At 49.0% G+C, this 69457-nt stretch overlaps 3 protein-coding genes across 4 annotated transcripts in view; 1 reads left to right on the top strand and 2 right to left on the bottom strand.

Annotated features, from left to right (window-relative positions):
• The window catches only part of hspb7 (heat shock protein family B (small) member 7), a 5918-nt gene extending 1070 nt beyond the window's left edge, over window positions 1–4848 (bottom strand). The window contains exons 1-2 of the mRNA XM_033048360.1: window positions 4491–4848; window positions 2021–2154 (exon numbers count right to left, since the gene is read on the bottom strand). Coding sequence (XP_032904251.1) covers window positions 2021–2154; window positions 4491–4698 — 342 coding nt within the window. The 5' untranslated portion in view covers window positions 4699–4848. The remainder of the gene's footprint in view (window positions 1–2020; window positions 2155–4490) is intronic.
• A 6324-nt stretch (window positions 4849–11172) lies between these two features.
• LOC116990565 (chloride channel protein ClC-Kb-like) lies at window positions 11173–40047 on the top strand. The gene is made up of 19 exons (XM_033048356.1): window positions 11173–11490; window positions 15109–15237; window positions 17987–18115; window positions 20835–20974; window positions 22647–22724; window positions 23140–23218; window positions 25332–25457; window positions 26904–26988; window positions 27898–27999; window positions 30825–30909; window positions 31756–31929; window positions 32458–32527; window positions 33801–33911; window positions 34641–34854; window positions 35117–35250; window positions 36404–36501; window positions 37700–37786; window positions 38392–38478; window positions 39798–40047. The coding sequence occupies exons 1-19, from the start codon at window positions 11385–11387 to the stop codon at window positions 39849–39851; spliced, it is 2088 nt and encodes a 695-aa protein (XP_032904247.1). The 5' UTR covers window positions 11173–11384; the 3' UTR covers window positions 39852–40047.
• Window positions 40048–44692: 4645 nt separating this feature from the next.
• Window positions 44693–62212, bottom strand: fam131c (family with sequence similarity 131 member C). Of its 2 annotated transcripts, XM_033048358.1 has the most exons (7): window positions 61915–62212; window positions 57009–57133; window positions 54174–54212; window positions 49271–49364; window positions 46861–47043; window positions 45332–45442; window positions 44693–45229 (listed from the first exon to the last, which is right to left on the bottom strand). In XM_033048358.1, exons 1-7 carry the CDS (start codon window positions 61937–61939, stop codon window positions 44898–44900), a joined length of 909 nt encoding a protein of 302 aa, XP_032904249.1. In that variant the 5' UTR covers window positions 61940–62212; the 3' UTR covers window positions 44693–44897. The 2 variants fall into 2 exon arrangements, with proteins under 2 accessions (XP_032904249.1, XP_032904250.1); XM_033048359.1 differs by lacking the exon at window positions 54174–54212.
• Between the last annotated feature and the right edge of the window lie 7245 nt (window positions 62213–69457).

Here is a 69457-nt window from a genome sequence, read left to right as displayed (position 1 = left end):
ACGTACAGGTTTGTAGATGAATTGGCTTCAGTATTGTTCCTGGTGTGTGTAGGGTAGTGTTAGCGTGTGGAGATTGCTGGTCGGTGCGGACCTGGTGGGCCAAAGGGCCTGTTTCCACACTGTATCTCTAAACTAAACTAAGTTAAACTGTGTTTGGCCCATACCCTACTTAACCTATCCTACCCATGCACCTGTCCAAATGTATTTTAAAGGTTGGGATAGTCCCTGCCTCAACTACCTCCTCTGGCAGCTCGTTCCATACACCTACCACCTGTTGTGTAAAAAAAGTTGCCCTTCAGGTTCAAATTAAATATTTCCCCCTCACCTTAAACTTATGAAGGACAAAGACATTTCAAAAGACATAGTAATAATATTTAGTTAAGTTTAATTTAGAGATACAGCGCGGAAACAGGCCCTTTGGCCCACCGAGTCCACACCGACCAGCGAGCCCCGCACACTAACACTACCCTACACAAACTGGGGACAATTTTGAAATGTTATAGCAAGCCAATTAACCTACAAACCTGTACGTCTTTGGAGTGTGGGAGGAAACCGAAGATCCGGGAGAAAACCCACGCAGGTCACGGGGAGAAGGTACAAACTCCGTACAGACAGCGCCCGTAGTCAGGATCGAACCTGGGTCACTGGGCAGCAACTCTACCGCTGCGCCACCGTGCCGCCCTACTGAAATGGGGGACATGTTCTCAGGTTTACAGGGAGGAAAGAGAGGAATGAGATTAATGGAGGAATGTCTGCAAGGAAGAATCTCGGGCACATTGGAACAAAATCCCCTCTTCCTGCACTTCATCATCCTGTGATTCTTGGAATATTTTGGCACTTTAAGTAAACAATTCCAGCGAAAAATGGCTCGAAATGTAGTCGGAATGTGTAATTCTCAGAATAAATTCCCGACTTCAAGCCGGACTTTATTCCTGCGATCACAACTTTGAGAAGGAGCATGGGTAATGTGTGCGAATCCAGTTATATCCAGAGGTGATGAGTTGCAGCACATCTGTTTATAATTAATCGTGGAATGAAAAATAAATAAAATACATTGCAACTGAAGTCTAGATATGATGGTGATGATTAAAAATGTCACATGATTCAAAGTTGGACTTTACCTTGCACTGAATAATAATACACTTAATCTACATATAGAAACATAGAAAATAGGTGCAGGAGTAGGCCATTCGGCCCTTCGAGCCTGCACTGCCATTCAATATGATCATGGCTGATCATCCAACTCAGTATCCTGTACCTGCCTTCTCTCCATACCCCCTGATCCCTTTAGCCACAAGGACCACATCTAACTCCCTCTTAAATATAGCCAATGAACTGGCCTCAACTACATTCTGTGGCAGAGAATTCCAGAGATTCATCACTCTCTGTGTGAAAAATGTTTTTCTCATCTCGGTCCTAAAAGATATCCTCAAACTGTGACCCCGTGTTCTGGACTTCCCCAACATCGGGAACAATCTTCCTGCATCTAGCCTGTCCAACCCCTTAAGAATGTTGTAAGTTTCTATAAGATCCCCCCTCAATCTTCTAAATTCTAGCGAGTAGCCGAGTCTATCCAGTCTTTCTTCATATGAAAGTCCTGCCATCCCAGAAAGTCCTGCCATCCTGCCACATACAGTGTGGTTGGCTGGATTGTAATCATGTGTAGTCTTCTCCTTGGCTGGTTAGCACACAACAAAAAGCTTTTCACTACCTGGGCACACGTGACGATAAACAAATTTAAACTAAACTGAAGGTTGGTTTGTGTGTGACGGTCTGGGCTGCGTCCACAATTCCCTGCGACGTCGTGCGGCCTTAGATGGAGCTGTTCCCAAACCGCGCTGTGATGCATCCCGATAAAATGCTTTCTGCAGCGCATCTATCGAAGTTGGTGAGAGGTGGAACGACCGCAGGTACAGGAGGGGGCTTGCCGTGGCGTTTTGTGCAATGAAACGTCTGAGACTCCAGGAAGATTGTTCTACTTATCTACTGACGCTGGGCGCGACAGGGAACGATGCCTTACCTTCTCCGCGTGGACTTCGATCTGATTGTTGGACGTGGTGACGATAATATCCTCGGGTGAGAAATCGCTCACATCCACGGTGAATTGGTAGTTGTCCCCCAGAGTCTTCACGTTGCCCATGTTCCCTGGGCGACCTATGTGGGAAAAACACAATAGACGATAGACAGTAGGTGCAGGAGTAGACCATTCGGCCCTTCGAGCCAGCACCGCCATTCACTGTGATCATGGCTGATCATCCCCAATCAGTACCCCGTTCCTGCCTTCTCCCCATATCCCCTGACTCCGCTATCTTTAAGAGCCCTATCTAGCTCTCTCTTGAAAGTATCCAGAGAACCGGCCTCCACCGCCCTCTGAGTGAGAGGGGAGAGGGGAGAGAAGGGAGTGACCGGGGTGAGACTGGTCCTTGCCGAGGCATAACATTTAGTGCAAGATAAAGTCCGATTAAAACCGATTATAGATAGTCTTCAATGAGGAAGATGCGAGGTCATAAATTCATAAGTGATAGGAGAAGAATTAGGCCATTCGGCCCATCAAGTCTACTCTGCTATTCAATCATCTCTCCCTCCTAACCCAATTCTCCTGGCTTCTCCCCATAATCCTTATCACCCGTGCTAATCAAGAATCTATCTCTGCCTCAAAAATATTCACTGACTTGGCCTCCACAGCCGTCTGTGGCAAAGAGCTCCACAGATCAACTACCCTCTGACTAAAGTAATTTCTTTTCATCTCCTTCCTAAAGGAATGTCCTTTAATTCTGAGACTGTGAGGCTCTGACCTCTGGGACTGCCCTGTAGCTGATGGGAAGACCCGACAGTTGCCTGATAACAGCTGGGATGAAACTGGCCCTGAATCTGGAGGTATGCATTTCTTCATATGACTTCTATACCTTTTATCTAGTGCGGGTGTCAGGGGTTATGGGGAGAAGGCAGGGGATTGGGATTAGGGGGGAGAGACTGATCAGCCATGACTGAATGGCGGAGTAGACTTGATGGGCCGAGTGGCCTAATTCTGATGACCTTCATGTTTTGTGCGTTCTGTGTTTTATGACTGCTGGCAGATCAATTTCCCTCCTGGGATAAATAAAGTTCTATCATATCGTATCGTATGACCTTGGACCTCTTGCCCGATGGGAGTGGGGAGAAGATGGCGAGATGCGGTTAGTGATGTGTAATATTCACCAGTCCCTACATGGGAAGCACTTGGCGCATCGTCAAATAGCCTCGTGTTCATGGCTCCGAGAGACTGATGGTGCCGGAGACGAGAGAGACAATAGACAATAGGTGCAGGAGTAGGCCATTCGGCCCTTCGAGCCAGCACCGCCATTCAATGTGATCATGGCTGATCATACCCAATCAGTACCACGTTCCTGCCTTCTCCCCATATCCCCTGTCTCCGCTATCTTTAAGAGCCCTATCCAGCTCTCTCTTGAAAGTATCTTTGATAATCCCACAAGAAGACCACGGGTACTGTCTGTGTAGAGTTTGCACGATCTCCCCGTGGCCCCGTGGGTTTTCTCCAGGTGCTCCAGTTTCCTTCCACACTCCATAACGTTTGTACGTTAATTGGCTTCGGTAAGGATTATCTGGGCATAACCTAGTCTTGGGTAATGGGCAAATGGCCCAGTGCATAGACTGAGGAAGAGCAGGTTCTCCAGGAACCCAGAGGAGGCGTTGCAGTTCCCAAAGGCCCAACCAAACTGCGAGGATGTGTTCAATGGCTGCGTCCACGCACACTTCCACAGGGGACATGGAAACTTGGCACAGTGGCGCAGCGGTAGAGTTGCTGCCTCACAGCGCCAGAGACCCGGGTTCGATCCTGACTAACGGGCGCTGTCTGTACGGAGTCTGTACGTTCTCCCTGTGACCTGCGTGGGTTTTCTCAGAGATCTTCGGTTTCCTCCCACACTCCAAAGACGTACAGGTTTGTAGGCTAATTGGCTTGGATGTAAATGGAAAAATTGTCCCTGCTTAAGAAGGAACTACAGATGCTGGAAAATCGAAGGTAGACAAAAATGCTGGAGAAACTCAGCGGGTGCAGCAGCATCTGTGGAGCGAAGGAAATAGGCAACGTTGCCTATTTCCTTCGCTCCATGCAAAGAGTTGAACAATCTCCACTATGGGAAATAGGCAACGTTTCGGGCCGAAACCCTTTGGGTTTCGGCCCGAAACGTTGCCTATTTCCTTCGCTCCACATAGATGCTGCCGCACCCTCAGAGTTTCTCCAGCACTTTTGTCTACCTTTAAAAATTGTCCTGTGTGTGTGTGTGTGTGTGTGTGTGTGTGTGTGTGTGTGTGTGTGTGTGTGTGTGTGTGTGTGTGTGTGTGTGTGTGTGTGTGTGTGTGTGTGTGTGTGTGTGTGTGTGTGTGTAGGTCGGCGTTAGTGTGCGGGGATCGCTGGTCGGCACGGACTCGGCGGGCCGAAGGGCCTTTTTCCCCCCGGCGTTGTATCTCCAAATTAAACCGTCACTTGCCTGTGAATCCCTTCTGCTCATTCCGTGGCCTCAGGAAGCTGCCGTGGAGGATTGAGGACTTCTCGAACTCGTCCCCGAAGAGACCCCTGGTTTTATCCATGCACTGGTCCCCCACGGTCGGGGCAGATGCGAAAGAGGAAGAGGAGGTGGTGGTGTTCTGGCGAAAACGCTGCTCAGATCTGAAGGCGGGGGAAGACCTTGCACTCATGGAAGGCAGATGGGACAGACCTTCAATCGGGAAGAGTCGACCGAATCCGTTTCCCCTCTCTCTCCGTCCGCCCTCGACACTGGTACAAGCTCCTGAAGTCCCAGTCGCCCTTTGTACTGCAGCAGCTATTCTACTTGGCTTATATACTGATTACAGGCTGCGACCCAACCAGCCTGATGTGTTAATGCCTTGTGCATGCCTGGTGTGTTAATTTTAGCCCTGGCCCCATCAGGCATGCAGTTGTGAAAACTCTCTCTGATGTAAGGCTGCCAGCCTTTCGGCAAACAAACGGAACAATCCAGGAATAATGTCCCCCATCCATAGCAGGCATTCCAAACCCACTCGATCTAAGAACCTAAAAAAAGCCATTTGATCCCCCTGGCATTGCAATCCTTGTTAAAGCCATACCCCTCGCTGTCCGGAGTCTGCGAAAACACTTTATTTAGACCAGGTCCAGCAGCATCTGACTGGGAGAATTGCAAAGATGCGAGAAATGTCTGATGTAACATATTGAACTTAAGATGCTCCGAATTCAGCCACTGAAGTTGTTAACCCACTGCAAGTCGTTTAGTTTGAGAAGGAACTGCAGATGCTGGAAAATCGAAGGTAGACAAAAAATGCTGGAGAAACTCAGTGGGTGAGGCAGCATCTATGGAGCGAAGGAAATAGGCAACGTTTCTGGCAGATGTAAAGGAGGCTATAGACTGTGGAACAGCATTCAGATTCAGATTCAGATTCAGATTCAGATTCAGATTCAGATTCAGATTCAGATTCAGATTCAGATTCAGATTCAACTTTAATTGTCATTGTCCGTGTACAGTACAGAGACAACAAAATACATTTAGCATCTCCCTGGAAGAGCGACATAGAATATGATTTGAATAAATATTTACATTAGCATATATACAGACATAGTGTATTTCCTGTGGGTGGAGTGTCCGGGGGGGGGGGGGTGATTGGCAGTCACCGAGGTACATTGTTGAGTAGAGTGACAGCCGCAGGGAAGAAGCTGTTCCTGGACCTGCTGGTCCGGCAACGGAGAGACCTGTAGCGCCTCCTGGATGGTAGGAGGGTAAACAGTCCATCCCTCGTCCCATCAGAACTGCCCCCCTCCACCGACTCTTTTAAGTCGAGACTTAAAACTCATCTTTACTCTTCTTGACGTCTTCTGAGGGAGGGCTATATGTGTGTATTTATGTATGTACTTAGTCTATGAACCAATGTTGTATAACGTTAGTACCTCCACCAATGTAAAGCACTTGGGTCAACGAGAGTTGTTTATTAAATGTGCTGTAGAAATAAAAGTGACTCGACTTGACTCGAGAAATTAATATTCATATCACAGGGTTGCAAAATGCCCAAGTGAAATATGAGATGCTGTCCCTCCAATTTGCGATTAGCCTCACTCTGACAATGGAGGAGGCCTTGGACAGAAAGGTCAGTGTGTGTAGACACAAAATGCTGGAGTAACTCAGCAGCATCTCTGGAGAGAAGGGGATCTCATTGAAACATATAGGATTGTTAAGGGCTTGGACACGCTAGAGGCAGGAAACATGTTCCCGATGTTGGGGGAGTCCAGAACCAGGGGCCACACACAGTTTAAGAATAAGGGGTAAGCCATTTAGAACGGAGACGAGGAAACACATTTTCTCACAGAGAGTGGTGAGTCTGTGGAATTCTCTGCCTCAGAGGGCGGTGGAGGCAGGTTCTCTGGATGCTTTCAAGAGCGAGCTAGATAGGGCTCTTAAAGATAACGGAGTCAGGGGATATGGGGAGAAGGCAGGAACGGGGTACTGATTGGGGATGATCAGCCATGATCACATTGAATGGCGGTGCTGGCTCGAAGGGCAGAATGGCCTACTCCTGCACCTGTTGTCTATTGTCTATTGAAAGGGTCTCGACCCGAAACATCACCAATTACTTCTCTCCAGAGATGCAGCCTGACCCGCTGAGTTACTCCAGCATTTCGTGTCCACCTTCGGTTTGCACCGGCACCTGCAGTTCCTTCATACGCACACAAGGTCCGTGTGGGAGTGGGAATGGGAATGGGAATTAATTCCTTCCTGCACACATCCCTTGTTTGGTTGTTTAAGAAGGAACTGCAGATGCTGGAAAATCGAAGGTGGACACAAGTGCTGGAGAAACTCAGCGGGTGGAGCAGCATCTATGGAGCGAAGGAAATGGGCAACGTTGCCTGTTTTCTTCGCTCCATGCAAAGAGTTGAACAATCTCCACTATAGGAAATAGGCAACGTTTCGGGCCGAAACCCTTTGGGTTTCGTCCCGAAACGTAGCCTATTTCCTTCGCTCCACATAGATGCTGCCGCACCTGGTGAGTTTCTCCAGCACTTTTGTCTACCTTCCCTAGATAGGTTGTTGTCTCGACACCATGTTAGGAAGTTGTCAATCTCTTGCCTGCGCTCCGTCTCATCATTGTTTTGATATGGGAATGTTCTTCATGCATTGCAACCCCTCCACTTCCCACAGCCCCCATGACCACTGACAAACCCTTGGGGAATGTCGCATTTGGTGAAAATCCTCGACAAAGCGCCATCACCTTGCCGGCAGCACGTGGCGAGCGGTTCGTGCTCCTGTTTAAACGCTTTTACAAATAGTTTAATCATTAATTGTCCCTGACTTCATTCGAAGCACTCAAGTCACACTTCAGTGAAGTTGCGCTGCCTCCGTGTACATTAACCCTCGCCTTCCCGCATACAACCTTCATTTATAATTCTGAAAACGAGGAGAAGATTTTTCCCCAAAGAACTTTTATTTCTACGAGGATGTTTCCGTAACCGGCTTCCGTCTCCGCACTAGTTACCTTTGCTCCGCTACGGGTCCTTTGGTGCGGAGACGGAAGCCGGTTACGGGAACGGGGCCGAAAACGACCCACGAATCTGCCCATCACCGTACTATGTCTTTTTCGTCGAGTGGGTTATAGATACATACATAGATACATAGAAAATAGGTGCAGGAGTAGGCCATTCGGCCCTTCGAGCCTGCACCGCCATTCAATATGATCATGGCTGATCATCCAACTCAGTATCCCGTACCTGCCTTCTCTCCATACCCCCTGATCCCTTTAGCCACAAGGGCCACATCTAACTCCCTCTTAAATATAGCCAATGAACTGGCCTCAACTACCCTCTGTGGCAGAGAGTTCCAGAGATTCACCACTCTCTGTGTGAAAAAGTTTCTTCTCATCTCGGTCCTAAAGGATTTCCCCCTTATCCTTAAGCTGTGACCCCTTGTCCCGGACTTCCCCAACATCGGGAACAATCTTCCTGCATCTAGCCTGTCCAACCCCATAAGAATTTTGTACGTTTCTATAAGATCCCCTCTCAATCTCCTAAATTCTAGCGAGTACAAACCGAGTCTATCCAGTCTTATCTTGCTCGCTATAGGATCTTTGGTCTAACCCATCTGAGACTTTGAAACTAATTTTATTCGGTCTTTATTGGACCGAACGCTGACTGGTTAGCACACAACAAAAGGCTTTTCACTGTACCTCAGTGCACGTGACAATAAACTAAACTAAACTAAACTAAACTAAACTATAATGAACAAAAGGCCCCCCCATTCTTAGTCACGTGTGTGACCAAAGATATGAAAAAATTGTGGCATACATCTCGTCTGATTCTAAAAGCACCACAGGTATATATTGTTTTGTGCTGCATATAGGATTATAGTGAGGGAGAGATAGATCAGCCATGATTGAATGGCATAGTAGACTTTAATAATAATAATGGATGGGATTTATATAGCGCCTTTCTAATACTCAAGGCACTTTACATCGCATTATTCATTCACTCCTCAGTCACACTCGGTGGTGGTAAGCTACTTCTGTAGCCACAGCTGCCCTGGGGCAGACTGACGGAAGCGTGGCTGCCAATCTGCGCCTACGGCCCCTCCGACCACCACCAATCACTCACACACATTCACACACATTCACACACAGGCAAAGGTGGGTGAAGTGTCTTGCCCAAGGACACAACGACAGTATGCACTCCAAGCGGGATTCGAACCGGCTACCTTCCTAATGGCCTAATTCTACTCTATTGTCTATAACCTCTGACACCCCTACTAATCAAGAATCTATCTATCACTGCCTTAAAAAAATATCCACTGACTTGGCCTCCGCAGCTTTCCGTGGCAAAGAATCCCACAGATTCACCACCCTCTGACTAATGATCGGTGACGTTTCGTGTCGGGACCCTTCCCCAGAATGTTATTCCACGACTTAACTTTGTCAGTTGTCCATTTCCACAAACAGGGGCCAGAACTAAATTGGGAGCAAGTGGAAGAACATTGTTTTGTGGACATGTATTTATGGAACAACGTTCCATGGCTGTGCCGCGGTGACTTTGTGTTGAAGGACTTTGTGAAAGACACCAGTCCTGGATGAAGTCCGCACCAGCTGGTGTTGTCAGTTCTTTAAGTGAAAAGCCAGCTGATGTTGTCACAATAAACTTATAGATTATCCATCACACGACACTCGTTATTCCATTCACATCTCACGCCCCAAACCTTTAAACAAATGGATGATTCATATCGACACCTCCCCTGACAAAGTTGGTCGGACCTAAGGAGAGTTTAAGTGGCATTTAATGTAATAAATATGAAAATGTCCTATAGATTGACACAAAATGCTGGAGTAACTCAGTGGTAGGCAAAGGTGCTGGAGGAACTCAGCGGGTGAGGCAGCATCTACGGAGAGAAGGAATAGGCGACGTTTTGGGTCGAGACCCTTCTTCAGACTGGGTCAGGCAGAGTCTCTGGAGAGAAGCAAGAGGTGGGGTAGATGGTAGGTCAGGACCACCCTCTAGCTGGTGATAGGATGGTTCAATAGACAATAGACAATAGGTGCAGTAGTAGGCCATTCGGCCCTTCAGATGGCCGATATCAGCCAGGACGAAACTGTCCCTGACTCTGGAGGAGGTCGCATCAGGTTTAGGCTTGGATTGACGTTTCTTGTTGCCAGGTGCAGCGAGGTACAGTGAAAAGCTTTGTTTTGCATCCTGTCCAAACAGATCAGATATATGTGCGGCACGGTGGCACAGCGTCAGAGACCCGGGTTCGATCCTGACTATGGGCGCTGTCTGTACTGGGTTTGTACGTTCTCCCCGTGACCTGCGTGGGTTTTCCCCGGGTGCTCCGGTTTCCTCTCACACTCTAAAGATGGACAGGTTTGTAGGCTAATTGGCTTTGGTGAAAATTGTAAATTGTCCCTAGTGTGTGTAGGATCGTGCTAGTGTACGGGGGGATCGCTGGTCGGCACGGACTCGGTGGGCCGAAGGGCCTGTTTCTGGGCTGTATCTCTAAAGTTTAAAATGTAAAGCACATAACAGGCCCTTCAGCCCACCATGTCTGTGTTGAATATGAAGCCAAATTCATATTCATCACAGGCAATGATGGTCCAATTCTACACGGCCATCGTAGAGTCTGTCCTCACCTTCTCCATCATGGTCTGGTTTGGCTCGGCCACCAAGCACGACACCCGGAGGCTGCAGAGAATCGTCCGATCAGCTGAGAAGGTTGTTGGCTGCAACCTTCCCTCCATTGATGAACTGTACACTGCAAGGGCCAGGAAGCGAGCGGGCAAGGTCATCTCTGACCCCTCTCACCCTGGCCACAAACTCTTTGAATCACTTCCCTCTGGAAGGCGACTCTGGGCTGTCAAAGCTGCCACAGCCAGACATAAAAACAGTTTTATTCCACGAGCTGTAGCTCTACTCAACAGCCAAAAATCTGTAGCCTCCTTTTGCTCTGATATTTTATTTAATTCACATGTTCAATCAATAATGTTTTATTATTAATGTTTAATGTTTTATGTGTCATTTCTAACTATCAACGTATGAGATGTTGTCACTTGCGGGCAGAGCACCAAAGCAAATTCCTTGTATGTGAATACTTGGCCAATAAACTTATTCATTCATTCAAATGAAACTAATTCCTTCTGCTCCCATATCCATCCATTTATGCATGTCCATGTGTCTATCTAAATGGTTCTGACTCGACCCTGTCTCTGGCTTTCATCATTTTATGTCTTTCTCTCAGGTCTCCCTTCTGCCTCCAACACTCCAGAGAACGCAATCCACATTTGTCCAACCTCTCCCTATGCATGTCCACTGTCACCCATTCCTTCACTCCATAGATGCTGCCTGACCCGCTGAGTTTCTCCAGCATTTTTGTCTACTTACGATGAGGGGCCTGTTTCCGTGCCATACCTCTAAGCTGATCCACGCAAAACTATCGGAAGCTCGTGTGATTACTGGATGGAGGTTTATTTGCATGGAGTATTACAATCTTTTCATTCAGTTTTCTTCTTTATAAAAAGCCTTTTGGCTGGTGTAGGAGCTTCCAAGGACAGGTTGTGACTGTAAATGTTATGCGTTCTATGTGAGGGGTGTGGTTTTGGGCTGGGGGAGGTGGCGGGGAGGGGGGGGGGCAGGTGTTTTCACTGCTTAGACTGGGTTTGTGGTAAACTGCCTAGGTGTGCCAGGCAGTGGTGTGTTAGGGAAGAATTGACTGTGTATTTGTGTACGTGTGTGTGCGTGTGTGCGTGTGTGCGTCTGTGTGTGTCTGTGTGTGTGTGAATGTGTGTATTGGGGACAAGGCTGTTTCTGGAGCACCAGAGGGTCGGTCAGCGCGAATGACTCCGACATATTTAAGTGCCTCCGACATACAATGGCTGACGTGTGGGACAGGGAGAAGGCTACTAGCCCAGGAGGGGAAGAACGGTCTCCTTTGCAGCAAAAGCCTCAGAGACCCAAAACAAGGGACTGCGCAACAGGTAAGTGAGATGAGACGTGTAGGAAGGAACTGCAGATGCTGGTTTAAATCAAAGGTAGACACAAAATGCTGGAGTAACTCAGCGGGTCAGGCAGCAGCAACTGCGGAGAGAAGCTCTGACTAAGGTTACAACTCTGAAAGTAGGTTTGCCTTTCTCACCAAATAGCTTGCATGCATTTTAAATGTTGAATCTGACTTTGTTAAATAGAAAAAACAGGCACCTCATGTTTTTAACGCGTTTGTGAATAATACACTTGGTTAATTAATACCAAAGCTAATTGTTGCTCTTATTTCTGAAACAACACTCTCAAGTCCACGCCTCATTGAAACTTCCCAAACAGTGAAAGGCCTGGATAGAGTGGATGTGGGGAGGATGTTTCCACCAGTGGGAGAGTCTAGGACCAGAGGGCGCAGCCTCAGAATTAAAGGACATTCTTTTTGGAAGGAGATGAGGAGGAATTTCTTTAGTCAGAGGGTGGTGGAATTCATTGTCTCTGATGATGCTGTTTGAGAAGGAACTGCAGATGCTGGAAAAGTCGAAGGTGGACAAAAATGCTGGAGGAACTCAGCGGGTGAGGCAGCATCTATGGAGTGAAGGAATAGGTAACGTTTCACGTCGAGACCCTTCGGTGGAGAAGATTCCCGGGATGGCGGGACTGTCATATGCTGAGAGAATGGAGCAGCTGGGCTTGTACACTCTGGAGTTTAGAAGGATGAGAGGGAATCTCATTGAAACATATAAGATTGTTAAGGGTTTGGACACGCTGGAGGCAGGAAACGTGTTCCCAATGTTGGGGGAGTCCAGAACCAGGGGCCACGCACAGTTGAAGAATAAGGAGTAAGCCATTTAGAACGGAGACGAGGAAACACTTTTTCTCACAGAGAGTGGTGAGTCTGTGGAATTCTCTGCCTCAGAGGGCGGTGGAGGCAGGTTCTCTGGATGCTTTCAAGAGAGAGCTAGATAGAGCTCTTAAAGATGGAGGAGTCAGGGGATATGGGGAGAAGGTAGGAACGGGGTACTGATTGGGGATGCTCAGCCATGATCACATTGAATGGCGGTGCTGGCTCGAAGGGCCAAATGGCCTACTGCACCCATTGTCTATTGTCTATTGGAGGCGTTGATGGGCTTTCTTCACGCTTGCATCAAGGTGCTGGGGGCCAGGATGGACCTCCAGAGACCAGCAAAGACCTTTTATTGTGAGCTGAAATGTGTCTCACAGTACTGCTTGGAAGAGGCACCAGCCACGGCTGAGTAGCCGTTCCTGTCCCTAACAACTCCGCAGCGATGCAGCGTTAGAGCTGCTGCCTCTCAGCGCCAGGGACCCGGGTTCAATCCTGACCACGGGTGCTGTCTGTGTGGAGTTTGTACGTTCTCCCCCTGACCTGCGTGGGCTTTCTCCGAGATCTTCGGTTTCCTCCCACACTCCAAAGACGTGCAGGTTTGTAGGTTAATTGGCTTCGGTAGGAATGTAGAATTGTCCCCAGTGTGTGTGTAGGATAGTGTTAGTGTGCTGGGCGGTGCGGACTCGGTGGGCCGAAGGGCCTGTTTCCGTGCTGTATCTCGAAACTAAACCAAACTAAACAATGGAACTGAGACAGCAGCATTCCAAGTCTAATATTAGAATCCACGTTACTGAAGTGTGACTCGTTACATTCCTGAGATGACATGTCCATGATCACTACAGCTCAAGACCCTGGCTCTGCCAATGAACAATGTGTGTCTCTGCCTTTTGCCCACAGCTTCCAATTCCAGCTGGGCTTGTACGCTCTGGAGTTTAGAAGGATGAGAGGGTATCTCATTGAAACATATAAGATTGTTAAGGGCTTAGACACGCTAGAGGCAGGAAACATGTTCCCGATGTTGGGGGGAGTCCAGAACCAGGGGCCACACACAGTTTAAGAATAAGGAGTAAGCCATTTAGAACGGAGAAGAGGAAACACTTTTTCTCACAGAGAGTGGTGAGTCTGTGGAATTCTCTGCCTCGGAGGGCGGTGGGGGCAGGTTCTCTGGATGCTTTCAATAGAGAGCTAGATAGGGCTCTTAAAGATAGCGGAGTCAGGGGATATGGGGAGAAGGCAGGAACGGGGCACTGATTGGGGATGATCAGCCATGATCAACATTGAATGGTGGTGCTGGCTCGAAGGGCCGAATGGCCTACTCCTGCACCTGTTGTCTATTGTCTATTGTAAGATTTGGCCTTGGTTGTAAATGTCTCTGCCTTTACAACTGTACGAGCTGCAGTGGAACTAAGTGCGTTGAAGGCGCGGGGGAGAAGCTTAATGGCCACAGATCAGCCCATTTGACCTTGGCGCTGGGGAACGTTCCAGAAACACAAAAACAAGGACGGAATTAGCAACCACTTGGACAAGCGTGGATTGATGAAGGAAAGGCAGCGTAGGTTTTGTTAAAGGCAAATCTGATGAAACATAGAAACATAGAAAATAGGTGCAGGAGGAGGCCATTCGGCCCTTTGAGCCAGCACCATCATTCATTGTGATCATGGCTGATCGTCCCCTATCAATTACCCGTGCCTGCCTTCTCCCCATATCCCTTGGCTCCACTAGCCCCTAGAGCTCTATCTAACTCTCTCTTAAATCCATCCAGTGACTTGGCCTCCACTGCCCTCTGTGGCAGGGAATTCCACAAATTCACAAATCTCTGGGTGAAAAAGTTTTTTCTCACCTCAGTCTTAAATGACCTCCCCTTTATTCTAAGACTGTGTGGCCCCTGGTTCTGGACTCGCATGACATTGGGAACATTTTTCCTGCATCGAGCTTGTCCAGTCCTTTTAGAATTTTATATGTTTCTATAAGATCCCCCCACATCCTTCTAAACTCCAGTGAATACAAGCCTAAATGATTGATGAGGTAACAAGGGAGTCAACAAAGGTAAACAAAAATGTTGGAGAAACTCAGCGGGTGAGGCAGCATCTATGGAGCGAAGGATAGTCAGATGATCACCAGTGTGCCAGACAGAAGTTCTGCACTGCTCTCTACTTGTGGTAGAATAAAATTCTACCACCAAATTCTCAACCCGAAACGTCACCCATTCCTTCGCTCCATAGATGCTGCCTCACCCGCTGAGTTTCTCCAGCATTTTTGTCTACCTTCAATTTTTTTCCAGCATCTGCCATTCTCTCTTAAACAAGAGGGTCAACAAGGGCAGCCTACCTGATGTTGTATACCTGCACTTCCAATGGATATTTGAGAAAGGGCCACTTAAATGGGCTTGCTATGTAGGACGGACACTATAGACAATAGACAATAGACAATAGCTGCAGGAGTAGGCCATTCGGCCCTTCGAGCCAGCACCGCCATTCAATGTGATCATGGCTGATCATCCCCAATCAGTACCCCGTTCCTGCCTTCTCCCCATATCCCCTGACTCCGCTATCGTTAAGAGCCCTATCTAGCTCTCTCTTGAAGGTGACGGAGAGAATGTTCAAACTCCGCAGAGACAGCACCCATAGTCAGGATGGAACGCGGGTCCCTGGCGCTGTGGGGCAGCAGTTCTACCCGCTGCTCCACCGTGCCGCATCTCTGCAGTAACTCTGTAATGACAATCCTATCCGCCTCCGTTGCACTGAATCGTCTCCGTGCGTTACCTTGTGTGTTGCAGCATGTTGGTGCTTCGTCAAACGCCAGCTGTCCCGGGTGGGGGACGACTGGTACTTTCTCTTCATTCTCGGTGTGCTGATGGCGCTCATCAGCTTCGCAATGGACTTCACCGTGGTCAAACTTTTCAGAGGTAAGCAGACGGAATTCTTACCCCACTTGTTTCATTGGTCCTTTTCTTAAAGATCATTTTCGGGATAGAGTCATAGAGAGTCATACAGTGTGGAAACAGGCCCTTTGGCCCAACTTTGACCCACACCGGCCAACGTGCCCCATCTAACACTAATCCCCACCAGCCCCGCGTTTGGCCCATATCCCTCTAAACCTGTCCTATCCATGTACCTGTCTAAACGTTGGGATAGTCCCAGCCTCAACTACCTCCTCTGGCAGCTTGTTCCATACACCCACCACCCTTTGTGTGAAAAAGTTACCCCTATGTTTAAGAAGGAACTGCAGATGCTGGAAAAATCGAAGGTAGACAAAAATGCTGGAGAAACTCAGCGGGTGAGGCAGCATCTATGGAGCGAAGGAATAGGTGACGGAAAAATGTGAAACGTCACCTATTCCTTCGAAGTAGGGTCTCGACCCGAAACATCACCTATTCCTTCGAAGATGGGTCTCGACCCGAAACATCACCTATTCCTTCGAAGAAGGGTCTCGCCCCGAAATGTCACCTATTCCTTCGAAGAAGGGTCTCGACCCGAAACGTCGCCTATTCCTTCGAAGAAGGGTCTCGACCCGAAACATCACCTATTCCTTCGAAGAAGGGTCTCGACCCGAAACGTCACCTATTCCTTCGAAGAAGGGTCTCGCCCCGAAACGTCACCTATTCCTTCGAAGAAGGGTCTCGACCCGAAACATCGCCTATTCCTTCGCTCCATAGATGCTGCCTCACCCGCTGAGTTTCTCCAGCATTTTTGTCTACCTTCGATTTTCCAGCATCTGCAGTTCCTTCTTAAACTTCCTGCCTCTTATACTCAATGCACGGACTTATATTACCACTCCCTCTTCTAAACTCAAGCAAGTATGGACCCCATGAGTTTTCATAGGACAAATCCATCATCCCAGGATGTATGTTTGCGCCTTTTAGCAGAACTCGGGCGGCACGGTGGCGCAGCGGTAGAGTTACTGCCTTACAGCGCCCGAGACCCGGGTTCAATCCTGACCACCGAGTTTGCACGTTCTCCTCGTGACCCACGTGGGTTTTGCTCCAAGATCTTCAGTCTCTTCCCCATACTCCAAAGACGTGCAGGTTTGTAGGTGAATTGGCTTGGTATAGATGTCCCTAATATGTGTGGGAGAGTGTTGATGTGCGGGGATCGCTGGTCGGCACGGACGCGGTGGGCCGAAGGGCCTGTATCTCTACACTAAACCAAACTAAATTGAAACAATATATATTGAGCTGACCTCAATGAGCGCATGTTGAGTAAATAATCAAGACTTGTGTTTCATTTTCTTACATTATTCTCTGACCTTGTCCTGTCTTTGAACTCTTGAACATTAATAGTTCACCAGCATTTCTTCCAACCACTAAGTGTAGCAGAAACTTGTGCATTCTACCCAGGCAGTGTATGCAGTTGACTTTTATGCGTCCACTTAGAGTGTGGGGTTAATGAGAAGCAGTGAGCTGAGCCCGTAGTTATTTCTCTCAGCTATTGATTTTAAGAGCGGCTCCATTAACATCCACAGCAGACACAGGGAACAGCTTGGTTAACGGAACAGAACTGAGCAAATATGCAATTTGAACTTGAGATCTTAACCAGACCCCCCTTCACCACCCTGGCCAAGCTCTGATCTCACCCCCACCATCGTGAAGAAGATACGAGTGTCTGAAACCGTGGCCACCAGGGTCAAGAATAGCTTCGAGTTATGAGGTCGTACAGCATGGAAACAGGCCCTTTGGCCCAATACTGAACCATGCCCACCAAGAGGCCCAATCTCAGCTAGTGCAATTTACCAGAGACCCAGGTTCGATCCTGACTACGGGCGCTGTCTGTACGGAGTTTGTACTTTCTCCCTGTGACAGTGTGGGGTTTTTCCGGGTGCTCCGGTTTCCTCCCACAGCCCAATGACGTACAGGTAACGTTTTCACACAGAGGGTGGTGGATGTATGGAACGAGGTCGTTGAGGAAGGAACTATCCCAATGTTTAAGAAACAGTTAGACAGGTACATGGATGGGACAGGTTTGGAGGGATATGGACCAAACGCAGGCAGGTGGGACTAGTGTAGCTGGGACAATGTTATAATATAATAATAATGGATGGGATTTATATAGCGCCTTTCTAATACTCAAGGCGCTTTACATCGCATTATTCATTCACTCCTCAGTCACACTCGGTGGTGGTAAGCTACTTCTGTAGCCACAGCTGCCCTGGGGCAGACTGACGGAAGCGTGGCTGCCAATCTGCGCCTACGGCCCCTCCGACCACCACCAATCACTCACACACATTCACACACATTCACACACAGGCAAAGGTGGGTGAAGTGTCTTGCCCAAGGACACAATGACAGTATGCACTCCAAGCGGGATTCGAACCGGCTACCTTCCGGTTGCCAGCCGAACACTTAGCCCATTGTGCCATCTGTCGTCCCAATTGCGCCATCTGTCGTCCCAAATGTTAGCCGGTGTGGGCAAGTTGGGCCGAAGGGCCTGTTTCCACGCTGTATCACTCCATGACCCGGAAAAAAACCCAGGCGGTCATGGGGATAACTCCGTAGGGACTGTACCCGCAGTCAGGATCGAACCACGGGGCTGTGGCGCTGTGAGGTAGCAGCTCTACCCGCTGCGATGGGCAGTATGACTCGATTCTTGGTTCTTGCGCCCCTAGAAGTACGCGATTGGTTCCTGAGTTGACGGGTCGAGGGTCTTGTGTCTCTGCAGCGCAGCGGTGGCTCTACGAGAAGTTGGACGGCAATGGCCTGCTACAGTACATGGCCTGGATCGTGTACGCAGTCACCTTGACAACCTTCTCCACCGGCTTCTCCCAGTGTGTGTCTCCACAGTCAGGAGGTAAGTCCTAAGGTCATAAGGAATGAGGCCATTCAGCCCATTAACCCCATTCTCCTGCCTTCTCCCCATAACCCCTGACACCCGCAGCGTCCCTTTAGGAAGGAGATGAGGAGGAATTTCTTTAGCCAGAGGGTGGTGAATCTGCGGAATTCATTGCCACAGACGGCTGTGGAGGCCAAGTCAGTGGATATTGTTAAGGCAGTGATATATAGATTCTTGATTAGTGTGGGTGTCAGGGAGAATGGGGTTGAGAGGGAAAGATAGATCAGCCATGATTGAATGGGGGAGAAGACTTGATGGGCCGAATGGCCTAACTCTACTCCTATCACTTATGACCTCATGAACATATACCATTGGACAATCGCTGCTGTCTATCCCAGGCTGGGTTGCCTGAACATTGAGAGCATGTCCACTTGATCAGCTACAGCGTGGAAGGTCAGGCGTGTCAAAGCTGTTTTTGTATCTTTTGGAAAGATGTCTAAACTATTACTCAGGGGCATATTTAGTTCAATGAGTCTCCAGAAGGCATTCGATGAGGTGCTTCACGAGAGATTAAATAGTGACCATTGACGGTCATGGAATTGTCGGCTCAGAAACTGGCGGTTCACCAGGAGATACTGACGACTGGTCTGAAATCTTATAGAAGGACAACAAGGAATCGGATGGGCTAGATGCAGGAAAAATTTTCCCCAATTTGGGGGAGTCCAGAACTAGGGGGTCACCGTTTAAGAATAAGGGGTAGGCCATTCAGGACTGAGATGAGGAAAAACTTCTTCACCCAGAGAGTTGTGAATTTGTGGATTTCTCTGCCACAGAGGGCATAAGAGGAATAAGGAGTAAGCCATTTAGAACGGAGATGAGGAAACACTTTTTCTCACAGAGAGTGGTGAGTCTGTGGAATTCCCTGCCACAGAAGGCAGTGGAGGCCAATTCACTGGATGTCTTCAAGAGAGAGTTAGATATAGCTCTTTGGGCTAACGGAATCAAGGGATATGGGGAGAAAGCAGGAACGGGGTATTGATTGTGGATGATCAGCCATGATCATATTGAATGGCGGTGCTGCATCGAAGGGTCGAATGGCCTACTCCTGCACCTATTTTCTATGTTTCTAAATACCTGTACTAGGGCGACACTAATGAACCAACACAAAATGCTGGAGCAACTCAGCGGGACAGGCAGCATCTCTGGAGAGATGGAATGGGCGACGTTTCGGGACGAGACCCTTCTTCTGACTGAGAGTCAGGGGAGAGGGAGACAATAGATATAGGTGCAGGAGTAGGCCATTCGGCCCTTCGAGCCAGCAACGCCATTCAATGTGATCATGTCTGATCATCCCCAATCAGTACCCCGTTCCTGCCTTCTCCCCATATCCCCTGACTCCGCTATCTTTATGAGCCCGATCTAACTCTCTCTTGAGATATGGAGGGGTGCGGCGTGAAAACGTCAGATCAAAGCAGACAATGGTCAAGGAAATGTAGAGCGGTTCATTGTTGGCTGAGGGGAAGGTGACAACGAGGCGCACAAACAGTAAAATGAATCAGGAGGACAGTGACACTAGTCGGAGAACGAAGGTGAGGGAGGGACAGAGAGAGAGGGGGGGGGAAGCAAGGGTTACTTGAAGTGAGAGAAAACAATATTCATACTGAAGAGAGACACAAAATGTTGGGGTAACTCAGCGGGACAGGCAGCATCTCTGGAGAGAAGGAATGGGCGACGTTTCGGGTCGAGACCCTTCTTCAGACTGAAACGTGTGTTTTCTCAATATTCAATAGACAATAGACAATAGGTGTAGGAGTAGGCCATTCGGCCCATCAAGCCAGCACCGCCATTCAATGTGATCATGGCTGATCGCTGGGTTGATAATTGATGGCCAGTCAGTCGTTCCGTTTAAACCTGAGATATCTGTTGGCCAGAGATACCTGGGATGTGGTTCGGAGACAGACCAGTCACCGTCTCACTGATTGCTTGAGGGACGGAATAATCGCCTCAGATATCCCCGTTTCTTTGAACCTAACTCCCTCTTGTGTCCAACTGATGTAACACAGACGGACACAAGATGCTGGAGTATCTCTGGAGAGAAGGAATGTGTGACGTTTCGGGTCGAGACCCTTCTTCAGACACCCGAAACGTCGCCCGTTCCTTCTCACCAGAGATGCTGCCCGTCCCGCTGAGTTACTCCAGCGTTTTGTGTCTATCTTCGGTGTAAGCCAGCATCTGCAGTTCCTTCATGCAAATGAGAAGACAATAGACAATAGGTGCAGGAGTAGGCCATTCGGCCCTTTGAGCCAGCACCGCATGATGTAAGGTAGACAAAATTGCTGGAGAAACTCAGCGGGTGCGGCAGCATCTATGGAGCGAAGGAAAGAGGCAACGTTTCGGGTCTAAACTCTTCTTCAGACCTTTTAGTCAGAGAGTGGGGAATCTGTGGAATTCTTTGCCACAGGCGGGTTTTGGTCCGAAACGTTGCCTATTTCCTTCGCTCCATAGATGCTGCTGCACCCGCTGAGTTTCTCCAGCACTTTTGTCTACCTTTGATTTTCCAGCATCTGCAATTCCTTCTTGAACATCGCATGATATAACGCAGAACCATACGCAGTACTAGACAGTGCAGGGAGTTGTGGGTGTAGGACCAGACTCCCCAAGATGGGCCGAAGGGCCAGTTACCACACTGTATCGCTCGATGACTCTAAGTACAGACAGACATCAATTTCTCATTTAGGTTCGGGCATTCCTGAGCTGAAGACTATCTTGACCGGAGTGCTTCTGGAGGAGTACCTCACCATGAAGACCCTGGCAGCAAAGGTGGTGGGCTTAACCTGCTCCCTGGCAGCCGGCAGCACCATCTTCTTGGGGAAAGTGGTGAGTATTGTTGACCCTCGCTACCTGCTCCCTGCGGGGAACGGCAGGAGGAAGGAAGGGCGGTGGGAACGCTGAAGACCAGAGGAAGAGAGGTGAAGTCAGGAGCAAAGTGGCGAAGTGAAGAGAGGATGATTGAGCGAGTGGAGGAATAAGGTCATAAGTGATAGGAGCAGAATTGGGCCATTCGGTCCATCAAGTCTACTCCGCCATTCAATCGTGGCTGATCTTTCTCTTCCTCCTAACCCCATTCTCCAGCCTTCTCCCCATAACCCCTGACACCCGTACTAATCAAGAATCCATCTATCTCTGACTTAAAAAGTATCCATTGACTTGGCCTCCACAGCCGTCTGTGGCAAAGATTCCACAGATTCACCAGCCTTTGACTAAAGTAATTCCTCTTCAACTCCTCCCTAAAGGTATGTCCTTTAATTCTGAGGCTATGGCCTCTAGTCCTAGACTCACTCTCTAGTCCTAGACTCCCCCTCTAGTGGGAACATCCTCTCCACGTCCACACTATCCAAGTCCTTCACTATTCAGTAAATTATCAAAGCCTTTCACTCTTCGGAATAACTGAGAAGAGAGGGGTCGCTAGAGCAATGAAGATTCAAGAGGAGGAAAAATCAGCTGGAAAAAGGAGCAAAAACAAAGAGAAACTTCACTAGGTACACAAAATTGCTGGGGAAACTCAGCGGGTGCAGCAGCATCTATGGAGCGAAGGAAATAGGCGACGTTCGTGTCGGGCAGTATCTGTGAAGGGAATGAACAGGTGACCCTTGTCTGAGGAAGGGTCCCGACCCAGGGCGGACACGGTGGTGCAGCGGTAGAGTTGCTGCCTTCCAGCGAATGCAGTGCCGGAGACCCGGGTTCGATCCCGACTACGGGTGCTGTCTGTACGGAGTTTGTACGTTCTCCCCGTGACCTGCGCGGGTTTTCTCCGAGATCTTCGGTTTCCTCCCACACTCCAAAGACGTGCAGGTTTGTCGATTAATTGGCTTGGTAAATATAAAAAATGTCCCTAGTGGGTGTAGGATAGTGTTAATGTGCGGGGATCGCTGGTCGGCGCGGACCCGGTGGGCCAAAGGCCCTTTTTCCGCGCTGTATCTCTAAACTAAAACGTCACCAGTCCATTCCCTTCTTACTGTGAGCATATTTGGGCCCCATATCTGAGGAAGGATGTGCTGGCTCTGGAGAGGGTCGAGAGGAGGTTTAAACGAACAATCCCAGGAATGAGGGGGTTAACATATGATGAGCGTTTGACGGCACTGGGCCTCTACTCGCTGGAGTTTAGAAAGTTGAGGAGGGACCTCATTGAAGCATACAGAATAATGAAAGGCCTGGATAGAGTGGATGTGGAGAGGATGTTTCCACTGGATCTGCATCTCTGAACTACAGTAAATCTGCAGCTCCTTGTGCCTCTGCTTGTGATATGAAAGGTTAAGGGCTGGACAACAGTGGCTTGGATCTTCAGAAGTGAGACAATCGATTATTCCTGAACCACATACTGGATATTTCATTTTTAAAAACCTGTAGTTGCTGGAAAATTAAAATAGGAAATTAGGCCGAATGCTGAAAAGACTGGGCTGGTCCACTGGGCAGCGAGCGTGGAGGGGGAACCAGCGTTTTTGTTCCCTCATGAGTGATTTAGACCGAATGTGGCGTTTCTCATCTACAGGGGCCATTTGTCCACATCTCCAGCATGATCGCCGCCTACCTGGGAGGGATTCGAACTACAGTCACCAGGGATTACGAGGTAGGGATTATGTGTTGATGTTACACCTGTGGATCATTAAATCAAAGTAAATAACCCCTCACTGGTTCTCTGATTTAGTGAGCGGGCAAAGTGGGGGAAGTCTAAAGGGTCTGTCCCACTTGGGCGTCATTTACGCGACATCATTTATGCGTTGTGACGTGCACGTGATGCGTGCATGGCGTGCATTACGCGCGCCTGGTGCATGGTGACGCACGGCGCCCCAGGATTTTGGGATTCACAAAATCTTTGCACGCAAATGACTCCCAAGTGGAAAGTAAAAGCAAGGTGCGACTGGTCCTTGATGATGCTGCTGGCCTTGCCGGGCAGCGTGAGGTATAGATGGAGTCAATGGAAGGGAGGTTGGTTTTGTGCGATGGTCTGGGCTGCGTCCACCATGTATTTTCCTTCCCTGCAGAACAAGAGCAAGCGCTACGAGATGCTGGTGGCGGCGGCGGCAGTGGGTGTAGCCAGTTGTTTCGGCGCCCCCATCAGCGGTGAGTAGACGGGCCCGGTAGCCAGACGCGATTCCCACTCACAGTGGAGGTAACGTGGACAGTATTACAGCAGCGATAACGGCAACAGCACAAAGGAGGTCTACTTATAGAGTCTGAACAAGGGTCTCGACCCAAAACATCACCCATTCCTTCTCTCCAGAGATGCTGCCTGCCTGTCCCGCTGAGTTACTCCAGCATTAGTGTCTTTCTTCGGTTTAAACCAGCATCTGCAGTTCCTTCCGACTTTACTTTTAGTTTACTTTTACGTGGAGATACAGCGTGGAGACAGGCCCTACGGCCCACTACTCGCCGACCAGCGATCAACCCCAAACACTTGCACCATCCTACACACACTAGGGACAATTTTACTGACACCAATTAACCTACAAAACCCGCACGTCTTTGGAGTGTGGGAGGAAACCGAAGATCGTCCGGTAGGCGGCGCGGCTCTCGCCAGCAGCGGCCTCTGCAGTCCGTCTGCGTTTTTATTATTTTATGTCTATGTTTTAATGTAGTTTTTGTTATTTTTGTTGGGGTATGTGTGTGGGGGGGTGGGGGTGGTGTGGGGGGGGTTGGGGGTAACTTTTAAATCTCTCCCTGCACGGGAGACCCGACCTTTTCTTTGTCGGGTCTCCGTTGTCGTTGGGGCTGCAACGAGGAGCGGCCTCCAACAGGAAGACCGGGGGCTGTGGTGCCGACTACTCACCTCACCGTCGCGGAGCTGGCCGAGTCCAGAGCGGGTGGGGCTGTGGTGGACGCTGCTGCGGCCCGACCCCCGGAGCTTCGGAGGCTGCAACTGTGGGTTTGGCGGACAGTGACACCGGGAGCCCGCGGGTCCCTGGAGGGAGACCGCTTTTCGGGGCTTCCGCAACGGCGACTTCTCCCGCCCGAGTTGCGGGGTTGAAGAGCTCCTGGAGCGGGGCCTTACAGCACCGCCCCGCGCGGCTTGGAATGGCCGCGGGCTGCGAGCGCGCACCGGGGGCTCTAACACCAAGACCCGGTGCGCGAACTTGCATTACCCGGCGTGGTTTAATGGCCACGGGACAATCGCCATCGCCCGCCGGGGGCTTTGACTTTGACTCTGACATGGGGGGGGAGAGTGCAGTGGAGAGAGAAGTTTTTTTGGCCTTCCATCACAGCAATGTGATGGATGTTTATGTAAAATATGTTGTGTCTTGGGTCTATTTGTTGGTAATGTATGGCTGCAGAAACGGCATTTCGTTTGGACCTCACGGGGTCCAAATGACAATAAATTGAATTGTATTGTATTGTATTGTATTGTATCTCGGGGGAAACCCACGCAGGTCACGGGGAGAACGTGCAAACTCCGTACAGACAGCGCCCGTAGTCAGGATCGAACCCGGGTCTCTGGTGCTGTGAGGTCATTGGGGGGCAACTCTACTGCCAGTTAATTCCACAATACACAGCGCGATCCCACTACGTTCCCGCAAGGCAGCGATTCCCCACCCATCGCCCCATTCCCATCTCGGAGTTAATCCCGCAATAGTCGGGATCGAATCTGGGGCTGTGAGGCAGCAACTCTACCGCTGCGCCACTGTGCTGCCCTGAATCAAAATGCTATAGAGATATCAATGGGTGATATCGGACCGTACAGTCCGTTAGTACCTGCAGTGTGGGGTCCACCTGTGTTTCTGTGTGTGACGTCTACCTGTGTTTCTGTGTGGGGTCTACCTGTAAGATTGTTAAGGGTTTGGACACACTAGAGGCAAGAAACATGTTCCCGATGTTGGGGGAGTCCAGAACCAGGGGCCACACACAGTTTAAGAATAAGGAGCAAGCCATTTAGAACGGAGACGAGGAAACACCTTTTTCTCACAGAGAGTGGTGAGTCTGTGGAATTCTCTGCCTCAGAGGGCGGTGGAGGCCGGTTCTCTGGATGCTTTCAAGAGAGAGCTAGATAGGGCTCTTAAAAATAGCGGAGTCAGGGGAATGTGGGGAGAAGGCAGGAACGGGGTACTGATTGGGGATGATCAGCCATGGTCACATTGAATGGCGGTGCTGGCTCGAAGGGCCGAATGGCCTGCTCCTGCACCTATTGTCTATTGTCTATTGTCTATTGTTTCAGTGTGACGTCTACCTGTGTTTCCCTCAGGTGTGCTGTTCAGTGTGGAGGTGACATCGTCCCACTTTGCGGTGCGTAACTACTGGAGGGGATTCTTCGCTGCTACCTGCGGCGCCTTCATGTTCCGCCTCCTCTCGGTGTTCAACAACGAGCAAGGTAAATGCCTGCCTCCGCAGCCCGCAGTCACCCCCACCGCAGTATACGTAATCATAAGGTCATAAGTAGACAAAAATGCTGGAGAAACTCAGCGGGTGCAGCAGCATCTATGTGGAGCGAAGTGGATGTGGAGAGGATGTTTCCACTAGTGGGAGAGTCTAGGACCAGAGGTCAAATCCTCAGAATTAATGGACATTCCTTTAGGAAGGAGATGAGGAGGAATTTCATTAGCCAGAGGGCGGTGAATCTGTGGGATTCTTTGCCGCAGAAGGCTGTGGAGGCCAAGTCAGTGGATATTTTTTAAGGCAGAGATAGATAGATTCTTGATTAGTGCGGGTGTCAGGGGTTATGGGGAGAAGGCAGGAGAATGGGGTTAGGAGGGAGAGACAGATCGGCCATGATTGAATGGCGGAGTAGACTCGATGGGCCGAATGGCCTAATTCTGCTCCTATCACTTATGACCTTACGGTTTAAGAAGGAACTGCAGATGCTGGAAAATCGAAGGTAGACAAAAGTGCTGGAGAAACTCAGCGGGTGCAGCAGCATCTATGGAGCGAAGGAAATAGGCGACGTTGCCTATTTCCTTCGCTCCATGCAAAGAGTTGAACAATCTCCAATATAGGAAATAGGCAACGTTTCGGGCCGAAACCCGGATATAAAAAATATCCACTGACTTGGCCTCCACAGCCTTCTGCGGCAAAGAATCCCACAGATTCACCGCCCTCTGGCTAATGAAATTCCTCCTCATCTCCTTCCTAAAGGAATGTCCATTAATTCTGAGGCTTTGACCTCTGGTCCTAGACTCTCCCACTAGTGGAAACATCCTCTCCACATCCACTCTATCCGGGCCTTTCACTATTCGGTATATTTCAATGAGGTTCCCCCCTCATCTACTTGAACCCCAGCGAGCACAGGCCCGGTGCCGACAAATTCTCTGGCTATTGTTTAGTTTGGAGACAATAAACAAAAGGTGCAGGAGTAGGCCATTCGGCCCTTCGAGCCAGCACCGCCATTCACTGTGATCATGGCTGATCATCCACAATCAGTACCCCGTTCCTGCCTTCTCCCCATATCCCCTGACTCCGCTATCTTTAAGAGCCCTATCTAGCTCTCTCTTGAAAGCATCCAGAGAATTGGCCTCCACCGCCCTCCGAGGCAGAGAATTCCACAGACTCACAACTCTCTGGGCGAAAAAGTTTTTCCTCATCTCCGTTCTAAATGGCTTACCATTTATTCTTAATAAGATACAGCACGGAAACAGGCCCTTCGGCCCGCTGAGGCCATGGTCTCAGAATGAAAGGACCCATGTTGTCACAGGGAGGATACAAAGTCCACACAGACAGCGCCCGAGGCAGTAACTCTACCGCTGTGACACCGTGTTCTAACTTTAATATATTTTTAAGTTTAATATATTTCTAACTTTAATATATTTTTATGCCTCTGCAGAAACCATCATCGCTCTTTTCAAGACAAAGTTCAAAGTTGACTTCCCGTTCGATTTACCAGAAACATTCATCTTCATCATCCTCGGGTGAGATATCTTTGTGTCTATTTAATATTGCAATGAAGTGGATAATGAGACGCGCGGAGCCTCTTGCCCAGAGTAGGGGAATCGAGGACCAGAGGACATAGGTTTAAGGTGAAGGGGAGAAGATTCCATGGGACTCTGAGCGGGGTGACTTTTTCACACAGGTGGGTGCAACGAAAGCTGCCGGAGGAGGTAGTTGAGGCAGGGACTATCGCAACGTTTAAGAAATAATTAGACAGGTCCATGGATAGGCCAGGTTTGGAGGGATAAGAGCCAAATGCGGGCAGATGGGACTAGTATAGATGGGGCAAGTTGGGCCGAAGGGCCTGTTTCCATGCTGTAAGACTCTATTGAGGTTGTACAATTCTCAGGCACAACTCCATGTCATTACTGCATGGTTTCAAAGACTTCATGTAGCAACCACTTCATATTGTTACTGGGGATCTAAAGGGCCTGGAGAAAGGTCGCGACCCAGAACGTCACCTATCCATGTCCTCCAGATAGTTATACTTTAGAGATATTGCAGAGAAATAGGCTCTTAGGGCCAACGAGTCCGTGCCGACCATCTAAATGTACTGTTTAGAGCCCAATTAGGCCTGGATAGAGTGGATGTGGAGAGGATGCTTCCACTAGTGGGAGAGTCTAGGACCAGAGGCCACAGCCTCACAATTAAAGGACGTACCTTTAGGAAGGAGATGAGGAGGAATTCCTTTAGTCAGAGGGAGGGGGAGTTGAAGTGCTGAGCCACCGGGAGATCAGGTTGGTTATTGCGAACTGAGCGGAGGTGTTGGGCGAAGCGATCGCCAAGCCTGCGCTTGGTCTCACCGATGTAGAGCAGCTGACACCAGGAGTAGCGGATCACTGTTCGGTTCACGAAGTAACCTCATTCTCTTCTCTTCCTTGTGTGGACAGAGCCATCTGTGGGATCCTGAGCTGCTTTTACCTCTTCTGTCAGCGGCGGCTGGTGGGATACGTCCGGAGAAACCCTTTCGTCCAGAGGTTCACGGCCACAGAGTAAGACTGGTAGATAATATTCTCCGTTCACTCCAGCTCCGTTCATCGGCAGGTGTACGATGAAAAGCTTTGGTCGCCAGCTGTCCAGTCAGCGGAAAGACAGTACATATGAAATTCTTGAGGGATCGGACAGGCTTGATGCAGGAAAAAATGTTCCCCGATGTTGGATCGGGGAACTCCCCCCTCCCATTCCGAATCCGACCTTTCTGTCCTGGGCCTCCTCCTTGGCCAGAGTGAGGCCCACCATAAATTGGAGGAGCAGCACCTCATATTTTGCTTGGGTAGTTTACACCCCAGCGGTATGAACATTGACTTCTCCAATTTCAGGTAGTCCCTGATTTCTCCTTCTTTCCCCTCCCCTTCCCAGCTCTCCCACAGCCTCCCAAAGGTATCGCAGTATAAGGAGCAGAGCGGCCAGGTTCTGCAACAGCTTCTTTCCCCCCGAGCCATCAGACTCTTGAATTCCATATAATGTGCTGCCACTATTATCTATTTTATCTTTTTATCTATTTTATCCTTTTGTTATTTTATGTTGCACAGTGAGCCAGATGCAACAACATTTCGTTCAGATTTGCATTTGTTGGTGTATTTTTAAATGACACTAAAGTCTTTGATAGATTGATTAAGAATAAGGGGTCGGCTATTTAGGACTGAGACGAGGAAAAAAATTTTCACCCAGAGAGTTGCGAATCTGTGGAATTCTCTGCCACAGACGGCAGTGGAGGCCGATTCACTGGATGTTTTCAAGAGGGAGTTAGATATAGCTCTTAGGGCTAGCAGAATCAAGGGGATATGGGGAGAAAAAGCAGGAACGGGGTACTGATTTTGGATGATCAGCCATGATCGCATTGAATGGCGGTGCCGGCTCGAAGGGCCAAATGGCCTACTCCTTGCACCTATTTTCTATGTTTCTATAATACATGATTACAATCCGGCCATTTGTAGCATACAGATTACATGATAAGGGAATAATGTTTAGTGCAAGGTAAAGTCTGATCAAAGATAGTCGGATGTTGAAGAAAGAACTGCAGATGCTGGAAAAATCGAAAGTAGACAAAAGTGCTGGAGAAACTCAGCGGGTGAGGCAGCATCTATGGAGAGAAGGAATGGGCAGCATCTATGGAGAGAAGGAATGGGTGACGTTCAAACGTCACCCATTCCTTCGCAAAGATATTCAGATGGTCACCAATGAGGTAGATAGAAGTCTCTCACTGCTCTCTAGCTGTGGAAGAAAAACATTCATCATGGAAGAATTCTTCGTACCGTCTTCATAGGATAAAGCATAACAGTAGACTATCAGATTGGGTCTTTACCATTGCAATCTAGAACAGTACAGCAACAGGCCATTCAGCCCACAATGTCTGTGCCGACCATATTGCTAAGATGGACTAATCTCCTCTGCTTGCACGAGATCCACATCCCTCCATTCCCTGCATGTCCACATACCCATGAGGCCATTTTTATTTTCTGTCTGTCAAACTGTGGACCTCAAAGGGCAGTGGAGACTTTGAATATGTGTCGTTCCTTCAACAAGGAGATGAGAAAAGGGATTTCTTTAGTCAGAGGGTAGTGAATCTGTGGAATTCGTTGCCACAGAGGGCTGTAGAGACCAAGTCTATGGATATATTTGAGGAGGAGATTGATAGATTCAAGTCAAGTCAAGTCAAGTTTATTTGTCACATACACATACGAGATGTGCAGTGAAATGAAAGTGGCAATGCTCGCGGACTTTTGTGCAAAAGACAAACAAACAAACAACCAAACAAACTATAAACTATAAACACAATCATAACACACATATTCATTTACATAATAAATAATGGAAGGAAAAACGTTCAGTAGAGTTAGTCCCTGGTGAGATAGGCGTTTACAGTCCGAATGGCCTCTGGAAAGAAACTCCTTCTCAACCTCTCAACCTTGCCTGACCGTAGCAGCTGGAACAGTCCGTTGCAGGGGTGGAAGGGGTCTCTCATGATATTGTTGGCTCTGGAGTTGCACCTCCTGATGTATAGTTCCTGCAGGGGGGCAAGTGAAGTTCCCATAGTGCGTTCGGCCGAACGCACTACTCTCTGCAGAGCCTTCTTGTCCTTGGCAGAGCAATTCCCAAACCAGATGGTAATGTTCCCGGACAAGATGCTTTCCACCGCCGCTGCGTAGAAGCACTGGAGGATCCTCGGAGGCACTCTGAATTTCCTCAATTGCCTGAGGTGGTAAAGGCGCTGCCTTGCCTTACTCACGAGTGCTGAGGCGTGTGATGCCCATGTCATATCCTCGGAGATGTGGACTCCCAGATATTTAAAACAGTTCACCCTATCCACAGGATCCCCATTTATCCTCAATGGAGTGTACGTCCTCGGATGATGTGCCCTCCTAAAGTCCATGATCAACTCCTTCGATTCTTGATTAGTACGGGTGTCAGGGGTTATGGGGAGAAGGCAGGAGAATGGGGTTCGGAGGGAGAGATAGATCAGCCATGATTGAATGGCGGAGTAGACTTGATGGGCCGAATGGCCTAATTCTGCTCCTATAACTTATGAACCAATGAACTTATAATACTAATGCTGATGCTAATACTAATGCTAACATGAATATTAATACTAATGATAAAGCTAATACTAATACTAATGCTAATACTAATACTAATGTTGATAATAATACTAATGATAAAGCTAATACTAATAATAATGCTAATACTAATGCTAATACTAATATTAATACTAATGACAAAGCTAATACTAACGCTGATGCTATTATTAATACTAATGATAAAGCTAATATTACTACTAATGCTGATGCTAATACTAATGCTAATACTCTACCATTAGGAAAGCCGTCTACTCTGGAGTAGTGACCTTACTCTTGGCATCTATTACCTTCCCTGCTGGCTTGGGGCAGTTCATGGCTTCCAGGGTAAGTGTTCATCAACATGAAGACCTCCTCAACCTGTAATGGAATCCAACATCACTTTTGGGCAATGTGGATAATGAGGGAGATACAGGACCTCAGTGGATGGTGGGACTAAGGTTCCTTGGGAGTGCCAAAGTGACCCAGATCCAGACGCACGTTTTAGAGAGAACTCTACAGAGGCCCTTCGGTCCAACTCGTCCGTGCTTAGTTTAGAGATACAGCGCGGAAACAAGACCTTCGGCCCACCGGGTCCGCGCTACCCAGCGATCCCCGCACACTAACACTATCCTCACACCCACAAGGGACAATATTTACAGTTACCAAGCCGATTAACCTACAAACCTGTACGTCTATGGAGTGTTTGTCGGCACTGGGCCGGCACTGAACCTGTACTCGCTGGAGTTTAGAAGAATGATGGGGGAACTCATTGAAACGTACAGAATGGTGAAAGGCCTGGATAGAGTGGATGTGGAGAGGATGTTTCCACTAGTGAGAGAGTCTAGGACTAGAGGGCACGGCCTCAGAATAAAAGGACATTCTTTTAGAAAGGAGATGAAGTGAGATTTCTTTAATCAGAGGGTGGTGAATCTGTGGAATTCTTTGCCACAGACGGCTGTGGAGGCCAAGTCAATGGTAGATAGATTCTTGATTAGTACCTGTGTCAGAGGTTATGGGGAGAAGGCAGGAGAATGTGGTTGAGAGAGATGGATCAGCCATTATTGAATGGTGGAGTGAACTTGATGGGCCAAATGGCCTGATTCTACTCCTATTCCTTATGTCCTGATGTAAGAGGAGAATGCGGAGCTGCGTTTGTGCGGAGAGGGTGATGTCCTGCTTTGTGTCCGGCAGCTGACCATGAAGGAGCTGCTCTCTTCACTCTTTGACCATCGGCCATGGGGGGCGCTCTCCCTCAACGGCAGCCTGGACCTGCACTCACAGGTGGACCCCGACAATCTCTGGGTGGATTGGTGCCACCCCACCTTCACCTTTTATGGCACACTCATGTTCTTCTTGTTCATGAAGGTAAGCCACGTTCCCGCTCCTCCTCCTCCCCCCTCCTCCCCTCCCCACTCCCCTCCTCTCCTCTCCCCACCCCCATTCCCCCCTCCCCCTTCCCCCCAACCCCCATCCCCCCCCTTTTTTACATTTACCAAGCCAATTAACCTACAAACCTGTATGTCTTTAGAGTGTGGGAGGAAACCGGAGATCTCCGAGAAAATCTACACAGGTCACGGGGAGAACGTGCAAACTCCATACAGACAGCACCCGTAGTCAGGATCGAACCCGGGTCTCCGGCATGGACTGTCCAAACGTTTAAGAAACAGTTAGACGGGGTACATGGATGGGACAGGTTTGGAGGGATATGGACCAAACGCAGGCAGGTGGGACTAATGTAGCTGGGACAGTGTTGGCCGGTGCGGGCAAGTTGGGCTGAAGGGCCTGTTTCCACGCTGTATCACTCTGCGACGCACACAGGCAGGGACATGTGTCGGGTAGTCAGATGCGGAGGTCAGGGCCGGGCTGACTCTGTCTTCTCTCCCCTCTCTCAAGTTCTGGATGTTGATCCTCGCCACCACTGTACCGATGCCAGCCGGATACTTCATGCCTGTACTGATATACGGTGAGTCCAGGAAAACCAACGGCACCGTATCACTTCCAGGCAGCGGGCAGTCGAGGTTCCTGCCAGACCGCCAGCCCCTCTTCCGGGTCCTATGTCCGTGACCGCGTGTGTCCGCGGGGACTCTGCAGGCGTTTCGTGAACGCTGGTTGCCGTGTGGGGGGGCGGGGGGGTGTCGAGAGTATCGTGGATATGGATGACAATGTCGAAATTTGGTGATTGATGTTCGCAAACCTTTTTGTTTAGTTTAGAGATACAGCGCGGAAACAGGCCCTTCGGCCCACAATGTCCGTGCCGAACATGATGCTGTTAATCTCCTCCGCCTTCTAATTCCTCCATTCCCCGCGTATCTATCTGCTGATCTAAAAGCCTCTTAAACTATCGTATCACTCGTACAATCAAACAGCTTCAGTCCATGGTCAGTCCATGATGAAGCTAGCTAATGTTTGTCAAAAGCCTGGAATCACATTGATCAATCCTGCGGTCTGGGCTTTCAGCAGAGGTACTTTAGGCTTAGCTCCACAGGAACAACTTCATCCAAGTCCGCAAGAAATTGCAGCGAATTGTGGACGCAGCCCAGACCATCGCACAAACCAACCTCCCTTCCACTGACGCCATCTACACCTCACGCTGCCTCGGCAAGGCCAGCAGCATCATCAAGGACCAGTCTAACCCCCGGCCACTCCCTCTTCTCCCCTCTCCCATCGGGCAAGAGGTACAGAAGTGTGAAAACCAACGCACACCCCCAGATTCAGGGACAGTTTCTTCCCGGCTGTTGTCAGGCAACTGAACCATCCTACCACAACCAGAGAGCGGTCCTGAACTACTATCTACCTCAAATTGGTGACCCTCGGACTATCCTCGATCGGACTTTGCTGGCTTTACCTTGCACTAAACGTTAATCCCTTATCATGTATCTGTACACTGTAAATGGATCGATTGTAATCATGTATTGTCTTTCCGCTGACTGGATAGCAGGCAACAACAAAGCTGTCCGCTGTACCTCGGTACACGTGACAGTAAACTAAACTGAACTGAAATGCTCTCTCCATGGCGGCAGAGTTGTGCAGCAGGTGGAGCTGCTGTCTCTCAGCGTCAGAGACCCAGGTTCGATGGAGAGAAATGCAGCTTCCATCCAGACTCTAGAGTGCCATTATACAAGGGACGCACATAACCCTTGTCAGAGGAGAGAGAGAACGTGGGTTGGGAGGAGAATCTACCATTTATTTTGGTGGTTGATGAATCTCATATATCTCGTATCCTCTGCAATCTATAGGGGCAGTTATCGGCCGTATAGTTGGTGAACTCATGGCTTTTATATTTCCCAATGGCATCAAGTCAGAAGGAGTTTTGAACCCGATCATCCCTGGAGGATATGCCCTCGCTGGTAAGTTTACTCTGGAAAATATGCACAAATATTAGAAACATAGAAAACATATAAAAATGGGTGCAGGAGTAGGCCATTCGGCCCTTCGAGCTTCAATATGATCATGGCAGATCGTCTGAAATCAGTATCCCGTTCCTGCTTTCTCCCCATATCCATTTGCAGTCTCCTAAAGAGTCACCTAATTGGGGCAGGCCCTTTACTCCAGAGATCCTATAGCGGAGCAAGATAGACCACTCCTTCTAAATGCAATGGGCTGACGTGTAGTAGGCAACGGTGCGGAACGTGGGCCTTTTTTCATCCATTTTAGTAACCGATCCCGACCCGACCTGCAGTGGAATCAACGTTGCGGGGGAACAGTTTGTGTTAATAAATTATAATTCTGAAAATGAGAAGAAGATTTTTACTAAATAACTTTTGTTTTTACGAGGATGTTTCCGTAACCGGCTTCCGTCTCCGCACTAGTATCGTGGATATCCGCACTAGTATCGCTACGGGATCTTTGGTGCGGAGACGGAAGCCGGTTACGGAAATGGGGCCGAAAATTACCCACGAATCTGCCCATGACCGTACTAGGTCTTTTTCATCGAGTGGGCGATCTTGCTCGCTGTAGGATCTTTGCTTTACTGCTGCACCTATTTTCTCTGTTACTAAGTTACAGCCCCCAGAGCTGCTGTAGATTTAGTACGATGCTCGCACAAGGAACGTACGGTCAACCCTTGTGCCTTGCAGGAGCAGCGGCGTTCTCTGGAGCCGTGACCCACACGCTCTCCACCGCCCTACTGGTATTCGAACTCACCGGACAAATCGCCCACTTCCTGCCCGTCCTACTGGCCGTGCTGGTCGCCAACGCCATCGCGCAGAAGTTCCAGCCGTCCTTCTACGACGGAACCATTATTGTTAAAAAGCTGCCGTACCTGCCGAGGATCAGGAGCACCGCCACTGGGTTCGTAACTAGGGGTGGACGACATTCCCCGCTCCCAAATACGGGACCAAACGGTCAAATCAAGGGACACGTTCCCGACGGCAATTTGTTGACCAACTCGGCCGTGGCTGGGTGGGTGATGAGTTGGCCCGGGTGCTGGGGGGTTGGGGGGGGGGGGGGGGGGGGGGGTTGGGGATGGGGGGAAGGGAAACCGAAGATCTCGACTTTGTTTAGGTTGAATCAGTTTGTTGCGGCCTCTGATGACACTGAGACATTTTTACAGTTCGTACAGTGTGACTGTGGGACAGTTCATGAACACCGACCTCCAGTGCTTGGCCCAGGGTCTCAGCTCCACACAACTCCTGCAAGTCCTCATCTCAACGTCTGACCCCATTTACCCTGTTGTCGAGAGCACAGGTAACAAAGTTTACGATTTACGCAAATCCTTCTCACGTAGAGTCACGTAGAGTCGCTGCCTCACGGCGCCAGGGACCTGGGTTCCATCCTGACTACGGGCACTGTCTGTCCGGAGTTTGCACGTTCTCCCCGCGACCGGGTGGGTTTATCTCCGGCTGCTCCGGTTTCCTCCCACGCTCCAAACTCGCACAGGTATGTCGGCTAATTGGATTTGGTTAAAAAAAACATGTGTGTAGGATAGTACGGGGATCGCCGGTCGGCACGGACTCGATGGGCCGAAGGGCCACTTTTCACGCTGTATCTCTAAACAAAACTAAACTAGGAATAATTTACTGAGGCCAATTAGCCTACGGACTTGTGCGTCTTTGGGATGTGGGAGGAAAATGGAGGAAACCCACGCGGTCACAGGAAGACTCCACACAGACAGCACCTGAGGTCAGGATCGAACCCGTGTCCCTGGGGCTGTGAGGCAGCAGCTCTACTTGCCGCCATTTTGAAGATTTCTATAATTTGACCACGTTTCAAACATAGAAAATAGGTGCAGGAGGAGAGGCCATTCGGCCCTTCGAGCCAGCACCGCCATTCAATATGATCATGGCTGATCATCCAGAATCAGTATCCCGTTCCTGCTTTCTACCCATATCCCTTGATTCCGTTAGCCCCAAGAGCTAAATCTAACTCTCTCTTGAAGACATCCAGTGAATCGGCCTCCACTGCCTTCTGTGGCAGAGAATTCCACAGATTCACAACTCTCTGGGTGAAAAGGTTTTTCCTCATCTCAGTCCCAAATGGCCGACCCCTTATTCGTAAACTGTGTGACCCCTGGTTCTGGACTCCCCCAACATGGGGAACATTTTTCCTGCATCTAGATCTGTCCAATCCCAAAAGAATTTAAAAAATAATTTTATATGTTTTCGAATGGGATTTGTTGGGGGGATTTTTGGGATTGGGATTTTTGGGATTTTGGGATTTTTTTAAACTTGGATACCCCAGAAGATATTAAATCTGTAGAGTGGTCTTTAGCAGAGAGAAGGCGACCCGATCCAAAACGTCACCTATCGACGTTGTCTGTAGATGCCGCCTGACCCGCTGAGATACTCCAGCACTTTGTGTCTGTCTTAAGTCTAAGCAGAGGTTTGCTTTCTGTTACCAGAGTCCATGGTGCTTGTGGGGTCCGTTCAAAGGAGTGAACTTATCAAATTTCTTCAGAATGAAGCAGAACAGATAAGAGACAATGAGAAACTGCAAGCGGTAAGTAGGCAATGTACCGGGCACGGGGCTGATGGGCTGAATGGCCTCCCTCAGCACCTTTCACATCTTATTCTTAAGGGGTTGGACAGGCTAGATGCAGGAAGATTGTTCCCGATGTTGGGGAAGTCCAGGACAAGGGGGTCACAGTTTAAGGATAAAGGGGTAATCCTTTGGGACCGAGATGATAAAAGCATGGGTGGTGAATCTCTGGAACTCTCTGCCACAGAAGGTAGTTGAGGCCAGTTCATTGGCTATATTTAAGAGGGAGTTAGATGTGGCCCTCGTGGCTAGAGGGATAGAAACATAGAAAATAGGTGCAGGAGTAGAGGCCATTCGGCCCTTCGAGCCTGCACCGCCATTCAATATGATCATGGCTGATCATCCAACTCGGTATCCTGTACCTGCCTTCTCTCCATACCCCCTGATCCCTTTAGCCACAAGGGCCACATCTAACTCCCTCTTAAAGATCAGGGGGTATGGAGAGAAGGCAGGTACAGGATACTGAGTTGGATGATCAGCCATGATCATATTGAATGGCGGTGCAGGCTCGAAGGGCCGAATGGCCTATTCCTGGACCTATTTTCTATGATTCGATGATTATTGCTTCATAATGTATTGTATAATGGAAGAACCTTAGTACGACTCGTCCTTCGATCTTACTAAAGAATTCTAAAGGTTAGGCTTTAATTTTCAGTTGCAGTTTAGTTTATTGGGACGAGTCTAATATTAGTTTATTAGATTCAATGGGACGACAGATGGCACAATGGGCTAAGTGTTCGGCTGGCAACCGGAAGGTAGCCGGTTCGAATCCCGCTTGGAGTGCATACTGTCGTTGTGTCCTTGGGCAAGACACTTCACCCACCTTTGCCTGTGTGTGAATGCGTGTGTGAATGTGTGTGAGTGATTGGTGGTGGTCGGAGGGGCCGTAGGCGCAGATTGGCAGCCACGCTTCCGTCAGTCTGCCCCAGGGCAGCTGCGGCTACAGAAGTAGCTTACCACCACCGAGTGTGACTGAGGAGTGAATGAATAATGCGATGTAAAGCGCCTTGAGTATTAGAAAGGCGCTATATAAATCCCATCCATTATTATTATTATTGTCACGTGTACCGAGGCACAGTGAAAAGCTTACAGATACATGATAAGGGAATAACGTTTAGTGGTTACTTGGCTAATAAAGTATGATTATGTTTGTTTGCAGAAAGACGAGGGCATGGTGAAGCTGGAGGGGAGATGGCGCATTGATCCAGTAACCTTCCAACTATCTCCCAGCACATCCCTGCACCAGGTAGGAGGATCAAAGCACCAGGAGGGAGATGGGTATGAAGCACCATGTCAGGATACACATGGGATCAGACTCTAGTCACATTCAGGAGTAAAGGTTAAGAAAGAACTGCAGATGCTGGAAAATCGAAGGCAGACAGAAATGCTGGAGAAACTCAGCGGGTGAGGCAGCCTCCATGGAGCGAAGGAAATAGGCGATGTTTCGGGCCGATACCCGAGGGTTTCGGCCCGAAACGTTGCCTATTTCCTTCATGCTGTCTCACCCGCTGAGTTTCTCCAGCATTTTTGTCTATCTTCAGTTTAGTTTAGTTTAGTTTAGTTTATTGCCACGTGTACCCATGGACAGTGAAAAGCTTTAGTCCCGTGCTATCCAGGCAGCGGAAAGACAACACACGCCTCAGAAGGCGGTGGAGGCAGGTTCTCTGGATACTTTCAAGAGAGAGCTAGATAGGGCTCTTAAGGATAGCGGAGTCGGGGGATATGGGGAGAAGGCAGGAACGTGGTACTGATTGGGGACGACCAGCCATGATCACATTGAATGGCGGTGCTGGCTTGAAGGGCCGAATGGCCTACTCCTGCACCTATTGTCTATTGTCTATTTCTTCACAGGCTCATAAGCTGTTCGAGCTGCTGGTCCTCCAGCACACGTTTGTCATCTCTGAGGGCAGGGTCGTCGGTTACGTCACCAGAGCTGAGGTAAGACTTGGCTGGAAAACATCATCCCGGCTTTCAAAGTGAATATGTCCACATAACCTCGAGCAAGAAAAAGTCGTGTGGGTCCGCCACCGAGGTTTACGAGAATGATCCCAGGAATGAGTGGGTTAACATATATACGATGAGCGTTTGTCAGCTCTGGGCCTGTACTCGCTGGAGTTTAGAAGGATGAGGGGACACCTCATTGCAACGTACCCAATAGTGAAAGGCCTGGATAGAGTGGATGTGGAGAGGATGCTTCCGCTAGTGGGAGAGTCTAGGACTGGAGGCCACAGCCTCAGAATTAAAGGACGTTCCTTTAGAAAGGAGATGAGGAGGAATTTCTTTAGTCAGAGGGTGGTGAATCTGTGGAATTCTTTGCCACAGACGGCTGTGGAGGCCAAGTCAGTGGATATTTTTAAGGCAGAGATAGATAGATTCTTGATTGCTATTATTGGGCTGTCCCACTGTACGAGTTAATTGAAGACTTCTCCCGAGTTTCCTTTGATGCGAACTCGGAGAATTACGGTAATAGCCGCTCGTAGGTACTCGGGGCTCTCGTGGACATTTTCCAACATGTTGGAAAATCTTCACGCGTCTTCCCGAGCTTACCGCGTTCCCCGAGTACCTGTTAGCGTTACGAGCCGCTAAGAGACGTCCCCGAGCTCCGACGTACCCGCTACGTTCATTCTACGTGCTTACCACGAGTTTGATGGGACAGGGCCATAAGTACAGGTGTCAGGGGTTATGGGGAGAAGGCAGGAGAATGGGGTTGAGAGGGAAAGATGGATCAACCATGATTGAATGGCAGAATAGACTTGATGGGCCGAATGGCCTATCTCTGCTCCTATCACTTATGAACTTAAATAGAATCACAACATTAGCCGCCCTCCAGTCTTCTGGCACCTCTCCCGTATCTAATGATGTTCATGTATCTCAGCCAGGGCTCCTACAAGTTCTTGTCTAACCTCTGCCAGTGTCCTTGGATGTATCTGACCAGGCTTGGGTGATTTATCTACATTTGTACGTCTTAGGGACATGCAGCAGCACCTCCTCCACTGTGGTACACGTACGCACCCATTGCGAAGATCGCCCATGATTGTCCACAAGTTCGTAAGTGATAGGAGCCGAAATAGGCCATTTGGCCCATCAAGTCCACTCCGCCATTCAATGCCCCATCTCTCCCTCTCAACGCCATTGTGACGTTGTTGTGTTGTGTGTGTGTGTTCGGATGGGTGGGTGCGGTGCTGCCTGAACCAGTGATGAGGCTCGTCCTGTCGTGGGCTACAACAACTTTAAACCCTCTGTGTTTACCCCCGCAGCTAAAGAATGTGATCGAAGAGCTGGCAAACGGGCGGGTGCCAGACACAGAGTGACAGCCACTGAAGAGGAGAGCGGTGCCATTTTACACGCCAGCCCTGCAACCCTGGCCCAGAGTATATTTAACCAGACAACACCCGCACCACCACATGGTGGTTCCCCGTCATGCATTCCAATTCACCTCCTTACATTCCAAAATGTACCACATCGGTGACCCTCAGACTATCCTTGATCGGACTTTGCTGGCTTTACCTTGCACTCAACGTTATTCCCTTATCATGTATATATGTACACTGTAAATGGCTGGATTGTAATCGAGTGTTGTCTTTCTGCTGCCTGGATAGCACGCAAGAAAAAAGCTTTTCACCGTACCTCGGTACACGTGGCAATAAACTAAACTAGACTAAACTGACGATAGACAAAAATGCTGGAGAAACTCAGCTGGTGAGGCAGCGTGAAGGAAACAGGCAACGTTGCTATTTCTTTCATGTATCATAATAAGCTGAACTTCTTTGCTACAACGAATTGTTTCGGTTTAATGCAGAGATACAGCGTGGAAACAGGCCCTTCGGCCCACCGAGTCCGCGCCGACCAGCGATCCCCGCACGCTAGCACTATCCCACACACGAGGGACAGTTTGCAATCTTCACCGGAGCCAATTAAACGACAAACCTGCACGACTTTGGAGTGTGGGAGGAAACCGGAGCTCCCGGAGAAAACCCACGCGGGTCACGGGGAGAACGTACAGACAACGCCCGTAGTCGGGATGGTACCTGGGTCTAAAGGGCCTGTCCCACTTGCATGCGATTGCATGCGTTTGGCGCGACCAAACGGAAGCGGAGTACGTGCTAAGTACGCGCTAAGTTTGCACGTGATGTATTTGCGTCATACTTACCAATCAGCTGGGCAGGAGGCGGGCCGACTGAATTTGGGCGTCGCATGGCGTCGGGCGGTAACGTCATCACGCAACGCCACGCACTAGGCGGACGCCGTCAAGACGCTGCGTACGACCGCAATGCGCCTGCATGCCGACAGGCCGTTGGCGCGTGAAGATTTCGGACACTGTCAGATTTTCGGAGCCCCGCGCGATCTCGGGACCAGCCCTGCACAACTCCGCGCTTCTAAGTGGGACCGGCCCCGCGCAGCCATACGGTGCTCGTACGCCTCAAGCGACTACGTTTGGTCGCGCCAAACGCCTGCAATCGCATGCAAGTGGGACAGGCCCTTAATTTGATGTCAGGCAGCAATTCGACCGCTGCGCCACCGTGCCCGCACAGGTTAACTTAAGAAGAGCGTTTGAAGGCTCTGGGCCTCAACTCGCTGGAATCTAGTAGGATGAGGGGATCGCATGGAAACCAACTGAATAGTTAAAGGCCTGGATGGAATGGATGTGGAGAGGATGCTCCACCTAGTGGAAGAGTCTAGGACCAGAGGCCGCGGCCTCAGAATTAAAGGACGCACCTTTAGAATGGAGATGAGTAAGAATTTATTTAGCCAGAGTGTGGTGAATCTGTGGAATTCTGTGGAATGGTTTGGACACGCTGGAGGCAGGAAACATGTTCCTGTTGTTGGGGGAGTCCAGAACCAGGGGCCACAGTTTAAAAATAAGGAGAAAGCCATTTAGAACAGAGACGAGGAAACATTTTTTCTCACAGAGAGTGGCGAGTCTGTGGAATTCTCAGCCTCAGAGGGGGGTGGAGGCAGGTTCCCTGGATGCTTTCAAGAGAGAGCTAGATAGGGCTCTTAAAAATAGCGGAGTCAGAGGATATGGGGAGAAGGCAGGAACGGGGTACTGATTGGGGATGATCAGCCATGATCACATTGAATGGCCTACTCCTGCACCTATTGTCTATTGAATTCATTGCCAGACGGCTGTGGAGGCCAAGTCAATGGGTATTTTTAATGGATATTGACAGGTTCTTGATTAGTAAGGGAGTCACAGGTTATGGGGTGAAGGCAGGAGGATTGGGTTGAGAGGGATAAATAGATCAGCCATGATCGAATGGTGGAACAGACTCGATGGGCCGAATGTATTGCGGTCTATAGAGCAGTGACTCTCCCTCAGCAAGTTCGCTAGAGATTCGCTGCACCCACCATGTCTCATGACATCGCAGGATGCCGCCTGTTTGGCCGTGAGGAGTCGCCCAAAGAGTCGTACCTTGTTCTGGTCATTTTCAACATGTTGAACATTTTCAGCGACCTGCCGCGACTGTGGCTGGTGCCGGCCAGTCGCCGAAAAAAATCGTGTAAGTGGGACTGGCCCTTTAACCAGTTCAATTACTTTTAAAAGGGCCTCGTCTAATCCGATCCAATCAACCATTCACCAAAGTAGTCGCATCTTGGAGAGTTGGGAGCAGAACACAAATGGTGGCACGGCAGGTAGAGCTGCTGCCTCACAGCGCCAGAGACCCGGGTTCGATCCTGACTCCGGGTGCTGTCTGCGCGGAGTTTGCACGTTCTCCCCGTGACCACGTGGGTTTTCTCCAGGTGCTCCGGTTTCCTCCCACACTCCAAAGACGTGCAGGTTTGCAGGCTAATTGGCTTCGGCAAAGCTGGAAACTGTCCCCAGTGTGTGGGACAGTGTTGGTACACGGGGTGATAGTACAAACTCAGTGGGCTGAATGGCCTGTGTCCGCACTCTGAATTGAGTTTTATTTATGATCGCGTGTACCGAGGCGCAGTGAAAGTCTCAAGTAAAACCGTTGACCCGAGTCACACATTTCAATGTTTTAATCCTTTTTTTTTTCCCACTTAAGTTGACATATATTCTCACAAGAAAAACAAGACATTATAATGGCAGTCGAGAGACATTTAACCTTGCCGAGTCCTTGAAACAATGTCGAATACATTGCGTGACTGAGGAATAGCAAATCACTCAGAGTTATTGAGATGACTAATACCTGAGGGGCAAAGTGTGTTTCAGTGACGTTGGCAAGAACAGAATTGAAAGAGATGATATCATCACAGGCCTCAATATTCACCAGCGGACTGGGCCCGCTCGGCCTAAGGTTTCAGTCTCGAGAGCAAGACAGGTGACAAGAGATTAGGTTAAAATCTATCCTTGTCACCAACATGGGCGAGCACTGTGGCTCAGTGGTAGAGTTGCTGCCTTGCAGCGCCGGAGACCTGGGTTCGATCCCGACTACGGGCGCGGTCTGTACGGAGTTTGCACGTTCTCCCCTTGACCTGCGTGGGTTTTCTCCTCCCACACTCAGAAATACAGTTCTATACCAGAACAAAGCCAGCAAGAAGGGTCTCGACCCAAAAACGTCACCCAATCCTTGTCTCCAGAGATGCCGCCTGAGCCGCTGAGTTACTCCAGCATTTTGTGTCTATCTTCAGTTTAAACCAGCATCTGCAGTTCCTTCCTGCGCACCAATAACCTTTCAACTTCAGCACCATTTCTTTCCTTGATGTCTTCTGTTGCCAGTTTTCCTCATATTTAGTTTAGTTTAGATACAGCACAGAAACAGGCCCTTCGGCCCACCGAGTCTGCGCCGACCAGCGATCTTCCGTTCACACTTGACTCCATCCAAGGATCCAAGCAGTCTTTCCAGGTGCGGCAGAGGTTCACCTGCACCTCCTCCAACCTCATCTATTGCATCCGCTGCTCTAGGTGTCAGCTGCTCTACATCGGGGAGACCAAGCGCAGGCTTGGCGATCGCTTCGCCCAACACCCCCGCTCGGTCCGCATTAACCAACCTGATCTCCCGTTGGCTCAGCACTTCACCCCCCCCTCCCATTCCCAATCCGACCTTTCTGTCCTGGACCTCCTCCATGGCCAGAGTGAGTCCCACCGTAAATTGGAGGAGCAGCACCTCATATTTCGCTTGGGCAGTTTACACCCCAGCGGTATGAACATTGACTTCTCCAATTTCAGGTAGTCCCTGCTTTCTCCCTCCTTCCCCTCCCCTTCCCAGCTCTCCCACAGCCTCCGCCTCTTCCTTTCCTCTTACCCCCCCCCCCCCCACCCCCACATCAGTCTGAAGAAGGGTCTCGACCCGAAACGTCGCCTATTTCCTTCGCTCCATAGACGCTGCCTCACCCGCTGAGTTTCTCCAGCATTTTTGTCTACACTAGTTCTGTGTGATCCCACTCTCTCATCCACACCACGGGACAATTTAAAGAGGCCAATGAACCCACAAACCTGCACGTTTTTGGTAGGTGGGGGGGAATTATACCTGCTCTATAACAGAATTGAATAGACATTTGGACAGGTACCTGTGGAGAAAAGGAATAGGTGACGTGTTGGGTCAAATCCATCTTCAGACATCATCAGGGTCCCGACCCGAGACGTCAGTTATTCCTGTTCCCCAGAGACACTGCCTGACCCACTGAGTTATTCCAGCATTTAGTGTCTACTGTTGATGTAACTCCTTCCTACAGACTTGGACATGTAGGAGGTTTAGAGGGATATGGGCCAAATGCAGGCAAATGGCACCACCTTACAAGGGGCATCTTGGTTGGCTTAGACAAGACCATAAGACATAGCAGCAGAATGAGGCCATTCAGCCCATCGAGTCTACTCCACCATCCAACCGTGGCTAACCCATATCTACCCCATCTTCCCATAACCTCTAGTTACCAATTGAGAAGGGACAAGTTGGGCTGAAGGGCCTGTCTCCGCGCTGAATGACTGTGACTTTAGAAACCCCGTGCTGTCATAGGGAGAACGTGCAAACTCCACCCAGACAGCATCTGCAGTCAGGATCAGTGTGTTTCCTGTTTTGGCATCATCGTTTACCCCAATGAATATCACACACACGTACAGACACACACACACGTACAGACACACACACACGTACACACACACACAGACAGACAAATAGACACATACATACACACACATATAGACACACACACACGTACACACACACACACACACGCACAGACACACACACACACATATATATACACACACACGTACACACACACACGTACACACACACGTACACACACACACGTACACACACACACACGTACACACACACACATAGACACACATATAAATGTTGAGATGGAATAAACCAGCAGCCAGAGTGAGTGCGGAGGTTGAGAGTGTGCGTGTGAGAGAGTGGTTGTGGATTGCCGCCTCTTGTAGTCTAGTTATAAAAGACATCGTCTTCAATGAGTGAGCTGGTGTTGCTGGAGTGGGAATGCTGTAGGTGACTGCCTGTGCTCTGCTGCAGTGTCCTGTGTATGTCCAGCCCACCGCCGCCGGCCTCTGGCACGTACAGGCATTTAGGGGGCTCGAGGCCCAAGGTCCCAGTGAGGGGGTGGGCAGGGTCCTTGTCCACGGGCACCTCTTCACCAGCCGGGCTGCCCATCGACGATGATTGGGGGCTGGCGGCAACACAAGGCCCCTCCACATTCAACGAGTAAAAGCCCTGGGACCCACTGAGGGAGCGATCGTCATAGTAACTGTCCTCCGTATCTATGGAAGAGAAGACTTGTGTTAAAGTAATAGACGTTTAGGAGTAGGCCATTCGGCCCGTCGAGCCATTCGATAGACAATAGGTGCAGGAGGGTGACTTACTGAGGTAGTTCACCGCGATGCTGGGACTGCTGTCCCCAAGCACGCCGTCCGTGTCCAGTGAAGACCAAGCGCTGAGGGTCGCCTCGGTGATGGCGAACTGCTCGGCAACGCCTGCGGAGGAGAGAGACGGCGTCAAGCGAGAAATGTCATGGCGACCAGCGCAGCAACATGGAGCTCCGGGAACCACACCAACCAAACCAAGTTTTCTACAACCTGACCCTCCAGACTCCATCTCAGGGACCAGAGGACACGGGTTTAATGGTTCAATGGGTTGATGTCCCTTTATTGCCACCAGTACCATTGCAGGTCCGGCGAGATTTGATTTACCATATGGTCATAGCAGCAAAAAGCAACAAGATTGATTCCTTCATCTTCCCCATGTTGGAGGGGGGGGAGGGTGGGGGGGGGGGGTCCAGAACCAGGGGCCACAGTTTAAGAATAAGGGGTTGGCCCTTTGGAACTGAGATGGGTAAAAGCCTTTCACCCAGAGAGTTGTGAATCTGTGGAATTCGCTGCCTCAGAGGGCGGTGGAGGCCAATTCTCTGGATGCTTTCAAGAGAGAGTAATGCCCCCTGTCCCACTTAGGAAACTTGAACGGAAACCTCTGGAGACTTTGCGCCCCACCCAAGGTTTCCGTGCGGTTCCCGGGGGTTGCCGGAGGTTGCAGGTAGTGGAAGCAGGTTTGGAGACTGACAAAAACCTCCGGGAACCGCACGGAAACCTTGGGTGGGGCGCAAGGTCTCCAGAGGTTTCCGTTCAGGTTTCCTAAGTGGGACAGGGGCATATTACTCACCTTGGTGCCACTGTGTTATGTTGTGTCGTGGACTTTCTGTGTTTGTGCTTTTCTTTTTTTAATTCAATTTTATTTTTAATATGTTTTATTATTTATTAATTTTTATGATACTGCCTGTAAGGAAAATTCATTTCGTTGTCTCTAATTGAGACAATGACAATAAATTTGAATACAATACAATACAATTAGATAGGGCTCTGAAAGATAGAGGAGTCCGGAGATATGGGGAGAAGGCAGGAACGGGGTACTGATTGTGGATGATCAGCCATGATCACATTGAATGGCGGTGCTGGCTCGAAGGGCTGAATGGCCTACTCCTGCACCTATTGTCTATTATCTACAAGACACACAACTACATAAAAGTTAACATCAACATCCACCACAGCGGTCGGGGCGATCGAAGCTCCAACGACTTGGAGCTCCCGAAGTTTTAACAGATTTAATAGGAATCTGAGGGGTAAACATTTCACACATAGGGTGGCGGGTGTACGGAACGAGCTGCCGGAGGAGGTAGTTGAGGCTGGGACTGTCCCTGCGTTTAAGGAACAGTTAGACATGTACATGGATAGGACAGGTTTGGAGGGAAATTGGGCAAATGTAGGCAGGTGGGACTAGTGTAGCTGGGACATGTAGGTTGGTGTGGGCACGTTGGGCCGAAGGGCCTGTTTCCACGCTGTATCACTCTATGGACCACAAGCTGAGCCCTGTCTTCCAGCCCAGTGACCCCGTGTCCTACCTGCAGCAAAGCGAGCCTCCTTCAGCTCGTCGGTCAGCGTGGAGTACTGGTCCTCGTCCATGCGGGGAGCATCACAACTGCGACGCTGGGTGCCCCAGCCCTTCCACTCAATGATGTGGGCAACTCGCCCGCGTGCCATGGCTGTCGGCTTGGTGATGTGATCCTTCGCTGTCTGAACCAAGCCTGCAATACAGGTACAACACACGTCAATCACTACCATCATCAAACCAATCTATATGATCAATACTATCTGTGTGATCAATACAGTTTATGTGATCAATACAATCTGTGTGATCAATACAGACTACATGATCTATACAGTGTGTGATCAATACTATCTATACGATCAATACAATCTTTGATGTCCCTTGGATTATCCTTGACCGGACTATACTGGCTTTAAGGGGCTGTCCCACTGCGGCGACCTAATTGAAGAGTTTAGAAGAGTTTGAAAAAGTGTCATGTTGAAGACCTCCTTCAACCTCCGTCGACTATGTTGAAGACCAGCTTCGTGAAAATTGGACACCGAATAGTGGAGAGTGAAAACGACCTCCTTCGACCTCCCTTCGACTATGTTGAAGACTATCTACGACTACCTTCGACTACCCTCGATTACCTACGACTAACGTGCCGACCCACTACGACCTACTTCGACTAAATCTACGGGTAAAAAAAAATTAGATTTTTTTCCAGGGCGACCTATTTTTTACTCGCGGGCATTTTTCAGCATGTTGAAATAAACGCCGCGACCTAGCTGAGGCCTCACGGGGACCACTCTCGAGCACTCTCGAGCATGAGGGAGAGTTACAAAGACCTCCTAGGACCTCACGTCGACCATGCTGCGAGTATGAGTCGAGGGCAAACTCTTCTAAACTGGCCAATTAGGTCGCCACAGTGGGACAGCCCCTTTACCTTGCACCAAACGTTATTCCCTTATCCTGTGTCTGTACACCGTAAATGGAGCGATTGTAATCATGTGTTGTCTGTCCGGTGGCTGGTCGGCACCAAACTAAAAACCTTTCACTGTTCCTCGGTACACGTGACCAGAGACTAAACTGAAACTGAGAGGGATACGGGCCAAACGCAGGCAGGTGGGACATGTTGGTCGGCGTGGGCAGGTTGGGCTGAAGGGGCAGTTTCAACGCTGCATCACTAAACTAAGGAGGGCAAGGAGCAGTGTGACTGAGGGGGGTTTGGGTCTGGGTGCGTCTGTACAAAGCAGTGATCTATTTCTGTAGAACAGTTGCTGCACGTCGATGCAGGGTAACTCGTGTACAGGGTGGGTCACTGGCACTGGCACTGCTTCCTGCAAATACCCAGTGGATCTGCCATCCCTCCTCATACATACACCAGAGAGGGCAGGATGTATTACTGTCCGTGCCAAGTCCCAGTGATCAGCTGCTAATTACATATTTCGACAACAGAGGAAATGCGTAGGAAGATGCTGGTTTAAACTGAAGACAGCCACAACATGCTGGAGTAACTCAGCGGGACAGACAGGGCAGCATCTCTGGAGAGAAGGAACGGGCGACGTTTCGGGTCGAGACCCTTCTTCAGACTTGTCCAACGGAGAGGTTGGACAAACTGGATTTGTTTTCTCTGGAACGTCAGAGGCTGTGGGGACCTCTGGGTGAGGGGAGGGGTGGGGTTGGGGGGTGGGGGGTGGTTGGGGGTGGGGGGTGGGGTGGGGGTGTGGTAACGGATGGGGATGGGGGTGGTGGTGGGGGTCGGATGAGGTGGTGTGGGAGGGGGTGTGGGAGGGGGTGTGGGGGGGGGGGGGTGTGGGGGGGGGGGGGTGTGGGGGGGGGGTGTGGGCGGAGGATGTGGTAGCGGTTGGGGGTGGGGGGAGGGGGTGGGGTGGGGATGTGGGGGGTCCTGCGGCAGTAGATTGCACAGTTGACGATCTTTAGAAACTTTGTTGGTGTCAGAGTCGTGCCGACATTTGTGTACAAAAGTGTATAATTAGTGTGTAAAATCATGAGAGGAATAGATCGGGTAGACGCACAGTCTCTTGCCCAGAGTAGGGGAATCGAGGACCAGAGGACATAGGTTTAAGGTGAAGGGAAAAAGATTTAACAGGAATCTGAGGGGTAATGTTTTCACACAGGGGTGGTGGGTGTATGGAACGAGTTGCCAGAGGAGGTAGTTGAGGCTGGGACTATTCCAACGTTCAAGAAACAGTTAGACAGGTATAGGGATAGGACAGGTTTGGAGGGATATGGACCAAATGCGGGCAGGTGGGACATGTTGGCCGGTGTGGGCAAGTTGGGCTGAAGGGCCTGTTTCCATGCTGTGACTCCGCTGCCCAGCTGAGGTGTGCCGTATGGTGGCACTGGGTTGCCAGCTAAGCATTTCATTGGAGCACGGTACACCTGGCAATAAAGCACCATCAGGGGCGACATTGACCTACCAACCAGCGACGATCTTGCCAGTGCATTAATATCGTAGCCATTCAGGGTCTGCTTGGAGCCGGAGAAAAATCCATTGGTACTTCCAAAGCAATTCTAAATCCCAAAGACAAGGAGAATTAAACAATGTTCAAAACAGTGACTCACAGAATGTAAAGTAATGACACTTAAATTGTATGTGTGGCACGGTGGCGCAGCGGTAGAGTTGCTGCCCCACAGCGCCCGAGACCCGGGTTCGATCCTGACTACGGGTGCTGTCTGTATGGAGTTTGTACGTTCACCCCGTGGGTTTTCTCCGAGATCTTCAGTATCCTCCCACACTCCCAAAGACGTACACCTTTGTAGTTTCAGCGGCGTGGTGTCAATGTAAAATTGTCCCCAGTGTGTGTGTGTGTGTAGGATAGTGTCAGTGTGCGGGGATCGCTGGTCAGTGTGGGCTCGGTGGGCTGAAGAGCCTGTTTCCGCGCAGTATCTCTACTAAACTCAATAAGATTTTTAAGGGGGGGGGACAGAAAACGCTGGAGTAACTCAACGGGTCAGGCAGCATCTCCGGAGAGAAGGAAACATAGAAACATAGAAATTAGGTGCAGGAGTAGGCCATTCGGCCCTTCGAGCCTGCACCGCCATTCAATATGATCATGGCTGATCATCCAACTCAGTATCCCGTACCTGCCTTCTCTCCATACCCTCTGATCCCCTTAGCCACAAGGGCCACATCTAACTCCCTCTTAAATATAGCCAATGAACTGGCCTCGACTACCCTCTGTGGCAGGGAGTTCCAGAGATTCACCACTCTCTGTGTGAAAAAAGTTCTTCTCATCTCGGTTTTAAAGGATTTCCCCCTTATCCTTAAGCTGTGACCCCTTGTCCTGGACTTCCCCAACATCGGGAGCAATCTTCCTGCATCTAGCCTGTCCAACCCCTTAAGAATTTTGTAAGTTTCTATAAGATCCCCTCTCAATCTCCTAAATTCTAGAGAGTATAAACCAAGTCTATCCAGTCTTTCTTCATAAGACAGTCCTGACATCCCAGGAATCAGTCTGGTGAACCTTCTCTGCACTCCCTCTATGGCAATAATGTCCTTCCTCAGATTTGGAGACCAAAACTGTACGCAATACTCCAGGTGTGGTCTCACCAAGACCCTGTACAACTGCAGTAGAACCTCCCTGCTCCTATACTCAAATCCTTTTGCTATGAAAGCTAACATACCATTCGCTTTCTTCACTGCCTGCTGCACCTGCATGCCCACTTTCAATGACTGGTGTACCATGACACCCAGGTCTCGCTGCATCTCCCCTTTTCCTAGTCGGCCACCATTTAGATAATAGTCTGCTTTCCTGTTTTTGCCACCAAAATGGATAACCTCACATTTATCCACATTATACTGCATCTGCCAAACATTTGCCCACTCACCCAGCCTATCCAAGTCACCTTGCAGTCTCCTAGCATCCTCCTCACAGCTAACACTGCCCCCCAGCTTAGTGTCATCCGCAAACTTGGAGATATTGCCTTCAATTCCCTCATCCAGATCATTAATATATATTGTAAATAGCTGGGGTCCCAGCACTGAGCCTTGCGGTACCCCACTAGTCACTGCCTGCCATTGTGAAAAGGACCCGTTTACTCCTACCCTTTGCTTCCTGTTTGCCAGCCAGTTCTCTATCCACATCAATACTGAACCCCCAATGCCGTGTGCTTTAAGTTTGTAAACTAATCTCTTATGTGGGACCTTGTCGAAAGCCTTCTGGAAGTCCAGATACACCACATCCACTGGTTCTCCCCTATCCATGCTACTAGTTACATCCTCGAAAAATTCTATAAGATTCGTCAGACATGATTTACCTTTTGTAAATCCATGCTGACTTTGTCCAATGATTTCACCACTTTCCAAATGTGCTGCTATCCCATCTTTAATAACTGACTCTAGCAGTTTTCCCACTACCGATGTTAGACTAACTGGTCTGTAATTCCCCATTTTCTCTCTCCCTCCCTTCTTAAAAAGTGGGGTTACGTTTGCTACCCGCCAATCCTCAGGAACTACTCCAGAATCTAAAGAGTTTTGAAAGATTATTACTAATGCATCCACTATTTCTGGAGCTACTTCCTTAAGTACTCTGGGATGCAGCCTATCTGGCCCTGGGGATTTATCGGCCTTTAATCCATTTAATTTACCCAACCCCACTTCCCGGCTAACCTGGATTTCACTCAATTCCTCCAACTCCTTTGACCCGCGGTCCCCTGCTATTTCCGGCAGATTATTTATGTCTTCCTTAGTGAAGACGGAACCAAAGTAGTTATTCAATTGGTCCGCCATATCCTTGTTCCCCATGATCAACTCACCTGTTTCTGACTGCAAGGGACCTACATTTGTTTTAACTAATCTCTTTCTTTTCACATATCTATAAAAACTTTTGCAGTCAGTTTTTATGTTCCCTGCCAGTTTTCTTTCATAATCTATTTTTCCTTTCCTAATTAAGCCCTTTGTCCTCCTCTGCTGGTCTCTGAATTTCTCCCAGTCCTCCGGTATGCTGCTTTTTCTGGCTAATTTGTACGCATCATCCTTCGCTTTGATACTATCCCTGATTTCCCTTGTTATCCACGGATGCACTACCTTCCCTGATTTATTCTTTTGCCAAACTGGGATGAACAATTTTTGTAGTTCATCCATGCAGTCTTTAAATGTCTTCCATTGCATATCCACCGTCAACCCTTTTAGAATTAATTGCCAGTCAATCTTGGCCAATTCACGTCTCATACCCTCAAAGTTACCTTTCTTTAAGTTCAGAACCATTGTTTCTGAATTAACAATGTCACTCTCCATCCTAATGAAGAACTCAACCATATTATGGTCACTCTTGCCCAAGGGGGCACGTACAACAAGACTGCTAACTAACCCTTCCTCATTACTCAATACCCAGTCTAAAATAGCCTGCTCTCTCGTTGGTTCCTCTACATGTTGATTTAGATAACTATCCCGCATACATTCCAAAAAATCCTCTTCCTCAGCACCCCTGCCAATTTGATTCATCCAATCTATATGTAGATTGAAGTCACCCATTATAACGGTTTTGCCTTTGTCGCACGCATTTCTAATTTCCTGTTTGATACCATCTCCAACTTCACTACTACTGTTAGGTGGCCTGTACACAACACCCACCAGCGTTTTCTGCCCCTTAGTGTTTCGCAGCTCTACCCATACCGATTCCACATCCTGCAAACTAATGTCCTTCCTTTCCATTGCGTTAATCTCCTCTTTAATCAGCAACGCTACCCCACCTCCTTTTCCTTTCTCTCTATCCCTCCTGAATATTGAATATCCCTGGATGTTCAGCTCCCAGCCTTGGTCACCCTGGAGCCATGTCTCCGTGATCCCAACTATATCATAGTCATTAATAGCTATCTGCACATTCAACTCATCCACCTTATTACGAATGCTCCTTGCATTGAGACACAAAGCCTTCAGGCTTGTTTTTACAACACTCTTACCCCTTATACAATTTTGTTGAAAAGTGGCCCTTTTTGATTTTTGCCCTGGATTTTCCGGCCTGCCACTTTTACTTTTCACCTTGCTACCTATTGCTTCTACCCTCATTTTACACCCCTCTGTCTCTACGCTCACACATTTAAGAAAGCCTTTCCCTTTAACTCCATCCTCCACTAGCCCATTCGACACCCCACCCCCCTTATTCAGTTTAAAACCACCCGTGTAGCAGTGGCAAACCTGCCTGCCAGAATGCTGGTCCCACACCTGTTAAGATGCAATCCGTCCCTTTTGTACAGTTCCCCCTTACCCCAAAACAGATCCCAGTGATCTAAGAATCTAAATCCCTGCCCCGTGCACCAGTTCCTCAGCCACACGTTCAGGTCCCGTATCTCCCTGTTCCTGCTCTCGCCAGCACGAGGAACTGGAAGCAAACCGGAGATAACAACCCTGGAGGTCCTGCTTTTCAGCATTTTTCCGAGAACGGGTGACGTTTCAGGTCGAGACCCTTCTTCAGTCTGCAGTTCCTTCCGACAGATTTGTAATGGTGTGTTATGTACCATAGTGTTCAGATTCAGATTTTCTGGCACCCTTGGTTCCAGAGCCTTGTCCATTTCGCCCTCGAAACCTGTCCTGTCCATGAAATGTCTAACTGAATCTTAAACGTCACAATAGTCCCTGCCTCAACTACCTCCTCCGGCAGCTAGTTCCATGCACCCACCACCCTTAGTGTGAAAAAGTTAATTTAATTATACCCCTTCACCTTAAACCTATGTCCTTGGGTTCACGATTCCCCTACTCTGGGTAAAGGACTCTGTGCATCTACCCTATGAGTTTATACATTTCTATAAGATTACCTCTCATGCTCCAAGGAATAAAGTCCTAGCCAGCTCAACCATCCAAAAGTGGATGTGGAGAGGGTGTTTCCACTAATGGGAGAGTCTAGGACCAGAGGGCACAGCCCTCTGGTCCTAGACTCTCCCATTAGTGGAAAGGACATTGCATTTAAGAAGGAGATTAGGAGGAATTTCTTTAGTCAGAGGCCGGTGAATCTGTGGAATTCTTTGCCACAGAAGGCTGTGGAGGCCACGTCAATGGATATTTTTAAGCCGGAGATAGATAAGATTCTTGATTAGTACAGGGGTCTGAGGGTTACGGGGAGAAGGCAGGAGGATGGGGTCAAGAGGGAAAGATGGGTGAGCCGCAATTGAATGGCGGAGTAGACTTGATGGGCCGAATGGCCTAATTCTGCTCCTGTAACTTTATGAACCTGGCAGGGTCCTCGTGAACCTTCTCTGCGCCCATTCCAGCTTGACTCCAGCACCTTGTGATTCGTTTTGGATCAGTGAGGGGCTTGGTTAGTTAGTTTTACTTCCAGGGGCGTGCGTTTGAACCACGTACAGGATGGAGGAGGAGGCACTGACCTGGAGAATGGGGTCCCAGCAGAAATCTGTCCTGTCTTGCTGAAATATAATCCATCAATAGAAAAAAGCATTAAATCAACAGTGGGGTTATAATAATTAAAAAAAGGAACTGCAGATGCTGGTTTATACCAAAGACAGGCTCAACGTGCTGGAGTAACTTAGCAGGCGGCACAGTGGGTAGAGTTGCTGCCTCACAGCGCCAGAGACCCGGGTTCGATCCTGACTACGGGTGCTGTCTGTACGGAGTTTGTACGTTCTCCCCGTGACCCGCGTGGGTTTTCTCCGGGTGCACCAGCCAACGAAATGCAACACAATGAAACTGAACGGAACTAAATTCACCTATGTTGGGGGAGTGCGATAAAGTCACGACCCTCAACACACTGAGACTTCCACCCCACCTCTGCCAAGTGACACTAGGAGCCGCTGGAAGGAATTTCTGAGGCTGTGAAGCCGCAACGTTCCAGATATTGTACGCGGGGCGTGGGGATGGGGCCATAACCAAGGCCGGGTGGACATCCAGTGTGGGCGGAGGTAGCTGGAAGCCCAGTCAGTTAGGGAGAGTGTTTAAGAAGGAACTGCAGATGCTGGAAAATCGAAGGTAGACAAAAGTGCTGGAGAAACTCAGCGGGTGCAGCAACATCTATGGAGCGAAGGAAATAGGCAACGTTTCGGGCCGAAACCCGGAAGGGTTTCGGCCCGAAACGTTGCCTATTTCCTATAGTGGAGATTATTCAACTCTTTGCATGGAGCAAAGAAAATAGGCAAACGTGGCCTATTTCCTTCGCTCCATGCAAAGAGTTGGACAATCTCCACTATAGGGAGGTTTCACGGCAGTCGGGTCACGACCCATGACCCGTACTGTTGCTACACTACTCCAAATGGAGTACACGCGATGAACTGCAGGTAGGCGCTGACCGTTGTTTCCAGCGGAGCGGGCCCGTTAAAACCCGCTGAAATGGTCAATGTTTGCGCTGCAAATAAATATGGAAATCGGGATAAGCGAGTGAGACATTTAGCCTACTTCACAATTCCAAAAGTGAGGAGAAATGACGGTAGATAGAAGCGAGAGCAGCAGGGACAACAACAGCCAGAGTGCTTGGCCAACATTTTGCTCACTGCATTTCATCAACTAAGGTGTTTTTTCTTGATTCCTTTGGCATCTAAAAAGTTTCAGAAGTGATAAATCTGGCTGTGATTTTTTTTTAATCGCCCATGGTTCCCGTGGGTTTTTACATACAGAATGAAAACGCATCTGAAGAAAGATTTACAGCCAGATTTATCACTTCTGAGAGTTTCAAGAAAAAAACACAAATAATGCCGTGAGCAGACGCGATCATTCCCAATATTTTCAACGTTTACCAAGCACTTTAGCTGCTGTTGTCCCATTCAGTTCTCGCTTCTCTATTACCTTCATTTCGCTTCACGTTTGGAATTCTAAATTCTAAAGTTGGGTCCGATGTCTCTCACACTTACCCCGACTCCCACAATTTTTTTCAGCGCAAAAATTCAACATTTTGGCGGTTTTTAACAGGTAGGAAAGTACGCGTTTTTGGCATTAACAACATATACCGGAAGTGACGGATGTCCTCCAGATGGATTTAGCGTCGAGCCCTCTGACCCAGTGACCTTTCGTGCAACCCCCCCCTATAGGAAATAGGCAACGTTTCGGGCCGAAACCCGGAAGGGTTTCGTCCCGAAACGTTTCCTATTTCCTTCGCTCCACATAGACGCTGCTGCACCCGCTGAGTTTCTCCAGCACTTTTGTCCACCGTGGATTAGGGGAGATGTTGGTCTCTGCGAATGCCCACGTAAGGAGGTTGGTGGGGAGCAAGTACGAGGTACGCGTGGCTGAGCTCGTGTGGAAAGTGGACCAGAGATGACATTCGTTCAGAAAACGCCACGTGGAAACAGGCCATTCGGCCCGCCATTTCCGTGCCGACCGCCGATCACCCTTTGAGCACCAGCTCCGTGCTATCCCTCTTTCTCCTCCACTCCCTACGCACCAGGGACGGTACAAATCGCAGAAAGCAGACTGACCTACAAACCCGCACGCCTTTGGAAGGCCCGGAGGAAACCCACGCAGGTCACGGGGAGAACGTGCAAACTCCGTACAGACAGCAGCCGAGGTGGGGGATCGAACCCTGTGAGGCAGCAACTCTACCGCTGAGCCACTGTGCCGCCTCGGTGTAAAGTATATCGGTGATGAGCTGTGTAGACAGGAGAGTCTCGGACCAGAGGACACAGGAAGGAGAGGAGGAGGGATTCCTTCAGTCAGAGGGTGGTGAATCTGTGGGATTCTTTGCCACAGACGGCTGTGGAGGCCACAAGTCAGTGGATATTTTTAAGGCGGAGATTGACAAATTCTTGATTAGTACGGGTGCCAGGGGTTATGGGGTGAAGGCAGGGGAATGGGCTTGAGAGGGAGAGATAGATCAGCCATGATTGAATGGCGGAGTAGACTTGATGTGTGTGGAATTTTTTTGCCTCAGAGGGCGGTGGAGGCAGGTTCTCTGGATGCTTTCAAGAGAGAGCTAGATAGGGCTCTTAAAGATAGCGGAGTCAGGGGATATGGGGGAGAAGGCAGGAACGGGGGGCACTGATTGGGGATGATCAGCCATGATCACATTGAATGGCGGTGCTGGCTCGAAGGGCCGAATGGCCTACTCCTGTACCTATTGTCTATTGATGGGCCGAATGGCCCAATTCTGCCCCCATCACTTATGAACATACGGAGCGCCTCTTGAACATTCCCTTGGCTGGGGTGAGGGGAGCAAGCGACATGTGGACTGTGGTTATCGACGTGCCCTAGTGTGGAGTTGGCAGGGGGATGGTTACCTTGCAGATGTCCTGTGCTTCAGCGGTCTCCGGCTGCTCCCTCTTGTCCTGACCTGCGCCGGTGCTTCTACTCTGAGAGACATCGCCGGCACTCGCAGGGTTAACGTAGGCAGCCGTCAGAATTTCTAAAGAGATGAAATAATTAATCTTCACACGCACTCCAAAGACGTGCAGGTTTGCAGGTTAATTGGCCCGGTGTAAATGTAAATTGTCCCTGGTGTGTGTAGGCTAGTGCGGGGATCGCTGGTCAGCGGGGGACTCGGTGGGCCGAAGGGCCTGTTTCCATGCTGTAAACTAAACTAAACTAAACTAAACTCAACTTTGATGCCAGTAACTCTAAACTCCAGTGAATACAAGCCTAAATGATTGATGAGGTAACAAGGGAGTCAACAAAGGCAGACAAAATTGCTGGAGAAACTCAGCGGGTGAGGCAGCATCTATGGAGCGAAGGAATAGGGTGACGTTTCGGGTCGAGACCCGAAGGGTCTCGACACGAAACGTCACCCATTCCTTCGCAAAAGATAGTCAGATGGTCACCAATGGGGTAGACAAAATTTCTACAATTCTACCACAAAATTCTTGACCCGAAACGTCACCTATTTCTTAAACAAGAGGGTCAACAAGGGCAGCCTACCTGATGTTGTATACCTGAACTTCCGCTGGATATTTGAGAAAGGGCCACTTAATGGGCTTTCTATGTAGGACGGACTCAATCGACAATAGACAATAGGTGCAGGAGTAGGCCGTTCGGCCCTTCGAGCCAGCACCGCCATTCAATGTGATCATGGCTGATCCTCCCCGATCAGTACCCCGTTCCTGCCTTCTCCCCATATCCCCTGACTCCGCTATCTTTAAGAGCCCTATCTAGCTCTCTCTTGAAAGCTTCCAGAGAACCGGCCTCCATCGCCCTCTGAGGCAGAGATTTTCACCGACCCGACCCGACCCGAAACGCCACTCCTTCTCTCCAGAGATGCTGCCCGTCCCATTGTCCAGCATTTTGTGTCTATCTTCGATGTAAACCAGCATCTGCGGTTCTCCCTACAGAAATTAGGACTTGTACCTCTAAAGGTTGCCTGACAGACAGTAATTCTCCAGTCTCCATTTGTTCCCGGTGGTGTTGCTGGCTCACAGCGCCGGAGACCCGGGTTCGATCCTGACTACGGGTGCTGTCTGTACGGAGTTTGTACGTTCTCCCCGTGAGTTTTCTCCGAGATCCCCGGTTTCCTCCCACACACCAAAGACGTGCAGGTTTGTAGGTTAATTGCTTGAGTGTTAATTGAGTGTAAAATTGTCCCTAGTGTGTGTGTGTGTGTGTGTGTGTGTGTGTGTGTGTGTGTGTGTGTGTGTGTGTGTATGTGTGTGTGTATGTAGGGTAGTCTTAATGTGCGGGGATCATCATTGGTTGGCGCGGACTCGATGGGCCGAAGGGCCCTGTTTCCGTGCTGTATCTCTAAACTAAACTCAACTGGGCAAAATTAAACTAAGCAATCATCCTCCATTCTATTTGGCTTTGATCCAGACAGTTCGCTAGCACTGCAGAGGGTAGTTAAATATTAACCATAATGGGACCAGAGCCACATAGAGATCGGGTCAGGAAGCCAGATTTTCTTCCCCAAAGAACACAAGTCATGTACATGGGCTTTTTTGACAAGGTCATCATTTTAACTTGGCTTCTTAATCCTACATTTGTTTAATAAACAAACATAGAAACATTGAAAATAGTTGCAGGAGTAGGCCATTCAGCCCTTCGAGCCAGCACCGCCATTCAAAAATTAATAGATAATAGACAATAGGTGCAGGAGTAGGCCATTTGGCCCTTCGAGCCAGCACCACCATTCCCAATCAGTACCTCGTTCCTGCCTTCTCCCCATATCCCCTGACTCCGCTATTTTTAAGAGCCCTATCTAACTTTCTCTTGAAAGCATCCAGAGAACCTGCCTCCACCGCCCTCTGAGGCAGAGAATTCCACATTCAATATGATCATGGCTGATCATCCAAAATCAGTACCCCGTTCCTGCTTTCTCCCCTTACCCCTTGGTTCCGTTAGCCCTAAGAACCAAATCTCTCTTGAAAACATCTAGTGAATTGGCCTCCACTGCCTTGTGTGGCAGAGAATTCTGCAGATTCACAACTCTCTGGGTGAAAAAGTTTTTCCTCATCTCAGTCCTAAATGGCCGACCCCTTATTCTTAAACTGTGTGTTACCCCCTGGTTCTGCCCCCCCCCCCCCCTCCCCCAACATTGGGAACACAACTAATTTCACATGCAGCAGTCGTGAGATTCGAAACCACATGCCACCCTCACCCCACACGTCACGAAGATAGGTACGTAACACAGAGAAGGCAAGTTCAGGTAGTGTTAGTGTGGGGGGGGGTCGCTGTTCAGCAGGAACTCAGTGGGCCGAAGGGCCTGTAGCCGCACAGTATCTCTACACTAAACTACCCACTTTGACTCTGAACTCCCTGGATTTGAACCCTTGTTTGTGTAACTCTTTGTGGTCAGAAGTTCATGTATATTATGGACACAGCTCAGCTATAGAGCTGGTGCTGTCCATGGTACCAATGGCAAAGTTGCTGAAACATAACTTCTGCTCTCTTTACATCTCGAATACAAGCAGTAGAGTCGCTGCCTGACTGCGCCAGAGACCCGGGTTCGATCCCGACTACGGGTGCTGTCTGTACAGAGTTTGCACGTCTCCCTGTGACCCGCGTGGGTTTTCTCCGAGATCTTCGGTTTCCTCCCACACTCCAAAGTCGTGCAGGTTTGTAGGTCAATTGGCTTGTTATAAATGTAACATTGTCCCTAGTGTGTGTAGGATAGTGTTGGTGTGCGGGGATCGCTGGTCGGTGCGGGCTCAGTGGGCCTAAGGGCCTGTTTCAGCGCTGTATCGATAAGCCTAATTAAACTAAAAACTAAACAAGGGACTTGCTACACAGCCTCCGTGATGTTTGGTTTAGTTTAGAGATACTTATACAGCGCAGAAACAGGCCCTTCGGCCCACTGAGTCCATGCCGACCAGCGCTCCCCGCACACTAACACCATCCTACACATACAATTCATACCAAGCCAATTAACCTACAAACCTGCACGTCTTTGGAGTTTGGGAGGAAACCTGAGCACCTGGAGAAAACCCACACGGTCACAGATAGAACGTACAAACTCCGCACAAACATGTATGTGGGAAAAGCCAGAACGAGGTACTGATTTTGGATGATCAGCCATGATCATATTGAATGGCATTGCTAGCTCGAAAGGCCAAACAGCCAACTCCTGCACCTATTTTCTGTGTTTCTATGATATGAACATTGACTTATAACCATATAACCATATAACAATTACAGCATCTCGACCCTTCTAGTCCGTGCCAAACACGTATTCTCCCCTAGTCCCATCTACCTGCGCTCAGACCATAACCCTCCATTCCTTTCCCGTCCATATAACTATCCAATTTATTTTTAAATGATAAAAACGAACCTGCCTCCACCACCTTCACTGGAAGCTCATTCCACACAGCCACCACTCTCTGAGTAAAGAAGTTCCCCCTCATGTTACCCCTAAACTTCTGTCCCTTAATTCTCAAGTCATGTCCCCTTGTTTGAATCTTCCCTACTCTCAGTGGGAAAAGCTTATCCACGTCAACTCTGTCTATCCCTCTCATCATTTTAAAGACCTCTATCAAGTCCCCCCTTAACCTTCTGCGCTCCAAAAAATAAAGCCCTAACTTGTTCAACCTTTCTCTGTAACTTAGTTGCTGAAACCCAGGCAACATTCTAGTAAATCTCCTCTGTACTCTCTCTATTTTGTTGACTTCTCTAACTTCAAGTAGCCCTTGCTTTCCCTCTCTCTCCATCCCATCCCCAATCCCAGTTCTCCGACCAGTCTTACTGTCTCCGACAACAATGTATCTGTTTACTTTGATGTTCCCTTCTCCCAACTAACAATGTGATCTATTCCACAATTCTCTTGATCTCCACCCCCTTTGTCCTGATTTCACACCTTACACTTCCTTGTCTATATACCTCCCACTCCCCTGGCATCAGTCTGAGGAAGGGTCTCGACCCGAAACGTCGCCCATTCCTTCCACCCAGAGATGCTGCCCAAGCCGCTGAGTTACTCCAGCATTTTGTGTCTACCTTCGATTTGGCCAGCATCTGCAGTTCTTTCTTACCAAGAGCTGAACTAAATGCAGTCTAGCACCACTCTTGGTTTGTACTCGCTAGAATTTAGAAGATTGAGGGGGGGGATCTTATAGAAACGTACAAAATTCTTGAGGGGTTGGACAGGCTAGATACAGGAAGATTGTTCCCGATGTTGGGGAAGTCCAGAACAAGGGGCCACAGTTTAAGGATAAGGGGGAAGTCTTTTAGGACCCAGATGAGAACCTGCCTTCTCTCCATACCTCCTGATCCCTTTAGCCACAAGGGCCACATCTAACTAACTCCCTCTTAAATATAGCCAATGAACTGGCGTCAACTACCTTCTGTGGCAGGCTCGAAGGGCCGAATGGCCTACTCCTGCACCTATTTTCTATGGTTCTATGTGTGTGGAGTAGCTTGAGCAAGCACTGTCTCCAGCGGGCACCATATGTGTACCAGGGTGGCAAGCCTGTCTAGTGCAAGGCGCTGCAATGCGCCCGGCCCAGAGAGGCGATCACATCCCCCCGGCCACACGGCCAACACACACAATTATCAAAGGCAGGCGCAGAAATCGTTTGCAGCCGTGCATTTCTGGAAGGTTCCACCGCCTTACACTGAGTGTAGCAGTGCTGGGCATCTTGGCCTTTGTGCACGGTGCCTGCCTGGAATGGAACTGGCAGCAGCAGCAGTAACAGCAGCAGCAGCAGAGAGGGTTTGGTCCGGGTGCAGGGATGGCTCGCTGTGGTAACGCGAACTCACTCACTCACTCACCTCTAGAGATGCAGCAGCCCATCATCTGTAGGTAGCTCAGGGAGAAAGCAAAGACTATTTTCCGCTCTCGTTGGAAGGGCGCACCATGTCTTTGTTTTCTCCTTTGTGTGTGTGTGTGTGTGATAGAGACACAGAGATCGCAGTCTGGCCCGGAGTCTGTGCATCAGCACCAGCGCAGGCAACTGGTCGTGGTGGCGTCAGCAGCTTGTGAGTCTCAGGGTCCCGAGGATGCACTTTGTGGCCGCGCTGAGAGCAGACAGACAAACAGACACGCACAGATTCACACACACACACACAGCCACAGGCACGAACTCCGCTTCCGTTTGGTCGCGCCAAACGCATGCAAGTGGGACAGGCCCTTCACCCTCCGCTGCTCAACACACCCCTTAACACATTCACTGCCGCCAGCAACAGTCTTTGTTCTGTTCCTCCCTCCCTACCCCCCCCCCGTTCACTGAGCGCCCACCGCTCACACCTCTCTCTCGGTGCAAGACATCGATCACCTTGCCCAACAGGTGACTTTTTGTGCAACAGTCACAGATTAAAAAGACAAAATGCCAATTGATCTATGTGGGAAAGAGCTGCAGATGCTGCTTTGTGGAACAGCATCCTCAAGCAACCACAGATGCTGCAGATGCTGCAGATGTGGTACAGATGCTGCAGATGTGGGACAGATGCTGCAGATGTGGGACAGATGCTGCAGATGTGGAACAGCATCCCTCTTCCCATCAGAACTGCCCTCTCCATTGACTTTAAGTCGAGACTTAAAACTCACCTCTACTCCCAAGCCTTTCTTGACGTCCTCTGAGCGAGGGCGTTATAGAAACATAGAAACATAGAAAACAGGTGCAGGAGTAGGCCATTCGGCCCTTCGAGCCTGCACCGCCATTCAATATGATCATGGCTGATCATCCAACTCAGTATCCTGTACCTGCCTTCTCTCCATACCCCCTGATCCGTTTAGCCACAAGAGCCACATCTAACTACCGATCGGAACGCCTGTTGATGTTTAGTAGAGAGTAGTGTTTAATTTATTCATGATATATGTATTTTTATTTCTATTTATTTTTTACTGCACACTGAATGGACACTGGTTGAGCAACGTTTTTTTGTTTCCTCTGGGTATGTGAGTACTCAGGAAAATGACAATAAAGATATACTATACTATACTATACTATACTATACTATACTATACTATACTATACTATACTATACTATATACTATAACTCCCTCTTAAATATAGCCAATGAACTGGCCTCAACTACTTTCTGTGGCAGAGAATTCCACAGATTCACCACTCTCTGTTTGAAAAATGTTTTTCTCATCTCGGTCCTAAAAGATTTCCCCCTTATCCTTAAACTGTGACCCCTTGTTCTGGACTTCCCCAACATCGGGAACAATCTTCCTGCATCTAGCCTGTCCAACCCCTTAAGAATTTTGTAAGTTTCTATAAGATCCCCCCTCAATCTTCTAAATTCTAGCGAGTACAAGCCGAGTCTATCCAGTCTTTCTTCATATGAAAGTCCTGCCATCCCATGAATCAGTCTGGTGAACCTTCTCTGTACTCCCTCTATGGCAAGAATATCTTTCCTTAGATTAGGAGACCAAAACTCACGCAGGTCACAGGGAGAACGTGCAAACTCTGTACAGACAGCACCCGTAGTCGGGATCGAACCCGGGTCTCTGGCGCAGTGAGGCAGCAATTCTCCTGCTTGTTATGCAGGCAGGTGGGACTAGTGCAGACGGGGCATGTTGGTCGGCGTGGGCAAGTTGGGTATAAGGGCCTGTTTCCACACTGTATCACTCTGTGGCATGGATATGCAATGGAAGACATTTAAAGACTGCATGGATGAACTACAAAAATTGTTCATCCCAGTTTGGCAAAAGAATAAATCAGGGAAGGTAGTACATCCGTGGATAACAAGGGAAATCAGGGATAGTATCAAAGCGAAGGATGATGCGTACAAATTAGCCAGAAAAAGCAGCATACCGGAGGACTGGGAGAAATTCAGAGACCAGCAGAGGAGGACAAAGGGCTTAATTAGGAAAGGAAAAATAGATTGTGAAAGAAAACTGGCAGGGAACATAAAAACTGACTGCAAAAGTTTTTATAGATATGTGAAAAGAAAGAGATTAGTTTAAACAAATGTAGGTCCCTTGCAGTCAGAAACAGGTGAGTTGATCATGGGGAACAAGGATATGGCGGACCAATTGAATAACTACTTTGGTTCCGTCTTCACTAAGGAAGACATAAATAATCTGCCGGAAATAGCAGGGGACTGCGGGTCAAAGGAGTTGAAGGAATTGAGTGAAATCCAGGTTAGCCTGGAAGTGGTGTTGGGTAAATTGAATGGATTAAAGGCCGATAAATCCCCAGGGCCAGATAGGCTGCATCCCAGAGTACTTAAGGAAGTAGCTCCAGAAATAGTGGATGCATTAGTAATAATCTTTCAAAACTCTTTAGATTCTGGAGTAGTTCCTGAGGATTGGCGGGTAGCAAACGTAACCCCACTTTTTAAGAAGGGAGGGAGAGAGAAAACGGGGAATTACAGACCAGTTAGTCTAACATCGGTAGTGGGGAAACTACTAGAGTCAGTTATTAAAGATGGGATAGCAGCACATTTGGAAAGTGGTGAAATCATTGGACAAAGTCAGCATGGATTTACAAAAGGTAAATCATTGTCTGACGAATCTTATAGAATTTTTCGAGGATGTAACTAGTAGCGTGGATAGGGGAGAACCAGTGGATGTGGTGTATCTGGACTTCCAGAAGGCTTTCGACAAGGTCCCACATAAGAGATTAGTATACAAACTTAAAGCACACGGCATTGGGGGTTCAGTATTGATGTGGATAGAGAACTGGCTGGCAAACAGGAAGCAAAGAGTAGGAGTAAACGGGTCCTTTTCACAATGGCAGGCAGTGACTAGTGGGGTACCGCAAGGCTCAGTGCTGGGACCCCAGCTATTTACAATATATATTAATGATCTGGATGAGGGAATTGAAGGCAATTCAAGTTTGCGGACACTAAGACACTAAGCTGGGGGGCAGTGTTAGCTGTGAGGAGGATGCTAGGAGACTGCAAGGTGACTTGGATAGGCTGGGTGAGTGGGCAAATGTTTGGCAGATGCAGTATAATGTGGATAAATGTGAGGTTATCCATTTTGGTGGCAAAAACAGGAAAGCAGACTATTATCTAAATAGTGGCCGACTAGGAAAAGGGGAGATGCAGCGAGACCTGGGTGTCATGGTACACCAGTCATTGAAAGTAGGCATGCAGGTGCAGCAGGCAGTGAAGAAAGCAATGGTATGTTAGCTTTCATAGCAAAAGGATTTGAGTATAGGAGCAGGGAGGTTCTACTGCAGTTGTACAGGGTCTTGGTGAGACCACACCTGGAGTATTGCATACAGTTTTGGTCTCCAAATCTGAGGAAGGACATTATTGCCCTAGAGGGAGTGCAGAGAAGGTTCACCAGACTGATTCCTGGGATGTCAGGACTGTCTTATGAAGAAAGACTGGATAGACTTGGTTTATACTCTCTAGAATTTAGGAGATTGAGAGGGGATCTTATAGAAACTTATTAAATTCTTAAGGGGTTGGACAGGCTAGATGCAGGAAGATTGCTCCCGATGTTGGGGAATTCCAGGACAAGGGGTCACAGCTTAAGGATAAGGGGGAAATCCTTTAAAACCGAGATGAGAAGAACTTTTTTCACACAGAGAGTGGTGAATCTCTGGAACTCTCTGCCACAGAGGGTAGTCGAGGCCAGTTCATTGGCTATATTTAAGAGGGAGTTAGATGTGGCCCTTGTGGCTAAGGGGATCAGAGGGTATGGAGAGAAGGCAGGTATGGGATACTGAGTTGGATGATCAGCCATGATCATATTGAATGGTGGTGCAGGCTCGAAGGGCCGAATGGCCTACTCCTGTACCTAATTTCTATGTTTCTATGTTTCTATGTTTCTAAGGGCCTGTTTCCACACTGTATCACTCTGTGACTATAAGTGTTATTTACTCCACAAAGGTTTGATATCACAAAATACATTCTACTGTTGTCACATCAGCTAATTATGAACATTATATCAACTCATTAAGTTGATGCACATTAAGCTAACCAGGCATGAACTCTGAAGCCAGCAAGCACAAACATAATTGTAGCAAGAAAGACAATGGCCCTCTAATGTGATATTTGCTTTTGCCTCATGCTTAGTTCTCAAGTCTTACCCTTTTATAAAAGGCAATTGTCACCAGGAGAGACAATGGGGAGAAGGGGACCAAGATGCGTCTCGGACAACACCCTGACCCCAAGCAGAGAGGAAAAAATAATTCCCTTTTCATCATTTACGAAAAATAAGACGAGCCAAGCTGTGATTTGCCCATCAATGTCACGACACTGTACAGGAAGGAACTGCAGGTGCTGGTTTACACCCAAGATAGACACAAAGTGCTGGAGTAACAGGTAGCATCTCTGGAGAGAAGGATTGGGCGACGTGTCGGATCTACTCAGTTCTCCCAGTCTGTGGAATTCACTGCCACTGAAGGCAGTCGAGGCCAATTCACTGGATGTTTTCGAGAGAGTTAGATTTAGCTCTTATGGCTAAGGGAATCAAGGGATATGGGGAGAAAGCAGGAACGGGATACTGATTCTGGATGATCAGCCGTGGTCATATTGAATGGTGGTGCTGGAGCGAAGGGCCGAATGGCCTACTCTGTTGTAGCTCAATATTTTTAAACAGACAGAAACACAAATGAAATCAGTGATCAAGCAGTACACTCTTTATTTCACCAGGCGGGTGTGGTGAAACACTTTACAGTATGGAGATTACTGACTTGATAGAGTTCTTATTCCCACACAAAGTGGCAGTGATCTAATTACATATATATACTCCAATAACCAACGATTCAGCAATACGTTATCTATAAAGCTTAGGACAGCCTCTTGCTTCTTAAGTTTGACATATCCTTAAGATTGACATCATCAGAAGATTGACAGGTTCTTCTGACAGAGGAAGGGTTAGCCATATCTATATAACTAAAAGTCTCATCTTGACCACTTCCTCTCTGCGCTGTATATTGATTTTAGAAAAATCCTACCATATATCGCTATGATTTTTGGCCATCTTACTCACAGTCCTCCTGTGCTGAGGCAGCCCCGAGGATTTTTCCGGTCGATGAAAAATAAAAAAGTTATGAGTGTTTAAAAAAATCTTGAGATCAGCCGATTGGTCCTCTCGCCTGTCAATCACCATGATGAAGGTAACGCCCCTTCTGGGGGGTGGGGGGGGCAGGACCATAAAACCCCAGATGCCTGGACGAGAGTCAGTCACTCTGGAAGACCACGAGGGAGAGTCCACAACTGTGATTCCAAGCAGTGAACCAACTGAACTGTGAGTCTGTAATGTACTTGCAATATTTGTTAGCCCTTAAGGACAATGCAATGAGTTGTTTGGCAATTTGGTGACCTGCACTCTACTTGAAATGCTATGAAATTGAATTTGGTGGCCTGCACTCTGCTTGAAATGGAATTTCAAGGAATAGCCGTGTGAACTGCCAGCCCACCAGCCCTGGGGGATTGATCTGCCGACCACCAGCCCTGAGTGACTGAACTGCCAGCCCACCAGGCCTGAGTGACTGAGCTGCCAGACCACCAGCCCTGAGTGACTGAGCTGCCAGCCCACCAGCCCTGAGTGACTGAACTGCCAGCCCACCAGGCCTGAGTGACTGAGCTGCCAGACCACCAGCCCTAAGTGACTGAGCTGCCAGCCCAAGAATCCATTCAGCCCACAATGTCCATACTAGGCCTCTGGAAATGTTTATACTAGTCTCTTTGGCCCACAATGTCCATACTAGTCTCTTCGGCCCACAACACCCTTACTAGTGCTCCAGAAAGCCCCCCCCCCCCACTGGCTACCAATATTGGAATTGGTGGTAGAGGTGGAATATTGTGTTGGGGGGCCAGCCCAAACGTGTGAACATGAGACCCAACGGGTCCCACTTAGTCTAGTATGGTTATATGAGAAGGTTATTTTTCTGCAGAACAAGCATTTTGTTTTTTTCCTACTTATGACGCACATATAATCTTATCGTCTGAATTCTCTCTCAATGAAAAATGTCCACGAGTTAAAAAAGGTCGTGAATTAGGTCGTGGAAGTGGGACAGGTCCCTTAAACCGGCAAAGTTATTCAGGGTAGACAAAATTGCTGGAGAAACTCAGCGGGTGCGGCAGCATCTATGGAGCGAAGGAAATAGGCAACGTTGCCTATTTCCTTCGCTCCTTGCAAAGAGTTGAATAATCTCCACTATAGGAAATAGGCAACGTGTCGGGACAAAACCCGAAGGGTTTCGGCCCGACACGTTGCCTATTTCCTTCGCTCCACATAGATGCTGCTGCACCCGCGGAGTTTCTCCAGCAATTTTGTCTACGTTCGATTTTCCAGCATCTGCACAGTTCCCTTCTTGAACAAAGTTATTCGGGGACTGTTTCTTCCCAGCTGTTATCAGGCAACTGAATCATCCCACCACAACCAGAGAGCGGTGCTGAACTACTATCTACCTCTTTGGTGACTATCCTTGATCGGACTTTGCTGGCTTTACCTTGCACTAAACGTTATTCCCTTATCATGTGGGTGTACACTGCGAATGGCCTGATTGTAATCATGTATTAATAATAATAATGGATGGGATTTATATAGCGCCTTTCTAATACTCAAGGCGCTTTACATCGCATTATTCATTCACTCCTCAGTCACACTCGGTGGTGGTAAGCTACTTCTGTAGCCACAGCTGCCCTGGGGCAGACTGACGGAAGCGTGGCTGCCAATCTGCGCCTACGGCCCCTCCGACCACCACCAATCACTCACACACATTCACACACATTCACACACAGGCAAAGGTGGGTGAAGTGTCTTGCCCAAGGACACAACGACAGTATGCACTCCAAGCGGGATTCGAACCGGCTACCTTCCGGTTGCCAGCCGAACACTTAGCCCATTGTGCCATCTGTCGCCATGTATTGTCTTTCCGCTGACTGGTTAGCGCGGGACTAAAGCTTTTCGCTGTAGCTCAGAAGGGTCTGAAGGTCTGAAGAAGAGTTTCGGCCTGAAACGTTGCCTATTTCCTTCGCTCCATAGATGCTGCTGCACCCGCTGAGTTTCTCCAGCTTTTTTGTATAGCTCAGAAGGATCATTTGTTACCCAACACTGCCATCCTCAGGAGGAGTGGAGTATTGCAATGATCTTTCCTGACCACAAAAACTAATCGCTGGATCAAAACGACTTAAGACAAGTCAAAGGTACACAAAATTGCTGGGGAAACTCAGCGGGTGCAGCAGCATCTATGGAGCGAAGGAAATAGGCGACGTTTCGGGCCGAAACCCTTCTTCAGACTGATGGGGGGTGGGGAAAGAAAGAAGGAAAAAGGGAGGAGGAGGAGGAGCCCGAGGGCGGGCGGATGGGAGGGTGGGAGGAGACAGCTAGAGGGTGAAGGAAGGGTAGGAGACAGCACAGGCTAGCCAAATTGGGGGAATTCAATGTTGATGCAATAAG

Source organism: Amblyraja radiata, chromosome 31 (genome assembly GCF_010909765.2).
Source record: "Amblyraja radiata isolate CabotCenter1 chromosome 31, sAmbRad1.1.pri, whole genome shotgun sequence".
Classification (NCBI taxonomy): Eukaryota; Metazoa; Chordata; class Chondrichthyes; order Rajiformes; family Rajidae; genus Amblyraja; species Amblyraja radiata.
Note: the sequence above shows the minus strand (reverse complement) of the source record. Positions and strands in the feature narration are given on the sequence as shown.

Excerpts from the sequence above, each read along its gene's own strand:
- LOC116990565 (XM_033048356.1), top strand. The coding sequence starts at position 11,385 with ATGGCTGACGTGTGGGACAGGGAGAAGGCTACTAGCCCAGGAGGGGAA. Across the intron at positions 25,458-26,903 it reads GGTGTTCAACAACGAGCAAG|AAACCATCATCGCTCTTTTC; the intron begins GTAAATGCCTGC and ends ATGCCTCTGCAG. Across the intron at positions 35,251-36,403 it reads CCCTGTTGTCGAGAGCACAG|AGTCCATGGTGCTTGTGGGG; the intron begins GTAACAAAGTTT and ends TTCTGTTACCAG.
- fam131c (XM_033048358.1), bottom strand. The coding sequence starts at position 61,939 with ATGATGGGCTGCTGCATCTCTAGAG. Across the intron at positions 57,134-61,914 it reads GGGCTGCTGCATCTCTAGAG|AAATTCTGACGGCTGCCTAC; the intron begins GTGAGTGAGTGA and ends TCATCTCTTTAG. Across the intron at positions 47,044-49,270 it reads GGCAAGATCGTCGCTGGTTG|GCTTGGTTCAGACAGCGAAG; the intron begins GTAGGTCAATGT and ends CCTGTATTGCAG.